This window comes from Alosa sapidissima (genome assembly GCF_018492685.1).
Source record: "Alosa sapidissima isolate fAloSap1 chromosome 19 unlocalized genomic scaffold, fAloSap1.pri SUPER_19_unloc_1, whole genome shotgun sequence".
Lineage (NCBI taxonomy): Eukaryota > Metazoa > Chordata > Actinopteri > Clupeiformes > Clupeidae > Alosa > Alosa sapidissima.
In genome coordinates this window covers 145,224-217,312 of record NW_024582117.1, presented here as the reverse complement: position 1 = coordinate 217,312, position 72,089 = coordinate 145,224, and the positions used below count along the sequence as shown (strand labels likewise).

General features: G+C 43.8%; 1 protein-coding gene across 1 annotated transcript; it reads left to right on the top strand.

The window, feature by feature from the left end:
* Window positions 1-32,150: 32,150 nt before the first annotated feature.
* LOC121700823 lies at window positions 32,151-41,577 on the top strand. Its single transcript, XM_042084046.1, has 6 exons — window positions 32,151-32,388; window positions 33,423-33,488; window positions 33,833-34,277; window positions 34,707-34,835; window positions 40,845-40,973; window positions 41,135-41,577. The coding sequence occupies exons 2-6, from the start codon at window positions 33,423-33,425 to the stop codon at window positions 41,152-41,154; spliced, it is 789 nt and encodes a 262-aa protein (XP_041939980.1). The 5' UTR covers window positions 32,151-32,388; the 3' UTR covers window positions 41,155-41,577.
* Window positions 41,578-72,089: the final 30,512 nt, after the last annotated feature.

Genomic DNA, 72,089 nt, shown 5'->3' with positions numbered 1-72,089 from the left:
GGTCCAAGGATTCTAACAATACCTAATTTTTGACAATCGGATCAACGGGTCAAAAGTTAAGTGCGTGAACGCAAGTCCAACTTTGGCCTGTTGGTGGCGCTAGAGCGCTCAAGGTGCCGGTATGAAACTTGGTGAAATGAATTATTGGACTGTCCCCAATTAGTGTGCAAAATTTTATAACTTTTTACCAGACGGTTCTATGGGCTGCCATTGACTTCCATTGCAAAATAATGTGCATCAGCAACTACTGGCCAAAATGCATTTTTGTCAATTACGGTGCCCCCTAGAGGTCAAATGTCACCAAATTTCTTGAGCGTCCTCCCGATGGGGTCTGAGGTACATGTACTAAATTTGGTTTTGATACATGAAAGCGTTGCTGAGATATGAAATCACTTCCTGTTTGGTGGCTTCGCCGCAAATTTCGATTGGCTGGTACAGGTCAATGCTTCTGTCAATTGTTCCAGAAAGCAATACACTCATCAGGCATGGTCTGTTGATGGTCTCTGCCAATTTTGCTGAGGATCCGCTGAAATTTGTGACCTGCAAAAACGTGTACGTGTTTTTGATTAAATCCAATATGGCGGCCGAATCAATTACGATGACATCACAAGTCGGCTTGGGTCAGCCTAAGGACCTCCAACAGTATTACCAGACACCACTAGTGCATTTTAATTCTAAGCAAAACAGCAGCTACAGGCCAAAAGGCATGTTTCTTAATTACAGCGCCCCCTAGAGGTCAAAGGTCACCAGATTTTTTGAGCGTCCCCCTGATTGGGTCCTGAGTCCATGTACTAAGTTTGGTTATGATAGATGAATGGGTTGCTGAGATATGAGCTCACTTCCTGTTTGGCGGCTTCGCCGCATATTTCGATTGGCTGTTACGGTCAAACGGTTTGAGTTCCGAAGACGAAAAGTGATAACTTTTGTGCGGCTTGGTCTGAAGAGCATGTGTGTCAAGTTTGGTGACGATCGGACAAAATTTGTGACCTGTGAAGTTTTAGTTTCACTTTCACTAAAATCCAATATGGCGGAAAATCCATCATGGCGGAAAATGACGTCATAGGGTGCGTTGAACTCGGCTTGGTCCAAGGATTCCAACGATACCTCATTTTTCAAAATCGGGTCAACAGGTCAAAAGTTACGTGCGTGAACGCACGTCAAACTTTGGCCAGTTGGTGGCGCTAGAGCCCTCGAGGTGCCGACATGAAACTTGGTGAAATTAATCAATGTACTATCCCCAATCAGTGTGCCAAATTTCACAACTTTTTACCAGACGGTTCTATGGGCTGCCATAGACTTCAATGGCAGAGGAAAGATGTTAAATAATAATAATAAGAAAATATAGCTGCAAGCAGCAATGAGGGGGCCAAGCAGTATAGGCCGGAGTAGCCACGGCGACAAGATAGAACTCAGCAGACACTCGCGATCAACACTTTCAACAAGTGTAACATCAAACATAACTGATTTTGTAGGGCTGAAACAGAGCTGAGTATTGCCACCGCCTCCGCCAGCCAGCCCCCCCACCTAATCACCCCAGCCCGTCCCAGCCCGTCCCACCCCGTCCTGCCCTGCCCTGCCCTTGCACGCACGCATTAGAATTAACTGGATGGAACATGTTGTCATCAGTTTCACATCAAAAAATAAAAAGATTGATAAAACTCATCAGCAACTACAGATCAAAATGCAATATTGCTAATTGCAGCACCCCCTACAGGTCAAAGGTCACCAAATTTTTTGAGCGTCCTCCTAATGGGGTCATGAATATATGTAGTAAGTTTGGTGATGATACATGGCAGGGTTGGTGAGATATGAGCTCACTTCCTGTTTGGCGGCTTCACCACTAATTTGGATTGGCTGTTACAGCCGAATGCTTCTGTCAATTGTTCCAGAAAGCAATGCACTGATAAGGCATGGTCTGAAGATTGTCTCTGCCAATTTTGGTGAGGATCCGCTGAAATTTGTGACCTGCGAAAATTTTTATGTGTTTTTGATTATATCCAATATGGCGGAAAATCCATCATGGCGGAAATTGACGTCATAGGGTGCGTTGAACTCGGCTTGGTCCAAGGATTCCAACGATACCTCATTTTTGACAATCGGCCATACGGGTCAAAAGTTACGTGCGTGAACGCACGTCCAACTTTGGCCTGTTGGTGGCGCTAGAGTGCTCTAGGTGCCATCATGAAACTTGGTGACATTAATCATGGGACTGTCCCTTATCAGTGTGCCAAATTTCACAACTTTTCACCAGACGGTTCTATGGGCTGCCATTGACTTCCATTGCAAAATAATGCGCATCAGCAACTACTGGCCAAAATGCATTTTTGTCAATTACGGTGCCCCCTAGAGGTCAAATGTCACCAAATTTCTTGAGCGTCCTCCCGATGGGGTCCGAGGTACATGTACTAAATTTGGTTTTGATACATGAAAGCGTTGCTGAGATATGAAATCACTTCCTGTTTGGCGGCTTCGCCGCAAATTTCGATTGGCTGGTACAGGTCAATGCTTCTGTCAATTGTTCCAGAAAGCAATGCACTCATCAGGCATGGTCTGAAGATGGTCTCTACCAATTTTGGTGAAGAACAGATAAAATTTGTGACCTGCGAAAACTTGTACGTGTTTTTGATTAAATTCAATATGGCGGCCGAATCAATTACGATGACATCACAAGTTGGCTTGGGTCGGCCTAAGGACCTCCAACAGTATTACCAGACACCACTAGTGCGTTTTAATTCTAAGCACAACTGCAGCTACAGGCCAAAAAGCATGTTTCTTAATTACAGCGCCCCCTAGAGGTCAAAGGTCACCAAATTTCTTGAGCGTCCCCCTGATTGGGTCCTGAGTCCATGGACTAAGTTTGGTTATGATAGATGAATGGGTTGCTGAGATATGAGCTCACTTCCTGTTTGGCGGCTTCGCCGCAAATTTCGATTGGCTGTTACGCGCGAACGGTTTTAGTTCCGAAGACGAAAAAGAATAACTTTTGTGCGGCTTGGTCTGAAGAGCATGTGTGTCAAGTTTGGTGACGATCGGACAAAATTTGTGACCTGTGAAGTTTTAGTTTCACTTTCACTAAAATCCAATATGGCGGAAAATCCATCATGGCGGAAAATGACGTCATAGGGTGCGTTGAACTCGGCTTGGTCCAAGGATTCCAACGATACCTCATTTTTGACAATCGGGTCAACAGGTCAGAAGTTACGTGCGTGAACGCAAGTCCAACTTTGGCCTGTTGGTGGCGCTAGAGCGCTCAAGGTGCCGGTATGAAACTTGGTGAAATTAATTATGGGACTATCCCTAATCAGTGTGCCAAATTTCACAACTTTTCACCAGACGGTTCTATGGGCTGCCATTGACTTCAATGGCGGAATAATAATAATAATAATAATAAGAACAAATAGAAACACAATGGTTGCCTCGCAGCTTCGCTGCTTGGCCCCCAATCATAGAAACACAATGGGTGCCTTCGCAGCTTCGCTGCTTGGCCCCCAAATAGAAACACAATGGGTGCCTTCGCAGCTTCGCTGCTTGGCCCCCAAATATAGCTGCAAGCAGCAATGAGGGGGCCAAGCAGAATAGGCCGGAGTAGCCACGGCGACAAGATAGAACTCAGCAGACACCCGCGATCAACACTTTCAACAAGTGTCACATCAAAACATAACTGACTTTGTAGGGCTGAAACAGGGCTGAGTATTGCCGCCGCCTCCGCCAGCCAGCCCCCCCACCTAATCACCCCTGCCGGTCCCACCCCGTCCTGCCCTGCCCTGCCCTTGCACGTACGCATTAGAATTAACTGGATGGAACATGTTGTCATCAGTTTCACATCAAAAAATAAAAGATTGATAAAACACATCAGCAACTACACATCAAAATGCAATATTGCTAATTGCAGCACCCCCTACAGGTCAAAGGTCACCAAATGTTTTGAGCGTCCTCCTAATGGGGTCATGAATATATGTAGTAAGTTTGGTGATGATACATGGCAGGGTTGCTGAGATATGATCGCACTTCCTGTTTGGCGGCTTCGCCACAAATTTCGATTGGCTGTTACGGGCGAATGCTTCTGTCAATTGTTCCAGAAAGCAATGCACTGATAAGGCATAGTCTGAAGATTGTCTCTGCCAATTTTGGTGAGGATCCGCTGAAATTTGTGACCTGCAAAAACTTCTACGTGTTTTTGATTAAATCCAATATGACGGCCGAATCAATTACGATGACATCACAAGTTGACTTGGGTAAACCAAAGGACCTCCAACAGTATTACCAGACACCACTAGTGCGTTTTAATTCTAAGCACAACTGCAGCTACAGGCCAAAAGGCATGTTTCTTAATTACAGCGCCCCCTAGAGGTCAAAGGTCACCAGATTTCTTGAGCATCTCCCTGATTGGGTCCTGAGTCCATGTACTAAGTTTGGTGATGATAGGGGAATGGGTTGCTGAGATATGAGCTCAGTTTCTAAGCACAACACCAGCTACAGGCCAAAAGGCATGTTTCTTAATTACAGCGCCCCCTTGAGGTCAAAGGTCACCAGATTTCTTGAGCGTCCCCCTGATTGGGTCCTGAGTCCATGCACCAAGTTTGGCTTTGATACATGCAAGGGTTGCTGAGATATGAGCTCACTTCCTGTTTGGCGGCTTCGCCGCAAGTTTCGATTGGCTGTTACAACCGAATGCTTCTGGCAATTGTTCCAGAAAGCAAAGCACTGATAAGGCATGGTCTGAAGATGATCTCTGCCAATTTTGGTGAGGATCCGCTGAAATTTGTGACCTGCGAAAATTTTTATGTGTTTTTGATTAAATCCAATATGGCGGCCGAATCAATTACGATGACATCACAAGTTGGCTTGGGTCGGCCTAAGGACCTTCAACAGTAGTACCAGACACCACTAGTGGGTTTCAATTCTAAGCACAACTGCTGCTACAGGCCAAAAGGCATGTTTCTTAATTACAGCGCCCCCTAGAGGTCAAAGGTCACCACATTTCTTGAGCGTCCCCCTGATTGGGTCCTGAGTCCATGGAATAAGTTTGGTTATGATAGATCAATGGGTTGCTGAGATATGAGCTCACTTCCTGTTTGGCGGCTTCGCCGCAAATTTCGATTGGCTGTTACGCGCGAATGGTTTTAGTTCAGAAGACAAAAAGCAATACATTAATGAGTCATGGTCTGTAGATGATATCTCTGAAATTTGGTGTCGATCGGACAAAATTTGTGACCTGTGAAGACTTTTAAGTGTTTTTGATGAAATCCAATATGGCGGAAAATCCATCATGGCGGAAATTGACGTCATAGGGTGCGTTGAACTCGGCTTGATCCAAGGATTCCAACGATACCTCATTTTTGACAATCGGCCATACGGGTCAAAGGTTACGTGCGTGAACGCACGTCCAACTTTGGCCTGTTGGTGGCGCTAGAGTGCTTGAGGTGCCATCATGAAACTTGGTGACATTAATCATGGGACTGTCCCTAATCAGTGTGCCAAATTTCACAACTTTTCACCAGACGGTTCTATGGGCTGCCATTGACTTCAATGGCAGAGGAATAATAATAATAAATATAGCTGCAAGCAGCAATGTGGGGGCCAAGCAGTGAGATCAGCAGGCCAGATTTGCCATGTAAGTCAATGCCGTTGCATCAGACATATAGCCTTAAGCAGTCACAGCAAGTTCCATGCCATACAACCCAAGATTGGCTGAGTTACAAGGTCAAGTTTCACAACAAAACATAACTGATTTTGTGGGGCTGAACCAGGGCTGAGTGTCGCCACCCCCTCCCCCAGCCAGCCCACCGCCGCAACCGCCCCTGCCCATCCCATCCCGTCCCACCCTTGCACGCACACATTAGAATGAACTAGATGGAACTTGCTGTCATCAGTTTCACATCAAAAATAAAAGATTGACTGAGATATGATCACACTTGCTGTGATTTAAACACAGAAGTCAAAAATTGACGTCATAGGGTGTGTGGGGGTGTGAACTCAGCTTGGCCCAAGGATTCCAATGATACCTCATTTTGCCATTCGGGTCAACAGGTCAAAAGTTACGTCGGTGAACACAAGTCCAACTTTGGCCTGTTGGTGGCGCTAGAGCGCTTGAGGTGCCGGCATGAAACTTGGTGAAATGAATTATTGGACTGTCCCCAATTAGTGTGCCAAATTGTATAACTTTTTACCAGACGGTTCTATGGGCTGCCATTGACTTCCATTGCAAAATAATGCGCATCAGCAACTACTGGCCAAAATGCATTTTTGTCAATTACGGAGCCCCCTAGTGGTCAAATGTCACCAAATTTCTTGAGCGTCCTCCCGATGTGGTCTGAGGTACATGTACTAAGTTTGGTTTTGATACATGAAAGCGTTGCTGAGATATGAGCTCACTTCCTGTTTGGCGGCTTCGCCGCAAGTTTCGATTGGCTGTTACAGCCGAATGCTACTGTCAATCGTTCCAAAAAGCGATGCACTGATAAGGCATGGTCTGAAGATGTTCTCTGCCAATTTTGGTGAGGATCCGCTGAAATTTGTGACCTGCGAAAATTCGTACGTGTTTTTGATTAAATCCAATATGGCGGCCGAATCAATTACGATGACATCACAAGTTGGCCTGGGTCGGCCTAAGAACCTCCAACAGTATTACCAGACACCACTAGTGCGTTTTAATTCCAAACACAACAGCAGCTACAGGCCAAAAGGCATGTTTCTTAATTACAGCGCCCCCTAGAGGTCAAAGGTCACCAGATTTCTTGAGCGTCCCCCTGATTGGGTCCTGAGTCCATGCACCAGGTTTGGCTTTGATACATGCAAGGGTTGCTGAGATATGAGCTCACTTCCTGTTTGGCGGCTTCGCCGCATATTTCGATTGGCTGTTACAGGCGAACGGTTTGAGTTCCGAAGACGAAAATGAATAACTTTTGTGAGGCTTGGTCTGAAGATCAAGTGTGTCAGATTTGGTGTCGATCGGACAAAGTTTGTGACCTTTGAAGACTTTTTAGTGTTTTTGATGAAATCCAAAATGGCGGAAAATCCATCATGGCGGAAATTTACGTCATAGGGTGCGTTGAACTCTGCTTGGTCCAAGGATTCTAACAATACCTAATTTTTGACAATCGGATCAACGAGTCAAAAGTTACGTGCATGAACGCACATCCAACTTTGGCCTGTTGGTGGCGCTAGAGCGCTCAAGGTGCCGGTATGAAACTTGGTGAAATTAATCATGAGACTCTCCCCAATCAGTGTGCCAAATTTCAGAACTTTTCACCAGACGGTTCTATGGGCTGCCATTGACTTCAATGACGGAAGCGTAATAATAATAATAATAATAATAATAATAAGAAAACTAACAAACACAATGGGTGCCTTCGCAGCTTCGCTGCTTGGCCCCCAAATATAGCTGCAAGCAGCAATGAGGGGGCCAAGCAGTGAGATCAGCAGGCCAGATTTGCCATGTAAGTCAATGCCGTTGCATCAGACATATAGCCTTAAGCAGTCACAGCAAGTTCCATGCCATACAACCCAAGATTGACTGAGTTACAAGGTCAAGTTTCACATCAAAACATAACTGATTTTGTGGGGCTAAACCAGGACTGAGTGTCGCCGCCCCCTCCCCCAGCCAGCCCACCGCCGCAACCGCCCCTGCCCATCCCACCCCGCCCCACCCTTGCACGCACACATTAGAATGAACTAGATGGAACTTGCGGTCATCAGTTTCACATAAAAAATAAAAGATTGACTGAGATATGATCACACTTGCTGTGATTTAAACACAGAGGTCAACAATTGACGTCATAGGGTGTGTTGAACTCGGCTTGGCCCAAGGATTCCAATGATACCTCATTTTGCCATTCGGGTCAACAGGTCAAAAGTTACGTCCGTGAACACAAGTCCAACTTTGGCCTGTTGGTGGAGCTAGAGCGCTTGAGGTGCCGGCATGAAACTTGGTGAAATGAATTATTGGACTGTCCCCAATTAGTGTGCAAAATTTGATAACTTTTTACCAGACGGTTCTATGGGCTGCCATTGACTTCCATTGCAAAATAATGCGCATCAGCAACTACTGGCCAAAATGCATTTTTGTCAATTACGGTGCCCCCTAGAGGTCAAATGTCACCAAATTTCTTGAGCGTCCTCCCGATGGGGTCTGAGGTACATGTACTAAATTTGGTTTTGATACGTGAAAGCGTTGCTGAGATATGAAATCACTTCCTGTTTGGCGGCTTCGCCGCAAATTTCAATTGGCTGGTACAGGTCAATGCTTCTGTCAATTGTTCCAGAAAGCAATGCACTCATCAGGCATGGTCTGAAGATGGTCTCTACCAATTTTGGTGAAGAACAGATGAAATTTGTGACCTGCGAAAACTTGTACGTGTTTTTGATTAAATTCAATATGGCGGCCGAATCAATTACGATGACATCACAAGTTGGCTTGGGTCGGCCTAAGGACGTTCAACAGTAGTAGCAGACATCACTAGTGGGTTTCAATTCTAAGCACAACTGCTGCTACAGGCCAAAAGGCATGTTTCTTAATTACAGCGCCCCCTAGAGGTCAAAGGTCACCAAATTTCTTGAGCGTCCCCCTGATTGGGTCCTGAGTCCATGGCATAAGATTGGGTATGATAGATCAATGGGTTGCTGAGATATGAGCTCACTTCCTGTTTGGCGGCTTCGCCGCAAATTTCGATTGGCGGTTACGCGCGAACGGTTTAGGTTCCGAAGACAAAAAGCAATGCATTAATGAGGCATAGTCTGTAGATGATATCTATGAAGTTTGGTGTCGATCGGACAAAATGTGTGACCTCTGATACGTTTTAAGTGATTTTGATGAAATCCAAAATGGCGGAAAATCCATCATGGCGGAAAATGACGTCATAGGGTGCGTGGAACTCGGCTTGGTCCAAGGATTCCAACGATACCTCGTTTTTCAAAATCGGATCAACAGGTCAAAAGTTACATGCGTGAACGCACGTCCAACTTTGGCCTGTTGGTGGCGCTAGAGCGCTTGAGGTGCCATCATGAAACTTGGTGACATTAATCATGGGACGGTCCCTAATCAGTGTGCCAAATTTCACAACTTTTCACCAGACGGTTCTATGGGCTGCCATTGACTTCCATGGCGGAAGAAGGTATAATAATAATAAGAAAAGCTAGAAACACAATGGGTGCCTTCGCAGCTTCGCTGCTTGGCCCCCAAATATAGCTGCAAGCAGCAATGAGGGGGCCAAGCAGTGAGATTAGCAGGCCAGATTTGCCATGTAAGTCAATGCCGTTGCATCAGACATATAGCCTTAAGCAGTCACAGCAAGTTCCATGCCATACAACCCAAGATTGGCTGAGTTACAAGGTCAAGTTTCACATCAAAACATATCTGATTTTGTGGGGTTGAACCAGGGCTGAGTGTCGCCGCCCCCTCCCCCAGCCAGCCCACCGCCGCAACCGCCCCTGCCCATCCCATCCCGTCCCACCCTTGCACGCACACATTAGAATGAACTAGATGGAACTTGCTGTCATCAGTTTCACATCAAAAATAAAAGATTGACTGAGATATGATCACACTTGCTGTGATTTAAACACAGAGGTCAAAAATTGACGTCATAGGGTGTGTGGGGGTGTGAACTCAGCTTGGCCCAAGGATTCCAATGATACCTCATTTTTGATAATCGGGTCAACAGGTCAGAAGTTACGTGCGTGAACGCAAGTCCAACTTTGGCCTGTTGGTGGCGCTAGAGCGCTCAAGGTGCCGGTATGAAACTTGGTGAAATGAATTATTGGACTGTCCCCAATTAGTGTGCAAAATTTTATAACTTTTTACCAGACGGTTCTATGGGCTGCCATTGACTTCCATTGCAAAATAATGCGCATCAGCAACTACTGGCCAAAATGCATTTTTGTCAATTACGGTGCCCCCTAGAGGTCAAATGTCACCAAATTTCTTGAGCGTCCTCCCGATGGGGTCTGAGGTACATGTACTAAATTTGGTTTTGATACATGAAAGCGTTGCTGAGATATGAAATCACTTCCTGTTTGGTGGCTTCGCCGCAAATTTCGATTGGCTGTTACAGGTCAATGCTTCTGTCAATTGTTCCAGAAAGCAATGCACTCATCAGGCATGGTCTGTTGATGGTCTCTGCCAATTTTGGTGAGGATCCGCTGAAATTTGTGACCTGCAAAAACGTGTACGTGTTTTTGATTAAATCCAATATGGCGGCCGAATCAATTACGATGACATCACAAGTCGGCTTGGGTCGGCCTAAGGACCTCCAACAGTATTACCAGACACCACTAGTGCATTTTAAATCTAAGCAAAACAGCAGCTACAGGCCAAAAGGCATGTTTCTTAATTACAGCGCCCCCTAGAGGTCAAAGGTCACCAGATTTTTTGAGCGTCCCCCTGATTGGGTCCTGAGTCCATGTACTAAGTTTGGTTATGATAGATGAATGGGTTGCTGAGATATGAGCTCACTTCCTGTTTGGCGGCTTCGCCGCATATTTCGATTGGCTGTTACGGTCAAACGGTTTGAGTTCCGAAGACGAAAAGTGATAACTTTTGTGCGGCTTGGTCTGAAGAGCATGTGTGTCAAGTTTGGTGACGATCGGACAAAATTTGTGACCTGTGAAGTTTTAGTTTCACTTTCACTAAAATCCAATATGGCGGAAAATCCATCATGGCGGAAAATGACGTCATAGGGTGCGTTGAACTCGGCTTGGTCCAAGGATTCCAACGATACCTCATTTTTCAAAATCGGGTCAACAGGTCAAAAGTTACGTGCGTGAACGCACGTCAAACTTTGGCCTGTTGGTGGCGCTAGAGCCCTCGAGGTGCCGACATGAAACTTGGTGAAATTAATCAATGTACTATCCCCAATCAGTGTGCCAAATTTCACAACTTTTTACCAGACGGTTCTATGGGCTGCCATAGACTTCAATGGCAGAGGAAAGATGTTAAATAATAATAATAAGAAATCATAGAAACACAATGGGTGCCTTCGCAGCTTCGCTGCTTGGCCCCCAAATATAGCTGCAAGCAGCAATGAGGGGGCCAAGCAGAGAGTTCAGCAGTCCAAATTTGTCATGCAACTCAATGCGGTTACATAAGCAGTCACAGCAAGTTCCATGCCAAACAACCCAAGATTGGCTGAGTTACAAGGTAATTTCCTGTTTGGCGGCTTCGCCACCAATTTCGATTGGCTGTTACGGGCGAATGCTTTTGTCAATCGTTGTAGAAAATGAAACACTGATAAGGCATGGTCTGAAGATGGTCTGAGCCAATTTTGGTGAAAATCAGATGAAATTTGTGACCAGTGAAAACGTTTTAGTGTTTTTGATTAAATCCAATATGGCGGCCGAAACAATTATGTTGACATCACAAGTTGGCCTGGGTCAGCCTAAGAACATCCAAAAGTACTACCAGACACCACTAGTATGTTTTAATTCCAAACACATCAACAGCTACCGGCAAAAATGCCTTTTTGCTAATTACAGCGCCCCCTAGAGGTCAAAGGTCACCAGATTGGTTGAGTGCCCTACTTATGGGGTTATAAGTCCATGTACTAAGTTTGGTTATGACAGATGAAAGGGTTGCTGAGATATGAGCTCACTTCCTGTTTGGCGGCTTCGCCGCAAACTTCGATTGGCTGTTACGCGCGAACGGTTTTAGTTCCGAAGACAAAAAACAATGCATTAATGAGGCATGGTCTGACGATCATGTGTGTCAAGTTTGGTGACGATCGGACAAAATTTGTGACCTGTGAAAAATTAGTTTCACTTTCACTAAAATCCAATATGGCGGAAAATCCATCATGGCGGAAAATGACGTCATAGAGTGCGTTGAACTCGGCTTGGTCCAAGGATTCCAACGGTACCTCATTTTACAAAATCGGATCAACAGGTCAAAAGTTACGTGCGTGAACGCACGTCCAACTTTGGCCTGTTGGTGGCGCTAGAGCGCTGGAGGTGCCGGCATGAAACTTGGTGCAATTAATTTTTGGCCTGTCCCCAATCAATGTGCCAAATTTCACAACTTTTTACCAGACTGTTCTATGGGCTGCCATAGACTCCCATGGCGGAAGAAAGATGTTAAATAATAATAATAACAAATATAGCTGCAAGCAGCAATGTGGGGGCCAAGCAAATAAGCAGAAGTTGGGATTGGACTGGATTGGATTGGATTGGATTGGACTGGACTGGACTGGACTGGACTGGATTGGATTGGACTGGACTGGATTGGGATTGGGATTGCAGAGATATGAGCCTACTTCATGTGATTGTTGATTGGATTGGATTTAATTGGACTGGACTGGATTGGATTGGACTGGACTGGATTGGGATTGGGATTGCAGAGATATGAGCCTACTTGATGTGATTGTTGATTGGATTGAATTTAATTGGATTGGATTGAATTGGACTGGATTGGATTGGATTGGGATTGGACTGGACTGAATTGGACAGGACTGGACTGGATTGGATTGGAATGGACTGGATTGGATTGGATTGGGATTGCTGAGATATGAGCCTACTTCAAGTGATTGTTGATTGGATTGGATTGAATTGGACTGGATTGGATTGGGATTGGACTGGACTGAATTGGACAGGACTGGACTGGATTGGATTGGAATGGACTGGATTGGATTGGATTGGGATTGCTGAGATATGAGCCTACTTCAAGTGATTGTTGATTGGATTGGATTGAATTGGACTGGATTGGATTGGGATTGGACTGGACTGAATTGGACAGGACTGGACTGGATTGGATTGGAATGGACTGGATTGGATTGGATTGGGATTGCTGAGATATGAGCCTACTTCAAGTGATTGTTGATTGGATTGGATTGAATTGGACTGGATTGGATTGGGATTGGACTGGACTGAATGGGACAGGATTGGATTGGAATGGAATGGATTGGATTGGATTTGGATTGCTGAGATATGAGCCTACTTCATGTGATTGTTGATTGGATTGGATTGAATTGGATTGGATTGGACTGGACTGGATTGGGATTGGGATTGCAGAGATATGAGCCTACTTCATGTGATTGTTGATTGGATTGGATTGAATTGGACTGGACTGGACTGGACTGGACTGGATTGGATTGTACTGGACTGGACTGGATTGGATTGGATTGGACTGGATTGGATTGGACTGGACTGGACTGGATTAGATTTGATTGGACTGGATTGGGATTGCTGAGATATGAACCTACTTCATGTGATTGTTGATTGGATTGGATTGGATTGGGATTGGACTGGAGTGAATTGGACAGGATTGGATTGGATTGGATTGGAATGGACTGGACTGGACTGGATTGGATTGGGATTGCGGAGATATGAGCCTACTTCATTTGATTATTGATTGGATTGGATTGAATTGGACTGGACTTGATTGGATTGGATTGTACTGGACTGGATTGGATTGGATTGGATTGGACTGGACTGGACTGGATTAGATTTGATTGGACTGGATTGGGATTGCTGAGATATAAGCCTACTTCATGTGATTGTTGATTGGATTGGATTGAATTGGACTGGATTGGATTGGATTGGATTGGGATTGGACTGGACTGAATTGGACAGGACTGGATTGGATTGGAATGGACTGGATTGGATTGGCATTGCTGAGATATGAGCCTACTTCAAGTGATTGTTGATTGGAATGGATTGAATTGGACTGGACTGGATTGGATTGGATTGCACTGGACTGGATTGGATTGGATTGGATTGAATTGAATTGGACTGGATTGGACTGGACTGGATTAGATTTGATTGGACTGGATTGGGATTGCTGAGATATGAGGCTACTTCATGTGATTGTTGATTGGATTGGGATTGGATTGGATTTGGATTGTTGAAATATAGGCCTACTTCATGTGATTGTTGATTGGATTGGATTGAATTGGGATTGGGTCTTGAGTCCATGTACAAAGTTTGGTTTCAATCCATGAAAGCGTTAGTAAGATATGAGCCTAATTCAAGTCATAGTTTTCCCTAGTGGTCAAAATACACCAAATGTATTGTAGCTATTCAGGATGTGTTCATGAGTCCACGTCCCAAGTTTGGTGTTGATACGAGACAGTCTTGCTAATTATAGCACCCCTAGTGGTCAAAAGTCACCAAATTTATTGTGCATCCTCAGGTTGTGACCACGAGTCCACGTACCAAGTTTGAGGTTGATGCGAGAAAGTATTGCTAATTATAGCGCCCCTAGTGGTCAAAGTACACCAAATGTATTGTGTGTCCTCAGGATGGGGTCCCAAGATCATGTACCAAGTTTGGTTGTGATATGTGAAAGTGTTGCTGAGATATGAGCCTACTTCCTCTGACTATAGCGCCCCCATAGTGGTCAAAAGTCGGCAAATTTATTGAGCCTTCTCCTAATTGGGTCCTGAGCCCATGTACCGAGTTTGGTTTTGATACGTGACAGCTTGGCAGAAATAACAGTTCACTTCCTGTTTGGAGGCTTAGCCGCCAATTTCGATTGGTCGTCACGGCTGACTTATTTTGAATAAAGGTCCAAAAAGCAATGCGTTTGTGAGGCATAGTCTGAAGATCATCTGTGCCAAGTTTCGTGAAAATTGGATGAAATTTGTGACCTGTGAAAACTTTTAAGTGTTTTTGATGAAATCCAATATGGCGGTCCAATCAATTATGTTAATGTCAAAAGTTGATATGTGACAGCCTAAAGACCTCCCAAAGTATTAACAGAGATCACTAATATGTTTTAATTTCAAACACATCACCCCATACAGGCCAAAACGTAGTTTTGTTAATTATAGCGCCACCTGTAGGTCAAAAGTCATGACATTTATTGAGCCTCCTCTTAATTGGGTCCTGAGCCCATGTAGTGAGTTTGGTTTTGATATGTGAAAGCCTTGCCGAGATCTGAGTTCACTTCCTGTTTGGCGGCTTCGCCGCCAATTTTGATTGGTCGTGGCTGGCGACCAGCTTTGAGTATGGGTGTCAAAGGCAATGTAATTATGAGACATGGTCTGAAGATCATCTGTGTCAAGTTTCGTGAAAATTGGATGAAGTTTGTGACCTATGAAAACTTTTAAGTGGTTTTGATGAAATCCAATATGGCGGAGGTCCAATATGGCGGAAAGTAACGTAATAGGAGTCATTGAACTCAGGTCCGTCAAGGGGTTCCAACTATATATGGATGTTCAAAATTGGACATACGGTTCAAAAGTTAAGTGCATGGATGCAACGCCAACTTTGACACATTGGTGGCGCTAGACTGCCTGGGGTTCAGACTTGAAAATTTGTGAAATGGAATATGGGAATGTATGGAATGAATGTGCCAAATTTCACAACTTTTTACTGTACGGTTCTATGGGCTGCCATAGACTTCCAGAGGAGAGGAATTATAATAATAATAATAAGAAAAGGTACAAAAACTATGGGTTGCCGCGCAGCTTCGCTGCTTGGCCCCCAAATATAGCTGCAAGCAGCAATGAGGGGGCCAAGCAGTGAGATCAGCAGGCCAGATTTGCCATGTAAGTCAATGCCGTTGCATCAGACATATAACCTTAAGCAGTCACAGCAAGTTCCATGCCATACAACCCAAGATTGGCTGAGTTACAAGGTCAAGTTTCATATCAAAACATAACTGATTTTGTGGGGCTGAACCAGGGCTGAGTGTCGCCGCCCCCTCCCCCAGCCAGCCCACCGCCGCAACCACCCCTGCCCATCCCACCCCGTCCCACCCTTGCACGCACACATTAGAATGAACTAGATGGAACTTGCTGTCATCAGTTTCACATCAAAAATAAAAGATTGACTGAGATATGATCACACTTGCTGTGATTTAAACACAGAGGTCAAAAATTGACGTCATAGGGTGTGTTGAACTCGGCTTGGCCCAAGGATTCCAATGATACCTCATTTTGCCATTCGAGTCAACAGGTCAAAAGTTACGTCCGTGAACACAAGTCCAACTTTGGCCTATTGGTGGCGCTAGAGCGCTTGAGGTGGCGGCATGAAACTTGGTGAAATGAATTATTGGACTGTCCCCAATTAGTGTGCCAAATTGTATAACTTTTTACCAGACGGTTCTATGGGCTGCCATTGACTTCCATTGCAAAATAATGCGCATCAGCAACTACTGGCCAAAATGCATTTTTGTCAATTACGGAGCCCCCTAGAGGTCAAATGTCACCAAATTTCTTGAGCGTCCTCCCGATGTGGTCTCAGGTACATGTACTAAATTTGGTTTTGATACATGAAAGCGTTGCTGAGATATGAAATCACTTCCTGTTTGGTGGCTTCGCCGCAAATTTCGATTGGCTGGTACAGGTCAATGCTTCTGTCAATTGTTCCAGAAAGCAATGCACTCATCAGGCATGGTCTGTTGATGGTCTCTGCCAATTTTGGTGAGGATCCGCTGAAATTTGTGACCTGCAAAAACGTGTACGTGTTTTTGATTAAATCCAATATGGCGGCCGAATCAATTACGATGACATCACAAGTTGGCTTGGGTCGGCCTAAGGACCTTCAACAGTAGTAGCAGACATCACTAGTGGGTTTTAATTCTAAGCACAACTGCTGCTACAGGCCAAAAGGCATGTTTCTTAATTACAGCGCCCCCTAGAGGTCAAAGGTCACCAGATTTCTTGAGCGTCCCCCTGATTGGGTCCTGAGTCCATGTACTAAGTTTGGTTATGATAGATGAATGGGTTGCTGAGATATGAGCTCACTTCCTGTTTGGCGGCTTCGCCGCATATTTCGATTGGCTGTTACGGTCAAACGGTTTGAGTTCCGAAGACGAAAAGTGATAACTTTTGTGCGGCTTGGTCTGAAGAGCATGTGTGTCAAGTTTGGTGACGATCGGATAAAATTTGTGACCTGTGAAGTTTTAGTTTCACTTTCACTAAAATCCAATATGGCGGAAAATCCATCATGGCGGAAAATGACGTCATAGGGTGCGTTGAACTCGGCTTGGTCCAAGGATTCCAACGGTACCTCATTTTTCAAAATCGGATCAACAGGTCAAAAGTTACGTGCGTGAACGCACGTCCAACTTTGGCCTGTTGGTGGCGCTAGAGCCCTCGAGGAGCCGACATGAAACTTGGTGAAATTAATCATGGGACTGTCCCCAATCAATGTGCCAAATTTCACAACTTTTTACCAGACGGTTCTATGGGCTGCCATAGACTCCCATGGCGGAAGAAAGATGTTAAATAATAAATATAGCTGCAAGCAGCAATGAGGGGGCCAAGCAGTAGTATAGGCCGGAGTAGCCACGGCGACAAGATAGAACTCAGCAGACAGTCGCGATCAACACTTTCAACAAGTGTCACATCAAACATAACTGATTTTGTAGGGCTGAAACAGGGCTGAGTATTGCCACCGCCTCCGCCAGCCAGCCCCCCCACCTAATCACCCCTGTCCGTCCCACCCCGTTCCGCCCCGCCCTACCACGCATTAGAATGAACTGGATGGAATATGTTGTCATCTGTTTCACATCCAAAAATAAAAGATTGATAAAACACATCGCAACTACAGATCAAAATGCAATATTGCTAATTGCAGCACCCCCTACAGGTCAAAGGTCAACTACTTTCGAAGTGTTATCATTTTTAATAACCCACGTTTCACAATATACTGTGCAAATAAAGGCCTAGACTCGCGATCAACTAATGTTGTTGCGCTGCATTGCCTCTAAGTGTCGCCAACTGACGATACACATTGGAAATGTGCGTAGGCCTACGCCAGACATGAAGTTTGCGTGGAGGACCTCACATTCTCACGTTCAAGTCAGCCTTCGTACATCCGCACGTGAGCATGAGAAGTGACGTACGCAGCATTTTTGTGCGTATGCAAGCTTTGTACATGAGGCCCCTGGTCTGTTTTATTTCACGTGAATATTGCAAAGTACCACACACACACATGCTTTCATCATGTGATCACATGTGTTGCATGCATGCACCTGATTACGCAAATGAAGTCGCGCTGACAACGTGTTACAATTGTCACGAGGATAACAGGACACGCAAATATCTCTGCTCTTACCTCAGACGGATGTTCAATGTCCACATCAGAGTCGTCATTAGATGTAAAAATAACCCTGATCTCTTCATCAGTAAGCTGACGCCTTTTCAAATGTGCCATGACTAATATTATCGATGAAATTGTATAGCGTCTGTAAATACTACGAATGTTTTCTGAATGAATGAACTTCGAGATGCCGGTCGCTGTAATGTTTTGCATTGACGGACTTGATGGATGCACTGCTATTGCGCAAATAAAGCTGTGATTATAATGGGACAAGATAAAGATGTATGCGCATTTCTTGTGCGAGTTTTAATGTCATGAATGTAGCAAACTAGGTTTCCTGAGCCGTGCGTTACTGAAAGCTTCATAGCTCGTGAATGAACGATGTTTGTTTCCAGCATTCCGTACATTTCGCGGTCATTTTGATTTTCATCTTTTCAGTGGCCATGAGATTTGACTAAACACTGAATAACATCATCATTTAATTTAGAAAAATCACTCATTTTGCTTGTTTTATTGTGCTTGGTGTAATGACTGACATTCAGAAATATGGCAATAAATGGCAGTGAAGCTAGAAACATTTGTAGCCTCCTGTAAATAAACGTCTTCCCAATACTTGCCACTTCCGTGGATTTTGTCATGTACAGTATAGCCCGACCACACAATCATAATATAAACTAGATCTGCAAAATGTGGACATAACAAAATGGTAGTGGCAAAGTGATTTGCGAGAGACCATTTTTGACTTTGAGAATGTACAATGTCAGCCCATGTTAGCCAACCAGTGGTAGCCCATTGTTAAGCAGCAATTAGAATACTTATGTAGCAACATTCCAAACACAAAAGTGTGACGGTACGCTTTTACGGATAGTTACGTTCTTAAGCGTTAAGCAGTCACAGCAAGTTCCATGCCATACAACCCAAGATTGGCTGAGTTACAAGGTCAAGTTTCACATCAAAACATAACTGATTTTGTGGGGCTGAACCAGGGCTGAGTGTCGCAGCCCCCTCCCCCAGCCAGCCCACCGCCGCAACCGCCTCTGCCCATCCCACCCCGTCCCACCCTTGCACGCACACATTAGAATGAACTAGATGGAACTTGCTGTCATCAGTTTCACATCAAAAATAAAAGATTGACTGAGATATGATCACACTTGCTGTGATTTAAACACAGAGGTCAACAATTGACGTCATAGGGTGTGTTGAACTCCGCTTGGCCCAAGGATTCCAATGATACCTCATTTTGACATTCGGGTCAACAGGTCAAAAGTTACGTCCGTGAACACAAGTCCAACTTTGGCCTGTTGGTGGCGTTAGAGCGCTTGAGGTGCCGGCATGAAACTTGGTGAAATGAATTATTGGACTGTCCCCAATTAGTGTGCAAAATTGTATAACTTTTTACCAGACGGTTCTATGGGCTGCCATTGACTTCCATTGCAAAATAATGCGCATCAGCAACTACTGGCCAAAATGCATTTTTGTCAATTACGGTGCCCCCTAGAGGTCAAATGTCACCAAATTTCTTGAGCGTCCTCCCGATGGGGTCTGAGGTACATGTACTAAATTTGGTTTTGATACATGAAAGCGTTGCTGAGATATGAAATCACTTCCTGTTTGGCGGCTTCGCCGCAAATTTCGATTGGCTGGTACAGGTCAATGCTTCTGTCAATTGTTCCAGAAAGCAATGCACTCATCAGGCATGGTCTGAAGATGGTCTCTACCAATTTTGGTGAAGAACAGATGAAATTTGTGACCTGCGAAAACTTGTACGTGTTTTTGATTAAATCCAATATGGCGGCCGAATCAATTACGATGACATCACAAGTTGGCTTGGGTCGGCCTAAGGACCTCCAACAGTATTAACAGACACCACTAGTGCATTTTAATTCTAAACACAACTGCAGCTACAGGCCAAAAGGCATGTTTCTTAATTACAGCGCCCCCTAGAGGTCAAAGGTCACCAGATTTCTTGAGCGTCCCCCTGATTGGGTCCTGAGTACGTGTACTAAGTTTGGTTATGACAGATGAATGGGTTGCTGAGATATGAGCTCACTTCCTGTTTGGCGGCTTCGCCGCAAACTTCGATTGGCTGTTACGGTCAAACGGTTTGAGTTCCGAAGACGAAAAGGGATAACTTTTGTGCGGCTTGGTCTGAAGAGCATGTGTGTCAAGTTTGGTGACGATCGGACAAAATTTGTGACCTGTGAAGTTTTAGTTTCACTTTCACTAAAATCCAATATGGCGGAAAATCCATCATGGCGGAAAATGACGTCATAGGGTGCGTTGAACTCGGCTTGGTCCAAGGATTCCAACGATACCTGATTTATGACAATCGGGTCAACAGGTCAGAAGTTACGTGCGCGAACGCAAATCCAAATTTGGCCTGTTGGTGGCGCTAGAGCGCTCAAGGTGCCGGTATGAAACTTGGTGAAATTAATTACGAGACTGTCCCCTATCAGTGTGCCAAATTTCACAACTTTTCACCAGACGGTTCTATGGGCTGCCATAGACTTCAATGGCAGAGGAATAATAATAATAAGAAAACTAACAATAACAATGGGTGCCTTCGCAGCTTCGCTGCTTGGCCCCCAATAATAGTAAGAAATCATAGAAACACAATGGGGCTTCGCAGCTTCGCTGCTTGGCCCCCAAATATAGCTGCAAGCAGCAATGAGGGGGCCAAGCAGAATAGGCCGGAGTAGCTACGGCGACAAGATAGGACTCAGCAGACACCCGTGATCAACAGGGCTGAAACAGGGCTGAGTATTGCCACGCCTCCGCCAGCCAGCCCCCCCACCTAATCACCCCAGCCCGTCCCACCCCATCCTGCCATGCCCTTGCACGCACGCATTAGAATTAACTGGATGGAACATGTTGTCATCAGTTTCACATCAAAAAATAAAAGATTGATAAAACACATCAGCAACTACACATCAAAATGCAATATTGCTAATTGCAGCACCTCCTACAGGTCAAAGGTCACCAAATTTTTTGAGCGTCCTCCTAATGGGGTCATGAATCCATATAGTAAGTTTGGTTATGATACATGGCAGGGTTGTTGAGATATGAGCTCACTTCCTGTTTGGCGGCTTCGCCACCAATTTTGATTGACTGTTACAAGCGAATGCTTTTGCCAATTGTTCCAGAAAGCAATATATTGATAGATTATGGTCTGAAGATGGTCTCTGCCAATTTTGGTGAGAATCCGCTGAAATTTGTGACCTGTGAAAACTTGTACGTGTTTTTGATTAAATCCAATATGGCGGCCGAATCAATTACGATGACATCACAAGTTCACTTGGGTCGGCCTAAGGACCTCCAACAGTGTTACCAGACACCACTAGTGCATTTTAATTCCAAACACAACAGCAGCTACAGGCCAAAAGGCATGTTTCTTAATTACAGCGCCCCCTAGAGGTCAAAGGTCACCAGATTTATTGAGTGTCCCCCTGATTGGGTCCTGAGTCTATGCACCCAGTTTGGCTTTGATACATGCAAGGGTTGCTGAGATATGAGCTCACTTCCTGTTTGGCGGCTTTGCCGCAAATTTCGATTGGCTGTTACAGCCGAATGCTTCTGTCAATTGTTCCAGAAAGCAATGCACTGATAAGGCATGGTCTGAAGATGATCTCTGCCAATTTTGTTGAGGATCCACTGAAATTTGTGACCTGCGAAAATTCGTACGTGTTTTTGATTAAATCCAATATGGCGGCCGAATCAATTACGATGACATCACAAGTTGGCTTGGGTTGGCCTAAGGACCTCCAACAGTATTACCAGACACCACTAGTGCGTTTTAATTCTAAGCACAACTGCTGCTACAGGCCAAAAGGCATGTTTCTTAATTACAGCGCCCCATAGAGGTCAAAGGTCACCAAATTTCTTGAGCGTCCCCCAGATTGGGTCCTGAGTCCATGGAATAAGTTTGGTTATGATAGATCAATGGGTTGCTGAGATATGAGCTCACTTCCTGTTTGGCGGCTTCGCCGCATATTTCGATTGGCTGTTACGGGCGAACGGTTTGAGTTTCGAAGACGAAAAGGAATAACTTTTGTGCGGCTTGGTCTGAAGATGAAGTGTGTCAGGTTTGGTGTCGATCGGACAAAATTTGTGACCTGTGAAGACTTTTTAGTGTTTTTGATGAAATCCAAAATGGCGGAAAATCCATCATGGCGGAAATTGACGTCATAGGGTGCATTGAACTCGGCTTGATCCAAGGATTCCAACGATACCTCATTTTCGACAATTGGCCATACGGGTCAAAGGTTACGTACGTGAACGCACATCCAACTTTGGCCTGTTGGTGGCGCTAGAGTGCTTGAGGTGCCATCATGAAAATTGGTGACATTAATCATGGGACAGTCCCTAATCAGTGTGCCAAATTTCACAACTTTTCACCAGACGGTTCTATGGGCTGCCATTGACTTCAATGGCAGAGGAATAATAATAATAAATATAGCTGCAAGCAGCAATGAGGGGGCCAAGCAGTGAGATCAGCAGGCCAGATTAGCCATGTAAATCAATGCCGTTGCATCAGACATATAGCCTTAAGCAGTCACAGCAAGTTCCATGCCATACAACCCAAGATTGGCTGAGTTACAAGGTCAAGTTTCACATCAAAACATAACTGATTTTGTGGGGCTGAACCAGGGCTGAGTGTCGCCGCCCCCTCCCCCAGCCAGCCCACCGCCGCAACCGCCCCTGCCCATCCCACCCCGTCCCACCCTTGCACGCACACATTAGAATGAACTAGATGGAACTTGCTGTCATCAGTTTCACATCAAAAATAAAAGATTGACTGAGATATGATCACACTTGCTGTGATTTAAACACAGAGGTCAAAAATTGACGTCATAGGGTGTGTTGAACTCGGCTTGGCCCAAGGATTCCAATGATACCTCATTTTGCCATTCGGGTCAACAGGTCAAAAGTTACGTCCGTGAACACAAGTCCAACTTTGGCCTGTTGGTGGCGCTAGAGCGCTTGAGGTGCCGGCATGAAACTTGGTAAAATTAATTATTGGACTGTCCCCAATTAGTGTGCAAAATTTTATAACTTTTTACCAGACGGTTCTATGGGCTGCCATTGACTTCCATTGCAAAATAATGCGCATCAGCAACTACTGGCCAAAATGCATTTTTGTCAATTACGGAGCCCCCTAGAGGTCAAATGTCACCAAATTTCTTGAGCGTCCTCCCGATGGGGTCTGAGGTACATGTACTAAGTTTGGTTTTGATACATGAAAGCGTTGCTGAGATATGAAATCACTTCCTGTTTGGCGGCTTCGCCGCAAATTTCGATTGGCTGGTACAGGTCAATGCTTCTGTCAATTGTTCCAGAAAGCAATGCACTCATCAGGCATGGTCTGTAGATGGTCTCTGCCAATTTTGGTGAGGATCTGCTGAAATTTGTGACCTGCAAAAATGTGTACGTGTTTTTGATTAAATCCAATATGGCGGCCGAATCAATTACGATGACATCACAAGTCGTCTTGGGTCGGCCTAAGGACCTCCAACAGTATTACCAGACACCACTAGTGTGTTTTAATTCTAAGCACAACAGCAGCTACAGGCCAAAAGGCATGTTTCTTAATTACAGCGCCCCCTAGAGGTCAAAGGTCACCAGATTTCTTGAGCGTCCCCCTGATTGGGTCCTGAGTCCATGGACTAAGTTTGGTTATGATAGATGAATGTGTTGCTGAGATATGAGCTCACTTCCTGTTTGGCGGCTTCGCCGCAAATTTCGATTGGCTGTTACGCGCGAACGGTTTTAGTTCCGAAGACGAAAAAGAATAACTTTTGTGCGGCTTGGTCTGAAGAGCATGTGTGTCAAGTTTGGTGACGATCGGACAAAATTTGTGACCTGTGAAGTTTTAGTTTCACTTTCACTAAAATCCAATATGGCGGAAAATCCATCATGGCGGAAAATGACGTCATAGGGTGCGTTGAACTCGGCTTGGTCCAAGGATTCCAACGATACCTCATTTTTGACAATCGGGTCAACAGGTTAGAAGTTACGTGCCTGAACGCAAGTCCAACTTTGGCCTGTTGGTGGCGCTAGAGCGCTCAAGGTGCCGGTATGAAACTTGGTGAAATTAATTATGGGACTATCCCTAATCAGTGTGCCAAATTTCACAACTTTTCACCAGACGGTTCTATGGGCTGCCATTGACTTCAATGGCGGAATAATAATAATAATAATAATAATAAGAACAAATAGAAACACAATGGGTGCCTTCGCAGCTTCGCTGCTTGGCCCCCAAATATAGCTGCAAGCAGCAATGAGGGGGCCAAGCAGAATAGGCTGGAGTAGCCACGGCGACAAGATAGAACTCAGCAGACACTCGCGATCAACACTTTCAACAAGTGTCACATCAAACATAACTGATTTTGTAGGGCTGAAACAGGGCTGAGTATTGCCACAGCCTCTGCCAGCCAGCCCCCCCACCTAATCACCTCTGCCCGTCCCACCCCGTCCCGTCCCGCCCTACCACGCACGCATTAGAATGAACTGGATGGAACATGTCATCAGTTTCACATCCAAAAATAAAAGATTGATTAAACACATTGCAACTACAGATCAAAATGCAATATTGCTAATTGCAGCACCCCCTACAGGTCAAAGGTCAACACATTTTTTGAGCGTCTTCCTAATGGGGTCCTGAACCTATGTAGTAAGTTTGGTTATGATACATGGCAGGGTTGCTGAGATATGAGCTCACTTCCTGTTTGGCGGCTTCGCCGCAAGTTTCGATTGGCTGTTACAGCCGAATGCTACTGTCAATCGTTCCAAAAAGCGATGCACTGATAAGGCATGGTCTGAAGATGTTCTCTGCCAATTTTGGTGAGGATCCGCTGAAATTTGTGACCTGCGAAAATTCGTACGTGTTTTTGATTAAATCCAATATGGCGGCCAAATCAATTACGATGACATCACAAGTTGGCTTGGGTCGGCCTAAGGACCTCCAACAGTATTACCAGACACCAGTAGTGCGTTTTAATTCTAAGCACAACTGATGCTACAGGCCAAAAGGCATGTTTCTTAATTACAGCGCCCCCTAGAGGTCAAAGGTCACCAGATTTCTTGAGCGTCCCCCTGATTGGGTCCTGAGTCCATGGACTAAGTTTGGTTATGATAGGTGAATGGGTTGCTGAGATATGAGCTCACTTCCTGTTTGGCGGCTTCGCCGCATATTTCGATTGGCTGTTACGGGCGAACGGTTTGAGTTCCGAAGACGAAAAGGAGTATCTTTTGTGAGGCTTGGGCTGAAGATCATGTGTGTCAAGTTTGGTGACGATCGGACAAAATTTGTGACCTGTGAAGAATTAGTTTCACTTTCACTAAAATCCAAAATGGCGGAAAATCCATCATGGCGGAAAATGATGTCATATGGTGCGTTGAACTCGGCTTGGTCCAAGGATTCCAACGATACCTCATTTTTGACAATTGGGCCTATGGGTCAAAAGTTACGTGTGTGAACGCACGTCCAACTTTGGCCTGTTGGTGGCGCTAGAGCGCTCAAGATCCCGGCATGAATCTTGGTGAAATTAATCATTGGACTGTCCCCAATCAGTGTGCCAAATTTCACAACTTTTCACCAGACGGTTCTATGGGCTGCCATAGACTCCAATGGCAGAGGAAAGATGTTAAATAATAATAATAATAATAAATATAGCTGCAAGCAGCAATGAGGGGGCCAAGCAGTGAAATCAGCAGGCCAGATTTGCCATGTAAGTCAATGCCGTTGCATCAGACATATAGCCTTAAGCAGTCACAGCAAGTTCCATGCCATACAACCCAAGATTGGCTGAGTTACAAGGTCAAGTTTCACATCAAAACATAACTGATTTTGTGGGGCTGAACCAGGGCTGAGTGTCGCCGCCCCCTCCCCCAGCCAGCCCACCGCCGCAACCGCCCCTGCCCATCCCACCCCGCCCCACCCTTGCACGCACACATTAGAATTAACTAGATGGAACTTGCTGTCATCAGTTTCACATCAAAAATAAAAGATTGACTGAGATATGATCACACTTGCTGTGATTTAAACACAGAGGTCAAAAATTGACGTCATAGGGTGTGTTGAACTCGGCTTGGCCCAAGGATTCCAATGATACCTCATTTTGCCATTCGGGTCAACAGGTCAAAAGTTACGTCCGTGAACACAAGTCCAACTTTGGCCTGTTGGTGGCGCTAGAGCGCTTGAGGTGCCGGCATGAAACTTGGTGAAATGAATTATTGGACTGTCCCCAATTAGTGTGCAAAATTTTATAACTTTTTACCAGACGGTTCTATGGGCTGCCATTGACTTCCATTGCAAAATAATGCGCATCAGCAACTACTGGCCAAAATGCATTTTTGTCAATTACGGAGCCCCCTAGACGTCAAATGTCACCAAATTTCTTGAGCGTCCTCCCGATGTGGTCTGAGGTACATGTACTAAGTTTGGTTTTGATACATGAAAGCGTTGCTGAGATATGAAATCACTTCCTGTTTGGCGGCTTCGCCGCAAATTTTGATTGGCTGGTACAGGCCAAAGCTTCTGTCAATTGTTCCAGAAAGCAATGCACTCATCAGGCATGGTCTGAAGATGGTCTCTGCCAATTTTGGTGAGGAACAGATGAAATTTGTGACCTGCCAAAACTTTTTTGTGTTTTTGATTTAATCCAATATGGCGGCCGAATCAATTACGATGACATCACAAGTTGGCTTGGGTTGGCCTAAGGACCTTCAACAGTAGTACCAGACACCACTAGTGGGTTTCAATTCTAAGCACAACTGCAGCTACAGGCCAAAAGGCATGTTTCTTAATTACAGCGCCCCCTAGAGGTCAAAGGTCACCAAATTTCTTGAGCGTCCCCCTGATTGGGTCCTGAGTCCATGGGATAAGATTGGGTATGATAGATCAATGGGTTGCTGAGATATGAGCTCACTTCCTGTTTGGCGGCTTCGCCGCAAATTTCGATTGGCGGTTACGCGCGAACGGTTTTAGTTCCGAAGACAAAAAGCAATGCATTAATGAGGCATGGTCTGTAGATGATATCTATGAAGTTTGGTGTCGATCGGACAAAATGTGTGACCTCTGATACGTTTTAAGTGATTTTGATGAAATCCAAAATGGCGGAAAATCCATCATGGCGGAAAATGACGTCATAGGGTGCGTTGAACTCGGCTTGGTCCAAGGATTCCAACGATACCTCGTTTTTCAAAATCGGATCAACAGGTCAAAAGTTACATGCGTGAACGCACGTCCAACTTTGGCCTGTTGGTGGCGCTAGAGCGCTTGAGGTGCCATCATGAAACTTGGTGACATTAATCATGGGACTGTCCCTAATCAGTGTGCCAAATTTCACAACTTTTCACCAGACGGTTCTATGGGCTGCCATTGACTTCCATGGCGGAAGAAGGTATAATAATAATAAGAAAAGCTAGAAACACAATGGGTGCCTTCGCAGCTTCGCTGCTTGGCCCCCAATAATAAGAAATCATAGAAACACAATGGGTGCCTTCGCAGCTTCGCTGCTTGGCCCCCAATAATAAGAAGAAAAAATAGAAAAACAATGGGTGCCTTCGCAGCTTCGCTGCTTGGCCCCCAATAATAAGAATTCATAGAAACACAATGGGTGCTTCGCAGCTTCGCTGCTTGGCCCCCAATAAATATAGCTGCAAGCAGCAATGAGGGGGCCAAGCAGAATAGGCCGGAGTAGCCACGGCGACAAGATAGAACTCAGCAGACACCCGCGATCAACACTTTCAACAAGTGTCACATCAAAACATAACTGACTTTGTAGGGCTGAAACAGGGCTGAGTATTGCCGCCGCCTCCGCCAGCCAGCCCCCCAACCTAATCACCCCAGCCCGTCCCACCCCGTCCTGCCATGCCCTTGCACGCACGCATTAGAATTAACTGGATGGAACATGATGTCATCAGTTTCACATCAAAAAATAAAAGATTGATAAAACACATCAGCAACTACACATCAAAATGCAATATTGCTAATTGCAGCACCTCCTACAGGTCAAAGGTCACCAAATTTCTTGAGCGTCCTCCTAATGGGGTCATGAATCCATATAGTAAGTTTGGTTATGATACATGGCAGGGTTGTTGAGATATGAGCTCACTTCCTGTTTGGCGGCTTCGCCACCAATTTTGATTGACTGTTACAAGCGAATGCTTTTGCCAATTGTTCCAAAAAGCAATATATTGATAGATTATGGTCTGAAGATGGTCTCTGCCAATTTTGGTGAGAATCCGCTGAAATTTGTGACCTGTGAAAACTTGTACGTGTTTTTGATTAAATCCAATATGGCGGCCGAATCAATTACTATGACATCACAAATTCGCTTGGGTCGGCCTAAGGACCTCCAACAGTATTACCAGACACCACTAGTGCATTTTAATTCCAAACACAACAGCAGCTACAGGCCAAAAGGCATGTTTCTTAATTACAGCGCCCCCTAGAGGTCAAAGGTCACCAGATTTATTGAGTGTCCCCCTGATTGGGTCCTGAGTCTATGCACCCAGTTTGGCTTTGATACATGCAAGGGTTGCTGAGATATGAGCTGACTTCCTGTTTGGCGGCTTCGCCGCAAATTTCGATTGGCTGTTACAGCCGAATGCTTCTGTAAATTGTTCCAGAAAGCAATGCACTGATAAGGCATGGTCTGAAGATGATCTCTGCCAATTTTGGTGAGGATCCACTGAAATTTGTGACCTGCGAAAATTTTTACGTGTTTTTGATTAAATCCAATATGGCGGCCGAATCAATTACGATGACATCACAAATTGGCTTGGGACGGCCTAAGGACCTCCAACAGTATTACTAGACACCAGTAGTGCGTTTTAATTCTAAGCACAACAGCAGCTACAGGCCAAAAGGCCTGTTTCTCAATTACAGCGCCCCCTAGAGGTCAAAGGTCACCAGATTTCTTGAGCGTCCCCCTGATTGGGTCCTGAGTCCATGTACTAAGTTTGGTTATGATAGATGAATGCGTTGCTGAGATATGAGCTCACTTCCTGTTTGGCGGCTTCGCCGCAAACTTCGATTGGCTGTAACGCGCGAGCGGTTTTAGTTCTGAATACAAAAAGCAATACATTAATGGGGCATGGACTGTAGATGATATCTGTGAAGTTTGGTGTCGATTGGACCAAATTTGTGACCTGTGAAGACTTATTAGTGTTTTTGATGAAATCCAATATGGCGGAAAATCCATCATGGCGGAAATTGACGTCATAGGCTGCGTTGAACTCGGCTTGGTCCAAGGATTCCAACGATACCTCATTTTTGACAATCGGCCATACGGGTCAAAAGTTACGTGCGTGAACGCAAGTCCAACTTTGGCCTGTTGGTGGCGCTAGAGTGCTTGAGGTGGCATCATGAAACTTGGTGACATTAATCATGGGACTGTCCCTAATCAGTGTGCCAAATTTCACAACTTTTCACCAGACGGTTCTATGGGCTGCCATTGACTTTAATGGCGGAATAATAATAATAATAATAATAATAATAATAATAATAATAAGAACAAATAGAAAAACAATGGGTGCCTTCGCAGCTTCGCTGCTTGGCCCCCAAATATAGCTGCAAGCAGCAATGAGGGGGCCAAGCAGTGAAATCAGCAGGCCAGATTTGCCATGTAAGTCAATGCCGTTGCATCAGACATATAGCCTTAAGCAGTCACAGCAAGTTCCATGCCATACAACCCAAGATTGGCTGAGTTACAAGGTCAAGTTTCACATCAAAACATAACTGATTTTGTGGGGCTGAACCAGGGCTGAGTGTCGCCGCCCCCTCCCCCAGCCAGCCCACCGCCGCAACCGCCCCTGCCCATCCCACCCCGTCCCACCCTTGCACGCACACATTAGAATGAACTAGATGGAACTTGCTGTCATCAGTTTCACATCAAAAATAAAAGATTGACTGAGATATGATCACACTTGCTGTGATTTAAACACAGAGGTCAAAAATTGACTTCATAGGGTGTGTGGGGGTGTGAACTCGGCTTGGCCCAAGGATTCCAATGATACCTCATTTTGCCATTCGGGTCAACAGGTCAAAAGTTACGTCCGTAAACACAAGTCCAACTTTGGCCTGTTGGTGGCGCTAGAGCGCTTGAGGTGCCGGCATGAAACTTGGTGAAATGAATTATTGGACTGTCCCCAATTAGTGTGCAAAATTGTATAACTTTTTACCAGACGGTTCTATGGGCTGCCATTGACTTCCATTGCAAAATAATGCGCATCAGCAACTACTGGCCAAAATGCATTTTTGTCAATTACGGTGCCCCCTAGAGGTCAAATGTCACCAAATTTCTTCAGCGTCCTCCCGATGGGGTCTGAGGTACATGTACTAAATTTGGTTTTGATACATGAAAGCGTTGCTGAGATATGAAATCACTTCCTGTTTGGCGGCTTTGCCGCCAATTTCGATTGGCTGGTACAGGTCAATGCTTCTGTCAATTGTTCCAGAAAGCAATGCACTCATCAGGCATGGTCTGAAGATGGTCTCTACCAAATTTGGTGAAGAACAGATGAAATTTGTGACCTGCGAAAACTTGTACGTGTTTTTGATTAAATTCAATATGGCGGCCAAATCAATTACGATGACATCACAAGTTGGCTTGGGTTGACCTAAGGACCTTCAACAGTAGTACCAGACACCACTAGTGTGTTTTAATTCTAAGCACAACTGCTGCTACAGGCCAAAAGGCATGTTTCTTAATTACAGCGCCCCCTAGAGGTCAAAGGTCACCAAATTTCTTGAGCGTCCCCCTGATTGGGTCCTGAGTCCATGTACTTAGTTTGGTTATGATAGATGAATGGATTGCTGAGATATGAGCTCACTTCCTGTTTGGCGGCTTCGCCGCAAGTTTCAATTGGATATTACGGGTGAACGGTTTAAGTTCCGAAGACAAAACACCACAACTTTTGTTAGGCTTGGTCTGAAGATCATGTATGTCAAGTTTGGTGACGATCGGACAAAATTTGTGACCTGTGAAAAATTAGTTTCACTTTCACTAAAATCCAATATGGCGGAAAATCCATCATGGCGGAAAATGACGTCATAGGGTGCGTTGAACTCGGCCTGGTCCAAGGATTCCAATGGTACCTCATTTTTCAAAATCGGGCCAACGGGTCAGAAGTTACATGCATGAACGCATGTCCAAATTTGGCCTGTTGGTGGCGCTAGAGCGCTCGTGGTGCAGACTCGAAACTTGGTGAAATTAATTCTGGGACGCAGCCTAATTAGTGTGCCAAATTTCACAACTTTTCACCAGACGGTTCTATGGGCTGCCATAGACTTCAATGGCAGAGGAAAGATGTGTAATAAATATAGCTGCAAGCAGCAATGTGGGGGCCAAGCAGTTGAGCAGGAGTTGGGATTAGATTGGATTGGATTGGACTGGACTGGACTTGACTGTGTTGTGTTAGGTAGGATTGGATTGGACTTGATTGGATTGGATTGGACTGGACTGGATTAGAAGGTCACCAAATTTAGTGTGTGTCCTCAAGATGTAGTCCTAAGTCCACATACCAAGTTTGGTTTAAATTGGTCAAAGTATTGATAATTATAGCACTGCTAGTGGTCAAAGGTCACCAAAATAATTGTGCAGTCTTAATATGGGGTCATGACTCCACATACCAAGTTTAGTTTCAATTGGTGAAAGTGTTAATAAATATAGCACCCCTGGTGGTCAAAGCACACCAAATTAATTGTGTGTCCTCAGGATGTAGTCCCAAGTCCAAATACCAAGTTTGGTTGCGATAAGTGAAAGTGTTGATAATTATAGCGCCCCTAGTGGTCAAATAATCACCAAATTTATTGTGGGTCTTTAGGATGTGTTCACGAGTCAACGTACCAAGTTTGGTGTCAATACGAGAAAGTCTTCCTAATTATAGCGCCCCTAGTGGTCGAAGGTCACCAAATGTATTGTCTGTCGTCAGGATGTGTTCACAAGTCCACATCAGAGACCGACCCAGCTCTTCTAGATCCTGAGCCAGGTTTTATCTGTCCTGCTACCTATCACTCTGCATTGTGCACTCGCCACCCCACCTGCTTCCAATCTGCACAGTCTGCTGTCAATGCACCTGCAGCTGATGAGTGAAATCAGCTGATTGAATCAGTCACAGTATCTAAGCTGTGATCGGCGGAAAAAAGTCTCTGCGGAATTGTTGTGTGATCTTGTGCGAACCACAAGTTATTGCTTGTTTCTGCTCTCTACGAATAGTGAATTTTGAAAATCATTACTCTCATTTGAGTAGACATCGGACTGTTCAACAGATTTGGACTAAGGATTCCCTCACTGCCTTACTCATTAACGTGCTACGACCTCGGACTGTTTTTTGGATTAGGCTACCTACCTACATAGTTTGTGTCCTGGTGAATACAAGCAGTAGACGACTTGAAGTGGAGTGGAAGTAAGTTGGTGTTATATGTTTTGAGTTGAATTCTGAATTGTTGAGTTTGCAAATCATGTGTTCTCATTATGAGTGCAGTAGCCTACCTAAATTGAAGTTAGGCATATGCTTTTATTTCTACAGTTTGACTATATATCATAGCTGCTTTAAAAGTGATGTTGCTGGATTTTAATGAGTTAATAAATTGTTACATTTGGTACAAGACATGTGTATTGTATAGCATACTTGACATTGAGTTGGTAATGATGTCTTTCAGTGAACTAACTGTAAAACTGTTAGATTAACTGAGGCTATAGCATTGTTATTTGGTGTATTTTAATTGAATGTCACAGGTGAGTTAATAGTAACTCGGCACATTTTGAAGGCATAATATACAGATCTTTCCTTGGCACTTCTGTTGGGTGTTATGTGTGCTTATTAGGCTTAGCTAGTTTGTTGGTTTTAGATTAGAACCCTGTAGTGCTGCTTTAACTATTCTTCTTGTTTTTATGTTGACTGATATTGTTTCTTCAAGTGTGTTTGATTGGGAAAATGTGTTGGTAAATTCTAAGACTGGCTAGAAAACACATGTGTGTTAAAGTTCAACGTATCTATCTATTTCATTGTAAATGCCAAGGATGTATCTGACAATCTTTTATTGAGACATGTATCCTTTCCAGATAGATTTGAGTTTGGTGAAGGTAAGTGTTAAAAGTTTGAGGGTTTTATTTGTTGTATACAGTCAGTATACAAGTTGTAGTGAAATTTGAAAATGTGTACACTCCACTGATTACAAATGGATAACAGAAAAATGGCTTATATTGATATTTGGAATAATTACAGTAGTATTCATACTAGAAAGTATGCTGTGCAGTAAGTATTTAGTGCAAGATGGTAGGTAACAACTAGCCTACATCTTTAAGAGTTTAAATCTAGTAGATATGCCCATGTTGGAGTTTAAAATCTTTTGTGTTAATTATAACTGATTTAAATTATTAGTGTCACCTAAGGAAATGTAGCATGTTGGACTGATGTGTTTTCTGTGTGCTTTGCAGATGCCGCGTCCCAATAAGCGGTCCATGGCGGCCAAGAAGAGACAGGCCGAGTTGAGGTCCACAGAGGTCAGGTGTCCTCCGTTCATTTTTCCCACACAGTTATGATGGTGTGATTTTAATAGTAATCATGTAATGTTGAACACATGTTGCCTCACATTCTTATTGCTCTCTTTCTTGTAAATGTGGTGCTAAAAATTTGAATATTTGATTTAATTTGAAAGACTGTAAGCCTATGTCTAAATTAAGAAGTTGTTGAAGAGCTTTTATGCAAACAAATATATGCGTTGTTGTACTGAAAGTGTGTGTGTATATTAGAATTACTTGAATAATTACAATGCAACTGTATTATATTATTATGGAAATATAGTATGTTAGACTTGATTGTTTATGATGGGCTTTCTGTGTTACAGATGCAGAGTAAGAGGTCTCTGGTGGGAAATGCACTGGATGAGCTGGGTTCCAGTGACAAGGTTGGGCGTCCTTGTGAAGCCCAACCAATCTCAAAAAACCTTCCAATACCTTCCAATACCTTCCAATACCCTCCAATACCTTCCAATACCCTCCAATACCTTCCAAAAACTGTCAAAACTTGTCAAAACTTGCCTACAATTGTGCCTGAATATCCAACAAACCAACCTACTGTTACAAATTCTGTGAAAGAATGTGTCTGTATAACTGAGCCTTGTGTTCCAGAGAGATCTGTGCTGATGGGGTCTTTTCATCAAGGTCATGCACGGTTTGGAAATGCACGTAACAAGCAGTGTGGAGCCATCAGTCTGACTGCAGTTTTGATGTGCAAGATAAAGAGTGTGTTGACCTGGGAACCTGAAGATTTAGATGAAGTTTTGGTCCAAGGTACTGTCCTTTACAGGTCCATGAGAGCTCAAGGTAAAATAAGAGACCATGTTGATGGAAGGGGTTACATTGCAGTGTCTGAACTGCCAAGACGGCACAGATTGTGGAATTGTGTTTTTACTATAGACTTTGCTGAGCCTTTCACTGGTATTGTTCATGTTGATGACTATGACCATGCATTACGTGATGTTGCTATGCCTTTTGATGTAGCAATACAGCGAACATTGTTGAGTTATGATGCCTGCCTGTTAACTATATGTGCTAATACGTGTGCTATTGTGAAAGAAGGATCCAGGTTTGCCTTTATTGATTCACATGCCAGTGGGAAAGTTAATCAGAAAGGTCAAGAGGCAAGTTGTGTTGCTTACTTTAGCTCTGTAGAGTCTCTGTTTACCTTTCTGTACAACTTTGCACGATGTTTTGGTATAGGCACACCACGCTTTGAATTAACCGGAGTCAATGCAAGAGTAATTGATGGCAGCACCCAGATGAACAATGCATCCAGCTGTACCACAAGCTCTGCAAACTGCCTTCCAGTCTACAGCGATGTGATGAAGGGTAAGCCTCTACTAGACACAAGTTCTCATAGAAACAGCAGACCATGCTACAGTGATGTTTTAAAACAAGTGATCAGTAAGGATGTTAAAGAAAATTACTTTGAAATAGATGATGTTATTGTTGTCGATGTGGAATCTTCCAAACACTCTTTTCAACCTTTAATGTGTAATTTGCAAGCAAGTGATGTCATTATAAGTGATGTAAGAGTTCAGAAACGGGCGTTTAAACCTTTAACTCATCAGGACCAGGATGCACTGTGCACATGTTTAGATCTTCAAAATGTACATTTTGATGTAGGCCTATTGGCAACAACTGATGTTGATGACATGGGATGTCCTTGTAAGACAGAAAGCATAAAGCCAGATGGGAATTGTTTTTACCGTAGCCTGGCCTTCACTATATGTCACAATCAAGACAAGCATCTGAAAATCAGACGGGCTGTTGTGCGACACCTTAAGACAAACAGCACCAAATTTGAAACATATTTGAGGGATGAATACACATCTGTGCAGGACTACGTCACTAAATCAAGAATCTACTACTGTGGTTCATGGGCAAAAGAAATTGATATTTTTGCTGCCGCTGACTTTTTGCAAACAACTATCATTACTTTTAATGATGGAAGATGGAATCTGCACAGACCTATTGACTCACAGGCATGTCGAGAGAATTGCATCTATTTGAATCACACTGGAAACCATTATGAAGTTGTTGCATGTGTACAACACAAAGATGTAGGAAAGCCTTGTGCGGGAACATGCCGGCCAGTCAAGATTGATGATAACTTGAGATCAACACGAAAAAGGAAGTTGGAAGATAAATCAGACAATGTGAATGCTAAGAAACGCATGAGATACCACAATGACCGTGATCACAGAGAGCAAAAGCTTGCCTGTCTTAGGAATAAATATACTTCTGATCCCAAATATCAGACATTGAAGCGTGACTGCTCTAAAGTGAGATATAGGACAAATGTTGTCTTTCAAGCAATGGTACGCAAGCTTTCTAGAGCCAAATATAAGACAAACAAGCCATTCCAGACTCTTGTCCGTGATCACTCCAAAGTCAAATATAAGACAAACAAGCCATTCCAGACTCTTGTCCGTGATCACTCCAAAGTCAAATATAAGACAAACAAGCCATTCCAGACTCTTGTCCGTGATCACTCCAAAGTCAAATATAAGACCAACAAGCCATTCCAGACTCTTGTCTGTGGTTATAGTCGTACAAAATACAAGAACAACATTATTTTTCAGAACAAAATCAAAGAGGACAACAAGAAAACATACAGAGAAAACAAAAACACCCGTGCAAATAAAATAAAACGGAGTTGTAAAAGTTATGCAAAGTGGAAAAAAAACCAGAAAGACATAGACTTTGCAATTCGTTATTTCCGTCAGGAGGTCAGTTGTGGTCCTGAATATGTATGCTCAGTATGTCATCGTTTACTATTCAGGAAGCAGGTGGTCGAGTGTAGAAGTCATTGTTATGAAAAAAAAGGAGCAGAAGTTGCTGCACTGGCTAATAGATGCATAACATTGCAATATCTACATGTGTGTGATCCTGAATGCGAGCAGGGATGCCATTTGTCTGATAGCCCATCAAACAAATTGTGGATTTGCTATACTTGTAATCGGAAAATACTCGCAGAAAAGCTTCCTGAGGAGAGTGTTGTTAACAACATGCATTTGGATGAAATTCCAGCAGAACTGAAATGTCTTAACTCTTTGGAACAACATCTTATTGCACGTCACATTCCCTTTATGAAGCTGTTGTGTTTGCCTCGAGGCCGTCAAAGGGCTTGCCATGGTCCTTGCGTCTCTGTTCCTATTAACAGCACAGATGTGACCAATATTCTTCCAAGAAATGAATGTGACGACAAGATGATACGAGTCAAATTGAAACGGAAATTGACATTCAAAGGTCATTATGAGTACATGTATGTCCACACTGATCGTGTCAGAAATGCTCTTCAGTATTTGATGGCAAACAATAAGTGGTATGGTGATGTAACCATGAATGATGAATGGGTAAACTCTCTGAATGACACTGATCAGGAAAATACCAAACAGGAAACGGCTGCTAACAGTGATGATGAAAATATTCCTGAAGAACAAGCAGAGGAAGATCTGACTTATATCAAAGACCAGAATGGGCTTTTGTCAGATACATCATTACAACCTGTTGATCTGGGTTCAGAGATCATTGACCAGAATTTTCAGGATATACTTAATGTGGCACCAGGTGAAGGTAACAGTCCAGTGAGGTTGCTGTCTGATAAAACAAACGAACCAAAATGTTTTCCTGTTCTGTATCCATCTGGTGGACCTACATTCCATGATGAAAGAGAGTCCAAAATAACTCTGGCACGGTACCTGAATACACGTATTCTCAATGCAGATGGACGTTTTGCACAGAACACAGACTTCATTTTTTTCGCACAATACATTTCAGAGGTGCATCAAGTTGTATCCGGTGTATCGGTGGCATTACGCAAAGGTGGCGGCAACTTCTCTCTGAAAAATGCATCACCAGACATGCTGTTGAACTCCGACTCATTGAGTAAAATATTGCACAATGACGAAGGATACAAGTTCTTACGAGGAATTCGTGGCACACCTCCATACTGGATGTCAGTTCAGAAAGATTTATTTGCCATGATAAGACAACTCTCCATACCCACGTTCTTTGCATCTTTTAGCTCTGCAGATTTGAGATGGCCTGAAATGCTGAACTCTATTCTAAGAATAGAAGGTAAACAAACAGCTGTTGACGATCTTGACTGGTCTGACAAATGTGGACTCATACGTCGAAACCCTGTGACAGCGGCAAGAATGTTTGATCACCGATGGCATTGTTTTCTCCGTGATGTAATCATGTCGCCAGCAGAACCCATAGGGAAAATAAAGGACTACTTTTATCGTGTTGAATTTCAACAGCGTGGTTCTCCTCATGTCCACTGTCTCTTTTGGGTTGAAAATGCTCCCAAGATTGATAGAGAGAGTGATGATGAAGTGGCACATTTCATAGATACATACATCACCTGTGAGATACCACCAGAAACTGATGCAGAGCTCTTCGAGGTTGTGAGCAGCGTACAAAGGCACAGCACAAGACACTCTAAGACTTGCCGCAAGAAAAACACAGTGTGCAGGTTCAATTTCCCACGACCACCATCAAGTTGTACTTTCATCACAAGAGGTGGTAACTGTGAGGATTTTAATGGCAACGATGACCATAAAAGTGCAAGTGCAATAATGAAGAAAGTCAAAACTGCATTGACCATTCCTGACATGAATTTTGACACAACTGATGCATTTTTTGAGTCTCTTGGAATAGATCAAGGTATGTTTGAAAAGGTGTACAACATATGTTCCAAAAAGAAAAGCATTGTACTGAAACGAAATCCTAGAGACATTTGGGTGAACCAGTACAACAAAGACTTACTTCGTGCTTGGCAAGGCAATATGGACATCCAGTATGTCACAGATGCCTTTTCAGTTGTTGTCTACATACTGTCGTACATCACAAAAGCAGAACAAGAAATGGGTTTGCTCTTACAACGGACACAAGATGAGGCCATGAATGGCAACCTTGATGCAAAAGCAGCATTCAAACAGCTTGGAAGTGTATACCTACACAACAGAGAAGTTTCAGCTCAAGAGGCAGTGTATCGATTAACACACATGCACTTGAAAGAATGCTCTCGTGATGTACAGTTCATTCCCATTGGTGAGAATCCTGTTAGGATGAGTTTACCCTTACATGTACTCCAAACCAAAGCTCAGTTCCAACAGTGTAATGATGACAGCAGCATTTGGATGACCAATGTGATTGAGAGATATAAGAACAGACCCAAGAATGCACAATTTGACAATTTATGCCTTGCCAGTTTTTGTTCTGAATACAGAGTTGTATCAAAGTCGCAGGTTCCATCTGAAAAAGATTTGCATGACATAATACAGCTCAACAACAACTGTGGCTTTGTGAAACGAAGGACTCGAACGGAACCTGCTGTCGTGAGGTATCCCAGGTTTTCTCCCACAAAAAACCTGGAAAAGTACTTTCATTCATTGTTGCAACTGTTTTTGCCTTACTATGAAGACTGTCACCTCAAACCACCCCAGTTTGATGCATATGAGCATTTCTATAAAAATGGTGCAGTGAAATGTGGCATTGATGTCCAAAGAGTGCAGTTGATTGTGGATACTAACAAAGCTTTATTTGAAAAAGAAAGTGATGAGATCGATAGAGCTAAACAGTTGCTGGAAGATAACCTTGATTTAGAAGATGCCTGGGCTCAGATATGTCCTGAAACAGAAAGGGAGCGTCTTCGTTGTTTGGATCTGATTAAAGACAAAGTTGTAGATGATGAAGGTGATGGTGAGCTCATTCCTGACCTGACAGCAAACCCACAGACTACATGCGCTTTGGAAACAAATCATGTGTCAATGCCCAGACAGGATGCAGTGCATTTATTACGATCATTAAATGAAGAACAATCTGCCATATTCTATGCTGTTCGTCGGTGGTGTTTGCAGAAACTGTTTGGACAAAATCCTGAACCATTACGATTATTCATTACTGGTGGAGCAGGAACGGGAAAAAGCCATTTAATCAAAGCGATACATTATGAATCAACCAGGCTGTTGTCACAGATTGCTGAAAATCCTGAGGATCTCACTGTGGTTCTAACAGCACCTACTGGTGTGGCTGCATATAACATTGGTGCTGCAACAATTCACAATACATTCTCCATTGGTGCAAATGTCAGACTGCCATATCAACCACTAGGTGATGAGAAAGTCAATTCTTTACGAACCAAAATGGGCAGCTTGCAAATTCTGATCATTGATGAAGTGTCCATGGTCGACCACCGTCTTCTGGCCTACATTCATGGTAGGCTGCGTCAAATCAAGCAGACTGGTGATTATTCCTTGTTTGGAAAAATTTCCCTGATTTGTGTTGGTGATTTTTTCCAATTGAAGCCAGTGAAAGGCACACCTCTTTTTGCTGAAACCAAAGGAGCCAACCTGTGGGAGAACAACTTTGAAGTTGCTGAACTGACCAAAGTCGTTAGACAAGAGAACGCAACATTTGCAGAAATGCTTAATCGTCTCAGAGTCCGTAAAAAGAATGAACCTCTCAGTGACCATGATGTTCTCACATTGAAGCGGTGTGAAACTGGTGAGGAATCTACAGACATTCACATGTATGCTACAAATGCAGAGGTTGATGAATATAATGTGAAGAGACTGCAAGAGACCTGCCCAGACGCAATCAGTATACATGCTCAAGATTTTGTCAGAAATCCCAAAACTGGAAGAATGGAACGTAAAGTTGGCTTTCACACAAAAGTGTTCAACTCTTGCTTGCCTAAATGTGTTTCATTGGGTGTTGGTGCAAGGGTCATGTTGAGGAAAAACATAGATGTGTCTGATGGCCTTGTCAACGGAGCATGTGGTACAGTCGTGGAAATCATTCAAAGTCAACAAGAGGATGACATCCCTGCAGCTATCCATGTGGAGTTTGAAAACCCTAATGTTGGAAAGATCCAGAGGTCAAAAGCAAAAAGGGTTTCTGAGCGTACAACAATAGTGGAAGTGCAAGAGGAACAAGTGGCTAATAATGGTGGAGTACGAAGGCAACTGCCGATTAGCCTGGCCTGGTCAGTAACTGTACATAAATGTCAAGGGCTTACTGTTGAAGGGGCTGTTGTATCACTCAAGAAGATCTTTGCTCCAGGGCAAGCATATGTTGCATTGAGTCGTGTGAGAACTCTAGGTGGGCTGACAATTGAGGACTTCAAAGAATCTGCGATATTCTGTGACAACAAAGTAGATCTGGCTATGAAAAGCTTGCCTAAGTTTAACTTTGGAACATCCGTTTCATCCAACATGAACCCTGTGTGCACAGTAGCACTTCACAATGTACAGAGTTTGAATGCTCACATTCAGGATGTTCAATCCCACAAAGCCCTCATGAACGCTGACTGTATTTGCCTAACAGAGACGTGGCTCAATGTAGACACTGAAGAAGAGCCACAACTTCCAGGATACGTCTTCAAACACAATCCGAGAGGAAACTGTTACGATGACTCTGAGCCAGCCTTTGCAGCTCTGAAACCACAACAAAGAGGTGGAGTTGGTGTATATTGTTCAGAAAATATTGACATGCAGGTGTTAATTCCAGAAAAATGCAATTTAGAATGTCTATATTTTCAAATACCTCATGCAAATTTGTCTGCTGTTGTGTTGTATAGGCCTAGTTCATATAAGATTGACATGTTTCGAGAACAGTTACTACAGGTCATCTTTGAACTTGAAAAGCATCCAGGGAGGAAAATCATAATGGGAGACTTCAATGAGGATATCTTTGTATCGTCCACAATTCTCAAGTTACTGGAACGGCATGGATATACTCAACATGTGCAAGCAGCTACAACAGAAAAAGGTACATTAATAGATCATGTCTACATTAAAGACACAGTAGATGTTGTTGTTGAAGTTGTGCAGACATATTACAGTTTTCATGAAGCAATCCTGATCTCACTGTTGTAATGTTTTTTTGTGATTAATGACATTTATCTTTGAATTGGTAAGTATTTATGTTCTGACTATGTTTTATAGGACATTATTATGAGTTTATGTTTGCATTATTCCGTCCGCTAAGTGGGGTTTGGGTGGGTGGTGGAAAGGAGAGAGTGTAAAACTGGACGGCTCCTTGCAGTGGATGGGAGGGTTGTGGGGGTCATTTTCCAAAAGAAGTTACAAATAATGGTAAATGCATACAGATGAATGTATAAATATAAAAAAAATAATATAGTTGATTTATCTAGGTGAAGTCTGCGACAGCAAATTGTATGGGTCAAGCCCATTGCTCAATTTCAATTGCTTAAAATCCCTGACTGCATCTTTTTAGTGCAATTTCTTTTGGAAAATGACCCCTACAGTATATTGGACTTTTTTTTTTTTTTTTTTTTTCCAACATTTTCATGAATTATGGTATTGGCTCAAACAGAGAGCCAATGTGTTCATACTGTACCATCACATTAAGTATTTTTGGTTTTTCTTTTGTTATATTATTGTGAATGCTATTTTGGTGTGGATAATTACAAAGAATGAAAGTGTTTATAAATCTATGTTTTGGTCTTAAAAACGATAACTAATGCTATATATATTCTATTTCATATCTGTAATGGCATTTCATTGTTTATATATGGCATCTGTTTTGACCTGTTTTTGAATTTCACTGCTGGATCTGTAAAATTAACCATCTCAAAACAATGGACTGAATATGGAGGGCAAGAAGTCTTACTTTGTAGGACAAAACTGTTGAAAGCTATAAGCTTCTGAAACAAAAGAACATACTACTTCTGAGGTGTCGAGTTGGACATTGTCATGAGGTCTTATGTTAGAGAGGCATTGACATTATGTGAGTACCCATTATATTTAACTATACATTATTTTCAAAGGCTGGCATCCAAATTTGTATTTATGCACATTTGTCAGGATGTACACTAATGGATATACATGTTTTTTTTTTTTTATTTTACCTGTGCAACAATGGTATGTATACTATAATTGCATATTTACATCTGCTCTCCCAAGCCTCAAAGCATCTATGCGAAAATGCTCCCAAGCTGATGTGTGGCTATGGCAACAGTTATGCACAGGTTGTCCATGTGTGTCTTCCCCATCCCACTTGTACTTGCTGAGGCTCATAGACCTCTACAAGCCACAGAGCCTATCAAGATCTTATCAGGTTATGTGAGTATCCATGTTACTTATGCACATTTGGCAGTGTGTGAAGAGATATATATATATATATATGTATGTATATATATATGTATGTATATATATATATATATATATATATATATATATATATATATATATATGTATATATATGTATATATATGTATATATATGTATATATATGTATATATATGTATATATATGTATATATATGTATACATATACATATACATATATATATATATATATACACACATATACATATACATATATATATATATACATATATATATATACATATATATATATATATATATATACACATATATATATATGTATATGTATATGTATATGTGTATATATATATATATATATATATATATGTATGTGTGTCAACAGTTACAAACAGGGCCTGCTCATCTTTTCCTTGTCCCACTTCTACTTGCTAAAACTCGGGGACCTCCATCAGCCACGTACCCTACTGAGGAACTTGTACCAGTCACACAGCCTGCTGAGGCTCAGGGACATCCACCAGCCACACAGCCTTCTGAGTGACCTGCACCAGTCAGAGCCTGCTAAGGCTCATGGACCTCTAAAAGCCACACAGCCCATCAAGATCTTCTCAGGTTATGTGCGTATGCATGTTTTTTTCTTTTTCTAAAAGTTGCAATTTAAATGTTATTTATGCACATTTGGCAGGATGTAAATTTGTATTGTTGTTCCACTGTTAATGAATAAATATTTTGCTTTCTTACACCTGTGCAACAAAATAATGTATACATTCACTGCAAATCTGCTCTCAAATTGTGTTACAGATAATGTCTGCCCAGTCAAAGAATCTACCTCCTGCTGAAATGCTCCAGAGCTGTGGTGTGGCAATGGCCACAGGTATGCACAGAGCTTGTCCATGTATTTGTTTCATGGGATGTACCAATGGTGAGGCCTGCTGACGCTCATGGATATCCACCAGCCATGTACTCTACTGGGGGACCTGGTCTGTCAGAGCCTGCTGAGGCTCATGGACCTCCACAAGCCACACAGCCTATCAAACAACCTCTACTAGGTGGACAGTCTGCTGAGATCCATCATTTTATCATTGGTGGTGCTTGCTCAAGCTTATCCATTTTCACCTGTGGTTGACCAGGCTTGCTCAGTAGTAATTGGGGCTTTAATGACTTCATGTTTTGCCCTTGTTTTCATGTTGTGCCCTTGTTTTGTGTTAAGTGTTGTATATGATTTTGCATTATTTGTTTTACTTTTTTTTTTTTTTTACTATTTGAACATAATGCATATTTGCTTTTTGTTTTGTTATTCTTTAGTGGGTAACTTTATTCCTAACATTACATTTGATACTAAATTTGCTATAGTAAATATCTTAAGTATTGTAATTTAATATTAGTATTTCTTTCATTTTTGTTGAAATTTTATTTGGGAAGTTAAGTCTACTTTTTATAGTTTGGTTTTTCTATGATCGTTTCATTTTTTTTCCTTTCAGTATTAGTATTGTTTATTACCATTGTGCACATTACCACTATGCACAATCAATGCCAATAAAACACATTGAATTGACTCGACTTGGCTTGAATTGAAAGCGTAAAGTAGACTAACCAGAGTTGTAGCAGACTGTTAATGATGGCAATACTGATTTGTTTCTGTCCATAAATGGCCTGAAAGGTGCCAGAGTAATCACACTCAGAGATTTACATCTAACCAAAATGGTAGATTTAATTTAATATGCACTAAAATGCATTTGTACCTTGTTTATCTCTCTTTAGTCAATAAAGGCATTGATCAGCCAGTGAGATTTTTTTATTTTTTTATTATTAACTGAAGTACATTAAAGGTATAACATGTAGTTTTGGGTATTTTTTTTTTTTTTTTTCCATTGTAAATTCTTCTGACCGCTTGAGTCTTTTCCCCCTGTCCATAGTGAATGTGCTTTTATTTTGGAGCCGACAGACTAACAAGCAAAGACGATCGCCAAAGGTCTAGACTTATACTTATGTTTTTAGGTTGTTGCAGGATGTCTCTGTCTAGGTCAATGAGACCTGTAGTTGCAAGGCTGGTTCTTTGCTGCAACGTGCTAACCAGCTGGCTCTATGGCTATGTTAGGCGAACAATTCCCAAGTTACAAGTTTGTTTACCTTCAAATCGGCCATTTTGTGATCATTGATCATCTGTGCCAAGTTTCGTGAAAGTCAGACAAACCTTGTGACCTGTGAAACCTTTTAGTGTTTTGGATCAAATATAATATGGTGGCCGGACCAATTACTTTGTCAAGTTGCCATATGTCTACCTAAGGACCTCCCACAGTATTAACAGACACCATTAGTAAGTTTGAATTAAAAACACATCAACCAGTCAAAATGTAATTTCGCTAATTACAGCAAGATATGAGCCTACGTCCTGTAATTATAGATTGTATTGGACTGGACTGGACTTGATTGGATTGGAATGAATTGGATTGGGATTGTGTCTTGAGCCCATGTAAAAAAGTTTGGTTTCTTTACCTAAAAGCATTGTTGAGATATGAGCCTACTTCCTACTAATTATAGTGCCCCTAGTGGTCAAATGTCACCAAATGTATTGCAGGTACTCAGGATGTGTTCACGAGAGTCCATGTACCAAGTTTGGTATTGATACGACAAAGTCTATATAGTTATAGTGCCCCTAGTGGTCAAAAGACACCAAATTTATTGTGCGTCCTCAAGATGGGGTCCCAAGTCCATGCACCCAGTTTGGTTTCTATACATAAAAGTATTGATGAGATATGAGCCTACTTCCTGTGAGTATAGCGCACCCCCTAGTGGTCAAAATACTCCAAATTTAGTATGCACCCTCAATATAGGGTCTCAAGTCCATGCACCAAGTTTGGTTTTGATATGTGAAAGTGTTATCTGAGATATGAGCCTACTTCCTGTGATTATAGCACCCCCATAGTGGTCAAAAGTCACCAAATGTATTGAGCATTCTCCTAATTGGGTCCTGAGCCCATGTACCGAGTTTGGTTTTGATACGTGAAAGCTTGGCTGAGATAACAGTTCACTTCCTGTTTGGCAGCTTTGCCGCCAATTTCAATTGGTCGTCACGGCCGACCTGTTTTGAATAAAGGTCCAAAAAGCAATGCGTTTGTGAGGCATGGTCTGAAGATCATCTTCATCATGTCAAGTTTCGTGAAAATTGGATGAAATTTGTGACCTGTGAAAACTTTTAAGTGTTTTGTATGAAATCCAATATGGCGGTCCAATCAGTTATGTTAATGTCAAAAGTTGATATGTGTCAGCCTAAGGACCTCCCAAAGTATTAACAGAGATCACTAATATGTTTTAATTTCAAACACATCACCCCATACAGGCCAAAACGTAGTATTGTTAATTATAGCTCCACCTGTAGGTCAAAAGTCATCAAATTTATTGAGCCTCCTCCTAATTGGGTCCTGAGCCCATGTACTGAGTTTGGTTTCTATATACTGTATGAAAGCGTTGCTGAGATATTAGCCTACTTCCTGTGATTATAGCGCCCCCTAAGACACCAAATTTATTCTGCGTCCTCAGGATGGGGCCCCAAGTCCATGTACCAAGTTTGGTTTTGATAGGTGAAAGTGTTGCTGAGATATGAGCCTACTTCCTGTGATTATAGCGCCCCATAGTGGTCAAAAGTCGCCAAATTTATTGAGCCTTCTCCTAATTGAGTCCTGAGCCCATGTACCGAGTTTGGTTTTGATACGTGAAAGCTTGGCGGAGATAACATTTCACTTCCTGTTTGGAGGCTTCGCCGCCAATTTCGATTGGTCGTCACGGCTGACTTGTTTTGAATAAAGGTCCAAAAAGCAATGCGTTTGTGACGCTTGGTCTGAAGATCATCTGTGTCAAGTTTCGTGAAAATTGGATGAAGTTTGTGACCTGTGAAAACTTTTAAGTGTTTTTGATGAAATCCAATATGGCGGTCCAATCAATTATGTTAATGTCAAAAGTTGATATGTGACAGCCTAAGGACCTCCCAAAGTATTGATAGAGATCACTAATATGTTTTAATTTCAAACACATCACCCCATACAGGCCAAAACGTAGTTTTGTTAGTTATAGCGCCACCTGTAGGTCAAAAGTCATGAAATTTATTGAGCCTCCTCCTAATTGGGTCCTGAGTCCATGTAGTGAGTTTGGTTTTGATATGTGAAAGCCTTGCCGAGATCTGAGTTCACTTCCTGTTTGGCGGCTTCGCTGGCAATTTTGATTGGTCGTGACTGGTGACCAGTTTTGAGTATGGGTGTCAAAGGCAATGCAATTATGAGACATGGTCTGAAGATCATCTGTGTCAAGTTTCGTGAAAATTGGATGAAGTTTGTGACCTGTGAAAACTTTTAAGTGTTTTTGATGAAATCCAATATGGCGGTCCAATCAATTATGTTAATGTCAAAAGTTGATATGTGACAGCCTAAGGACCTCCCAAAGTATTGATAGAGATCACTAATATGTTTTAATTTCAAACACATCACCCCATACAGGCCAAAACGTAGTTTTGTTAATTATAGCGCCACCTGTAGGTCAAAAGTCATGAAATTTTTTGAGCCTCCTCTTAATTGGGTCCTGAGCCCATGTAGTGAGTTTGGTTTTGATATGTGAAAGCCTTGCCGAGATCTGAGTTCACTTCCTGTTTGGCGGCTTCGCCGCCAATTTTGATTGGTCGTGACTGGCGACCAGTTTCGAGTATGGGTGTCAAAGGCAATGCAATTATGAGACATGGTCTGAAGATCATCTGTGTCAAGTTTCGTGAAAATTGGATGAAGTTTTTGACCTGTGAAAACTTTTAAGTGTTTTTGATGAAATCCAATATGGCGGTCCAATGAATTATGTTAATGTCAAAAGTTGATATGTGTCAGCTTAAGGACCTCCCAAAGTATTAATAGAGATCACTAATATGTTTTAATTTCAAACACATCACCCCATAGAGGCCAAAATGTAGTTTTGTTAATTATAGCGCCACCTGTAGGTCAAAAGTCATGAAATTTATTGAGCCTCCTCTTAATTGGGTCCTGAGCCCATGTAGTGAGTTTGGTTTTGATATGTGAAAGCCTTGCCGAGATCTGAGTTCACTTCCTGTTTGGCGGCTTTGCCGCCAATTTTGATTGGTCGTGGCTGGCGACCAGCTTTGAGTATGGGTGTCAAAGGCAATGTAATTATGAGACATGGTCTGAAGATCATCTGTGTCAAGTTTCGTGAAAATTGGATGAAGTTTGTGACCTATGAAAACTTTTAAGTGGTTTTGATGAAATCCAATATGGCGGAGGTCCAATATGGCGGAAAGTAACGTAATAGGAGTCATTGAACTCAGGTCCGTCAAGGGGTTCCAACTATATATGGATGTTCAAAATTGGACATACGGTTCAAAAGTTAAGTGCATGGATGCAACGCCAACTTTGACACATTGGTGGCGCTAGACTGCCTGGGGTTCAGACTTGAAAATTTGTGAAATGGAATATGGGAATGTATGGAATGAATGTGCCAAATTTCACAACTTTTTACTGTACGGTTCTATGGGCTGCCATAGACTTCCAGAGGAGAGGAATTATAATAATAATAATAAGAAAAGGTACAAAAACTATGGGTTGCCGCGCAGCTTCGCTGCTTGGCCCCCAATAATAGGAAAAGCTAGAAACACAATGGGTGCCTTCGCAGCTTCGCTGCTTGGCCCCCAAATATAGCTGCAAGCAGCAATGAGGGGGCCAAGCAGAATAGGCCATAGTAGCTATGGCGACAAGATAGAACTCAGCAGACACCCGCGATCAACACTTTCAACAAGTGTCACATCAAAATATAACTGACTTTGTAGGGCTGAAACAGGATTGAATATTGCCACCGCCTCCGCCAGCCAGCCCCCCCACCTAATCACCCCTGCCCGTTTCACCCCGTCCCGCACCGCCCTTCCACGCACGCATTAGAATGAACTGGATGGAACATGTTGTCATCAGTTTCACATCAAAAAATAAAAGATTGATAAAACACATCAGCAACTACAGATGAAAATGCAATATTGCTAATTGCAGCACCTCCTACAGGTCAAAGGTCACCAAATTTTTTGAGCGTCCTCCTAATGGGGTCATGAATCCATATAGTAAGTTTGGTTATGATACATGGCAGGGTTGTTGAGATATGAGCTCACTTCCTGTTTGGTGGCTTCGCCACCAATTTTGATTGACTGTTACAAGCGAATGCTTTTGCCAATTGTTCCAGAAAGCAAGATATTGATAGATTATGGTCTGAAGATGGTCTCTGCCAATTTTGGTGAGAATCCGCTGAAATTTGTGACCTGCAAAAATGTGTACGTTTTTTTGATTAAATCCAATATGGCGGCCGAATCAATTACGATGACATCACAAGTCGGCTTGGGTCGGCCTAAGGACCTCCAACAGTATTACCAGACACCACTAGTGCATTTTAATTCTAAGCAAAACAGCAGCTACAGGCCAAAAGGCATGTTTCTTAATTACAGCGCCCCCTAGAGGTCAAAGGTCACCAGATTTTTTGAGCGTCCCCCTGATTGGGTCCTGAGTCCATGTACTAAGTTTGGTTATGATAGATGAATGGGTTGCTGAGATATGAGCTCACTTCCTGTTTGGCGGCTTCGCCGCATATTTCGATTGGCTGTTACGGTCAAACGGTTTGAGTTCCGAAGACGAAAAGTGATAACTTTTGTGCGGCTTGGTCTGAAGAGCATGTGTGTCAAGTTTGGTGACGATCGGACAAAATTTGTGACCTGTGAAGTTTTAGTTTCACTTTCACTAAAATCCAATATGGCGGAAAATCCATCATGGCGGAAAATGACGTCATAGGGTGCGTTGAACTCGGCTTGGTCCAAGGATTCCAACGATACCTCATTTTTCAAAATCGGGTCAACAGGTCAAAAGTTACGTGCGTGAACGCACGTCAAACTTTGGCCTGTTGGTGGCGCTAGAGCCCTCGAGGTGCCGACATGAAACTTGGTGAAATTAATCAATGTACTATCCCCAATCAGTGTGCCAAATTTCACAACTTTTTACCAGACGGTTCTATGGGCTGCCATAGACTTCAATGGCAGAGGAAAGATGTTAAATAATAATAATAAGAAATCATAGAAACACAATGGGTGCCTTCGCAGCTTCGCTGCTTGGCCCCCAAATATAGCTGCAAGCAGCAATGAGGGGGCCAAGCAGTATAGGCCGGAGTAGCCACGGCGACAAGATAGAACTCAGCAGACACTCGCGATCAACACTTTCAACAAGTGTCACATCAAACATAACTCATTTTGTAGGGCTGAAACAGGGCTGAGTACTGCCACCGCCTCCGCCAGCCAGCCCCCCCACCTAATCACCCCTGCCCGTCCCACCCCGTCCCGCCCCGCCCTACCACGCACGCATTACAATGACTGGATGGAATATGTTGTCATCTGTTTCACATCCAAAAATAAAAGATCGATAAAACACATCGCAACTACAGATCAAAATGCAACATTGCTAATTGCAGCACCCCCTACAGGTCAAAGGTCACCAAATTTCTTGAGCGTCCTCCTAATGGGGTCATGAATATATGTAGTAAGTTTGGTGATGATACATGGCAGGGTTGCTGAGATATGAGCTCACTTCCTGTTTGGCGGCTTCGCCGCAAGTTTCGATTGGCTGTTACAGCCGAATGCTACTGTCAATCGTTCCAAAAAGCGATGCACTGATAAGGCATGGTCTGAAGATGTTGTCTGCCAATTTTGGTGAGGATCCGCTGAAATTTGTGACCTGCGAAAATTCGTACGTGTTTTTGATTAAATCCAATATGGCGGCCGAATCAATTACGATGACATCACAAGTTGGCTTGGGTCGGCCTAAGGACCTTCAACAGTAGTACCAGACACCACTAATGGGTTTTAATTCTAAGCACAACTGCTGCTACAGGCCAAAAGGCATGTTTCTTAATTACAGCGCCCCCTAGAGGTCAAAGGTCACCAGATTTCTTGAGCGTCCCCCTGATTGGGTCCTGAGTCCATGGACTAAGTTTGGTTATGATAGATGAATGGGTTGCTGAGATATGAGCTCACTTCCTGTTTGGCGGCTTCGCCGCAAATTTCGATTGGCTGTTACGCGCGAACGGTTTTAGTTCCGAAGACGAAAAGGAATAACTTTTGTGCGGCTTGGTCTGAAGAGCATGTGTGTCAAGTTTGGTGACGATCGGACAAAATTTGTGACCTGTGAAGTTTTAGTTTCACTTTCACTAAAATCCAATATGGCGGAAAATCCATCATGGCGAAAAATGACGTCATAGGGTGCGTTGAACTCGGCTTGGTCCAAGGATTCCAACGATACCTCATTTTTGACAATCGGGTCAACAGGTCAGAAGTTACGTGCGTGAACGCAAGTCCAACTTTGGCCTGTTGGTGGCGCTAGAGCGCTCAAGGTGCCGGTATGAAACTTGGTGAAATGAATTATTGGACTGTCCCCAATTAGTGTGCAACATTTTATAACTTTTTACCAGACGGTTCTATGGGCTGCCATTGACTTCCATTGCAAAATAATGCGCATCAGCAACTACTGGCCAAAATGCATTTTTGTCAATTACGGTGCCCCCTAGAGGTCAAATGTCACCAAATTTCTTGAGCGTCCTCCCGATGGGGTCTGAGGTACATGTACTAAATTTGGTTTTGATACATGAAAGCGTTGCTGAGATATGAGCTCACTTCCTGTTTGGCGGCTTCGCCGCAAATTTCGATTGGCTGTTACAGGCGAACGCTTCTGTCAATTGTTCCAGAAAAAAATACACTGATAAGGCATGGTCTGAAGATGGTCTCTACCAATTTTGGTGAGGATCAGCTGAAATTTGTGACTTACGAATACTTATTCATGTTTTTGATTAAATCCAATATGGCGACCAAATCAATTACGATGACATCACAAGTTGGCTTGGGTCGGCCTAAGGACCTTCCACAGTATTGTCAGACACAACTAGTGCGTTTTAATTCTAAGCACAACAGCAGCTACAGGCCAATAGGCATATTTCTTAATTACAGCGCCCCCTAGAGGTCAAAGGTCACCAGATTTTTTGAGTGCCCTACTGATGGGGTTATAAGTCCATGTACTAAATTTGGTTATGACAGATGAAAGGGTTGCTGAGATATGAGCTCACTTCCTGTTTGGCGGCTTCGCCGCATATTTCGTTTGGCTGTTACGGGCAAACAGTTTTAGTTCCGAAGATGAAAATCGATAACTTTTGTGCGGCTTGGTCTGAAGATGTTATGTGCTAAGTTTCGTGAAAATCGGACAAACTATGTGAGGCGTGAAACTTTTTAAAGGTTTTTGACAAAATCCAAAATGGCGGAAAATCCATCATGGCGGAAAATGACGTCATAGGGTGCGTTGAACTCGGCTTGGTCCAAGGATTCCAACGGTACCTCATTTTTGACAATCGGCCCTACGGGTCAAAAGTTACGTGCGTTAATGCAAGTCCAACTTTGGCCTGTTGGTGGCGCTAGAGCGGTCAAGGTGCCAACATGAAACTTGGTGAAATTAATCATGAGACTGTCCCCAATCAGTGTGCCAAATTTCACAACTTTTTACCAGACGGTTCTATGGGCTGCCATAGACTTCCATGGCGGAATAATAATAATAATAAGAAAACTAACAAACACAATGGGTGCCTTCGCAGCTTCGCTGCTTGGCCCCCAAATATAGCTGCAAGCAGCAATGAGGGGGCCAAGCAGTGAGATCAGCAGGCCAGATTAACCATGTAAATCAATGCCGTTGCATCAGACATATAGCCTTAAGCAGTCACAGCAAGTTCCATGCCATACAACCCAAGATTGGCTGAGTTACAAGGTCAAGTTTCACATCAAAACATAACTGATTTTGTGGGGCTGAACCAGGGCTGAGTGTCGCCGCCCCCTCCCCCAGCCAGCCCACCGCCGCAACCGCCCCTGCCCATCCCACCCCGTCCCACCCTTGCACGCACACATTAGAATGAACTAGATGGAACTTGCTGTCATCAGTTTCACATCAAAAATAAAAGATTGACTGAGATATGATCACACTTGCTGTGATTTAAACACAGAGGTCAAAAATTGACGTCATAGGGTGTGTGGGGGTGTGAACTCGGCTTGGCCCAAGGATTCCAATGATACCTCATTTTGCCATTCGGGTCAACAGGTCAAAAGTTACGTCCGTGAACACAAGTCCAACTTTGGCCTGTTGGTGGCGCTAGAGCGCTTGAGGTGCCGGCATGAAACTTGGTGAAATGAATTATTGGACTGTCCCCAATTAGTGTGCAAAATTGTATAACTTTTTACCAGACGGTTCTATGGGCTGCCATTGACTTCCATTGCAAAATAATGCGCATCGGCAACTACTGGCCAAAATGCATTTTTGTCAATTACGGTGCCCCCTAGAGGTCAAATGTCACCAAATTTCTTGAGCGTCCTCCAGATGGGGTCTGAGGTACATGTACTAAATTTGGTTTTGATACATGAAAGCGTTGCTGAGATATGAAATCACTTCCTGTTTGGCGGCTTCGCCGCAAATTTCGATTGGCTGGTACAGGTCAATGCTTCTGTCAATTGTTCCAGAAAGCAATGCACTCATCAGGCATGGTCTGAAGATGGTCTCTACCAATTTTGGTGAAGAACAGATGAAATTTGTGACCTGCGAAAACTTGTACGTGTTTTTGATTAAATCCAATATGGCGGCCGAATCAATTACGATGACATCACAAGTTGGCTTGGGTCGGCCTAAGGACCTCCAACAGTATTAACAAACACCACTAGTGCATTTTAATTCTAAACACAACTGCAGCTACAGGCCAAAAGGCATGTTTCTTAATTACAGCGCCCCCTAGAGGTCAAAGGTCACCAGATTTCTTGAGCGTCCCCCTGATTGGGTCCTGAGTACATGTTCTAAGTTTGGTTATGACAGATGAATGGGTTGCTGAGATATGAGCTCACTTCCTGTTTGGCGGCTTCGCCGCAAACTTCGATTGGCTGTTACGCGCGAACGGTTTTAGTTCCGAAGACAAAACACCACAACTTTTGTGAGGCTTGGTCTGAAGATCATGTATGTCAAGTTTGGTGACGATCGGACAAAATTTGTGACCTGTGAAAAATTAGTTTCACTTTCACTAAAATCCAATATGGCGGAAAATCCATCATGGCGGAAAATGACGTCATAGGGTGCGTTGAACTCGGCCTGGTCCAAGGATTCCAATGGTACCTCATTTTTCAAAATCGGGCCAACGGGTCAGAAGTTACATGCATGAACGCATGTCCAAATTTGGCCTGCTGGTGGCGCTAGAGCGCTCGTGGTGCGGACTTGAAACTTGGTGAAATTAATTCTGGGATGCAGCCTAATTAGTGTGCCAAATTTCACAACTTTTCACCAGACGGTTCTATGGGCTGCCATAGACTTCAATGGCAGAGGAATAATAATAATAAGAAAACTAACAATAACAATGGGTGCCTTCGCAGCTTCGCTGCTTGGCCCCCAATAATAATAATAAATATAGCTGCAAGCAGCAATGAGGGGGCCAAGCAGAATAGGCTGGAGTAGCCACGGCGACAAGATAGAACTCAGCAGACACTCGCGATCAACACTTTCAACAAGTGTTACATCAAACATAACTGATTTTGTAGGGCTGAAACAGGGCTGAGTATTGCCACCGCCTCCGCCAGCCAGCCCCCCCACCTAATCACCTCTGCCCGTCCCACCCCGCCCTACCACGCACGCATTAGAATGAACTGGATGGAACATGTTGTCATCAGTTTCACATCCAAAAATAAAAGATCGATAAAACACATCGCAACTACAGATCAAAATGCAATATTGCTAATTGCAGCACCCCCTACAGGTCAAAGGTCAACACATTGTTTGAGCGTCCTCCTAATGGGGTCCTGAACCTATGTAGTAAATTTGGTTATGATACATGGCAGGGTTGCTGAGATATGAGCTCACTTCCTGTTTGGCGGCTTCGCCGCAAGTTTCGATTGGCTGTTACAGCCGAATGCTACTGTCAATCGTTCCAAAACGCGATGCACTGATAAGGCATGGTCTGAAGATGTTCTCTGCCAATTTTGGTGAGGATCCGCTGAAATTTGTGACCTGCGAAAATTCGTACGTGTTTTTGATTAAATCCAATATGGCGGCCGAATCAATTACGATGACATCACAAGTTGGCTTGGGTCGGCCTAAGGACCTCCAACAGTATTACCAGACACCACTAGTACGTTTTAATTCTAAGCACAACTGCTGCTACAGGCCAAAAGGCATGTTTCTTAATTACAGCGCCCCCTAGAGGTCAAAGGTCACCAGATTTCTTGAGCGTCCCCCTGATTGGGTCCTGAGTCCATGGACTAAGTTTGGTTATGATAGGTGAATGGGTTGCTGAGATATGAGCTCACTTCCTGTTTGGCGGCTTCGCCGCATATTTCGATTGGCTGTTACGGGCGAACGGTTTGAGTTCCGAAGACGAAAAGGAGTATCTTTTGTGAGGCTTGGGCTGAAGATCATGTGTGTCAAGTTTGGTGACGATCGGACAAAATTTGTGACCTGTGAAGAATTAGTTTCACTTTCACTAAAATCCAAAATGGCGGAAAATCCATCATGGCGGAAAATGATGTCATATGGTGCGTTGAACTTGTCTTGGTCCAAGGATTCCAACGATACCTCATTTTTGACAATTGGGCCTATGGGTCAAAAGTTACGTGTGTGAACGCACGTCCAACTTTGGCCTGTTGGTGGCGCTAGAGCGCTCAAGATCCCGGCATGAATCTTGGTGAAATTAATCATTGGCCTGTCCCCAATCAGTGTGCCAAATTTCACAACTTTTCACCAGACGGTTCTATGGGCTGCCATAGACTCCAATGGCAGAGGAAAGATGTTAAATAATAATAATAAATATAGCTGCAAGCAGCAATGAGGGGGCCAAGCAGTGAGATCAGCAGGCCAGATTTGACATGCAACTCAATGCCGTGGCATCAGGCATATAGCATTAAGCAGTCACAACAAGTTCCATGTCAAACAACCCAAGATTGGCTGAGTTACAAGGTCAAGTTTCACATCAAAACATAACTGATTTTGTGTGGCTGAACCAGGGCTGAGTGTCGCCGCCCCCTCACCCAGCCAGCCCACCGCCGCAACCGTCCCTGCCCGTCCCACCCCGCCCCACCCTTGCACGCACGCATTAGAATTAACTGGATGGAACTCGCTGTCATCAGTTTCACGTCAAAAATAAAAGATTGACTGAGATATGATCACACTTGCTGTGATTTAAACATAGAGGTCAACAATTGACGTCATAGGGTGTGTTGAACTCGGCTTGGCCCAAGGATTCCAATGATACCTCATTTTGCCATTCGGGTCAACAGGTCAAAAGTTACGTCCGTAAACACAAGTCCAACTTTGGCCTGTTGGTGGCGCTAGAGCGCTTGAGGTGCCGGCATGAAACTTGGTGAAATGAATTATTGGACTGTCCCCAGTGTGCAAAATTGTATAACTTTTTACCAGATGGTTCTATGGGCTGCCATTGACTTCCATTGCAAAATAATGCGCATCAGCAACTACTGGCCAAAATGCATTTTTGTCAATTACGGTGCCCCCTAGAGGTCAAATGTCACCAAATTTCTTGAGCGTCCTCCCGATGGGGTCTGAGGTACATGTACTAAATTTGGTTTTGATACATGAAAGCGTTGCTGAGATATGAAATCACTTCCTGTTTGGCGGCTTCGCCGCAAATTTCGATTGGCTGGTACAGGTCAATGCTTCTGTCAATTGTTCCAGAAAGCAATGCACTCATCAGGCATGGTCTGAAGATGGTCTCTACCAATTTTGGTGAAGAACAGATGAAATTTGTGACCTGCGAAAACTTGTACGTGTTTTTGATTAAATCCAATATGGCGGCCGAATCAATTACGATGACATCACAAGTTGGCTTGGGTCGGCCTAAGGACCTCCAACAGTATTAACAGACACCACTAGTGCATTTTAATTCTAAACACAACTGCAGCTACAGGCCAAAAGGCATGTTTCTTAATTACAGCGCCCCCTAGAGGTCAAAGGTCACCAGATTTCTTGAGCGTCCCCCTGATTGGGTCCTGAGTACATGTACTAAGTTTGGTTATGACAGATGAATGGGTTGCTGAGATATGAGCTCACTTCCTGTTTGGCGGCTTCGCCGCAAATTTCGATTGGCTGTTACGCGCGAACGGTTTTAGTTCCTAAGACAAAAAACAATGCATTAATGAGGCATGGTCTGAAGATCATGTGTGTCAAGTTTGGTGACGATCGGACAAAATTTGTGACCTGTGAAAAATTAGTTTCACTTTCACTAAAATCCAATATGGCGGAAAATCCATCATGGCGGAAAATGACGTCATAGAGTGCGTTGAACTCGACTTGGTCCAAGGATTCCAACGGTACCTCATTTTTCAAAATCGGATCAACAGGTCAAAAGTTACGTGCGTGAACGCAAGTCCAACTTTGGCCTGTTGGTGGCGCTAGAGCGCTCAAGGTGCCGGTATGAAACTTGGTGAAATGAATTATTGGACTGTCCCCAATTAGTGTGCAAAATTTTATAACTTTTTACCAGACGGTTCTATGGGCTGCCATTGACTTCCATTGCAAAATAATGCGCATCAGCAACTACTGGCCAAAATGCATTTTTGTCAATTACGGTGCCCCCTAGAGGTCAAATGTCACCAAATTTCTTGAGCGTCCTCCCGATGGGGTCTGAGGTACATGTACTAAATTTGGTTTTGATACATGAAAGCGTTGCTGAGATATGAAATCACTTCCTGTTTGGTGGCTTCGCCGCAAATTTCGATTGGCTGGTACAGGTCAATGCTTCTGTCAATTGTTCCAGAAAGCAATGCACTCATCAGGCATGGTCTGTTGATGGTCTCTGCCAATTTTGGTGAGGATCCGCTGAAATTTGTGACCTGCAAAAACGTGTACGTGTTTTTGATTAAATCCAATATGGCGGCCGAATCAATTACGATGACATCACAAGTCGGCTTGGGTCGGCCTAAGGACCTCCAACAGTATTACCAGACACCACTAGTGCATTTTAATTCTAAGCAAAACAGCAGCTACAGGCCAAAAGGCATGTTTCTTAATTACAGCGCCCCCTAGAGGTCAAAGGTCACCAGATTTTTTGAGCCTCCCCCTGATTGGGTCCTGAGTCCATGTACTAAGTTTGGTTATGATAGATGAATGGGTTGCTGAGATATGAGCTCACTTCCTGTTTGGCGGCTTCGCCGCATATTTCGATTGGATGTTACGGTCAAACGGTTTGAGTTCCGAAGACGAAAAGTGATAACTTTTGTGCGGCTTGGTCTGAAGAGCATGTGTGTCAAGTTTGGTGACGATCGGACAAAATTTGTGACCTGTGAAGTTTTAGTTTCACTTTCACTAAAATCCAATATGGCGGAAAATCTATCATGGCGGAAAATGACGTCATAGGGTGCGTTGAACTCGGCTTGATCCAAGGATTCCAACGGTACCTCATTTTTCAAAATCGGGTCAACAGGTCAAAAGTTACGTGCGTGAACGCACGTCAAACTTTGGCCTGTTGGTGGCGCTAGAGCCCTCGAGGTGCCGACATGAAACGTGGTGAAATTAATTATTGTACTATCCCCAATCAGTGTGCCAAATTTCACAACTTTTTACCAGACGGTTCTATGGGCTGCCATAGACTTCAATGGCAGAGGAAAGATGTTAAATAATAATAATAAGAAATCATAGAAACACAATGGGTGCCTTCGCAGCTTCGCTGCTTGGCCCCCAAATATAGCTGCAAGCAGCAATGAGGGGGCCAAGCAGAATAGGCCGGAGTAGCTACGGCGACAAGATAGAACTCAGCAGACACCCGTGATCAACAGGGCTGAAACAGGGCTGAGTATTGCCACGCCTCCGCCAGCCAGCCCCCCCACCTAATCACCCCAGCCCGTCCCACCCCATCCTGCCATGCCCTTGCACGCACGCATTAGAATTAACTGGATGGAACATGTTGTCATCAGTTTCACATCAAAAAATAAAAGATTGATAAAACACATCAGCAACTACACATCAAAATGCAATATTGCTAATTGCAGCACCTCCTACAGGTCAAAGGTCACCAAATATTTTGAGCGTCCTCCTAATGGGGTCATGAATCCATATAGTAAGTTTGGTTATGATACATGGCAGGGTTGTTGAGATATGAGCTCACTTCCTGTTTGGCGGCTTCGCCACCAATTTTGATTGACTGTTACAAGCGAATGCTTTTGCCAATTGTTCCAGAAAGCAATATATTGATAGATTATGGTCTGAAGATGGTCTCTGCCAATTTTGGTGAGAATCCGCTGAAATTTGTGACCTGTGAAAACTTGTACGTGTTTTTGATTAAATCCAATATGGCGGCCGAATCAATTATGATGACATCACAAGTTCACTTGGGTCGGCCTAAGGACCTCCAACAGTGTTACCAGACACCACTAGTGCATTTTAATTCCAAACACAACAGCAGCTACAGGCCAAAAGGCATGTTTCTTAATTACAGCGCCCCCTAGAGGTCAAAGGTCACCAGATTTATTGAGTGTCCCCCTGATTGGGTCCTGAGTCTATGCACCCAGTTTGGCTTTGATACATGCAAGGGTTGCTGAGATATGAGCTCACTTCCTGTTTGGCGGCTTCGCCGCAAATTTCGATTGGCTGTTACAGCCGAATGCTTCTGTCAATTGTTCCAGAAAGCAATGCACTGATAAGGCATGGTCTGAAGATGATCTCTGCCAATTTTGTTGAGGATCCACTGAAATTTGTGACCTGCGAAAATTCGTACGTGTTTTTGATTAAATCCAATATGGCGGCCGAATCAATTACGATGACATCACAAGTTGGCTTGGGTTGGCCTAAGGACCTCCAACAGTATTACCAGACACCACTAGTGCGTTTTAATTCTAAGCACAACTGCTGCTACAGGCCAAAAGGCATGTTTCTTAATTACAGCGCCCCCTAGAGGTCAAAGGTCACCAAATTTCTTGAGCGTCCCCCAGATTGGGTCCTGAGTCCATGGAATAAGTTTGGTTATGATAGATCAATGGGTTGCTGAGATATGAGCTCACTTCCTGTTTGGCGGCTTCGCCGCATATTTCGATTGGCTGTTACGGGCGAACGGTTTGAGTTCCGAAGACGAAAAGGAGTATCTTTTGTGAGGCTTGGGCTGAAGATCATGTGTGTCAAGTTTGGTGACGATCGGACAAAATTTGTGACCTGTGAAGTTTTAGTTTCACTTTCACTAAAATCCAATATGGCGGAAAATCCATCATGGCGGAAAATGACGTCATAGGGTGCGTTGAACTCAGCTTGGTCCAAGGATTCCAACGATACCTCATTTTTGACAATCGGGTCAACAGGTCAGAAGTTACGTGCGTGAACGCAAGTCCAACTTTGGCCTGTTGGTGGCGCTAGAGCGCTTGAGGTGCCATCATGAAACTTGGTGACATTAATCATGGGACTGTCCCTAATCAGTGTGCCAAATTTCACAACTTTTCACCAGACGGTTCTATGGGCTGCCATTGACTTTAATGGCGGAATAATAATAATAATAATAATAATAATAAATATAGCTGCAAGCAGCAATGAGGGGGCCAAGCAGTGAAATCAGCAGGCCAGATTTGCCATGTAAGTCAATGCCGTTGCATCAGACATATAGCCTTAAGCAGTCACAGCAAGTTCCATGCCATACAACCCAAGATTGGCTGAGTTACAAGGTCAAGTTTCACATCAAAACATAACTGATTTTGTGGGGCTGAACCAGGGCTGAGTGTCGCCGCCCTCTCCCCCAGCCAGCCCACCGCCGCAACCGCCCCTGCCCATCCCACCCCGTCCCACCCTTGCACGCACACATTAGAATGAACTAGATGGAACTTGCTGTCATCAGTTTCACATCAAAAATAAAAGATGGACTGAGATATGATCACACTTGCTGTGATTTAAACACAGAGGTCAAAAATTTACGTCATAGGGTGTGTGGGGGTGTGAACTCGGCTTGGCCCAAGGATTCCAATGATACCTCATTTTGCCATTCGGGTCAACAGGTCAAAAGTTACGTCCGTAAACACAAGTCCAACTTTGGCCTGTTGGTGGCGCTAGAGCGCTTGAGGTGCCGGCATGAAACTTGGTGAAATGAATTATTGGACTGTCCCCAATTAGTGTGCAAAATTGTATAACTTTTTACCAGACGGTTCTATGGGCTGCCATTGACTTCCATTGCAAAATAATGCGCATCAGCAACTACTGGCCAAAATGCATTTTTGTCAATTACGGTGCCCCCTAGAGGTCAAATGTCACCAAATTTCTTGAGCGTCCTCCCGATGGGGTCTGAGGTACATGTACTAAATTTGGTTTTGATACATGAAAGCGTTGCTGAGATATGAAATCCCTTCCTGTTTGGCGGCTTCGCCGCAAATTTCGATTGGCTGGTACAGGCCAAAGCTTCTGTCAATTGTTCCAGAAAGCAATGCACTCATCAGGCATGGTCTGAAGATGGTCTCTGCCAATTTTGGTGAGGAACAGATGAAATTTGTGACCTGCGGAAATTCGTACGTGTTTTTGATTAAATCCAATATGGCGGCCGAATCAATTACGATGACATCACAAGTTGGCTTGGGTCGGCCTAAGGACCTTCAACAGTAGTACCAGACACCACTAATGGGTTTCAATTCTAAGCACAACTGCTGCTACAGGCCAAAAGGCATGTTTCTTAATTACAGCGCCCCCTAGAGGTCAAAGGTCACCAAATTTCTTGTGCGTCCCCCTGATTGGGTCCTGAGTCCATGTACTAAGTTTGGTTATGATAGATGAATGGGTTGCTGAGATATGAGCTCACTTCCTGTTTGGCGGCTTCGCCGCATATTTCGATTGGATGTTACGGTCAAACGGTTTGAGTTCCGAAGACGAAAAGTGATAACTTTTGTGCGGCTTGGTCTGAAGAGCATGTGTGTCAAGTTTGGTGACGATCGGACAAAATTTGTGACCTGTGAAGTTTTAGTTTCACTTTCACTAAAATCCAATATGGCGGAAAATCTATCATGGCGGAAAATGACGTCATAGGGTGCGTTGAACTCGGCTTGATCCAAGGATTCCAACGGTACCTCATTTTTCAAAATCGGGTCAACAGGTCAAAAGTTACGTGCGTGAACGCACGTCAAACTTTGGCCTGTTGGTGGCGCTAGAGCCCTCGAGGTGCCGACATGAAACGTGGTGAAATTAATTATTGTACTATCCCCAATCAGTGTGCCAAATTTCACAACTTTTTACCAGACGGTTCTATGGGCTGCCATAGACTTCAATGGCAGAGGAAAGATGTTAAATAATAATAATAAGAAATCATAGAAACACAATGGGTGCCTTCGCAGCTTCGCTGCTTGGCCCCCAAATATAGCTGCAAGCAGCAATGAGGGGGCCAAGCAGAATAGGCCGGAGTAGCTACGGCGACAAGATAGAACTCAGCAGACACCCGTGATCAACAGGGCTGAAACAGGGCTGAGTATTGCCACGCCTCCGCCAGCCAGCCCCCCCACCTAATCACCCCAGCCCGTCCCACCCCATCCTGCCATGCCCTTGCACGCACGCATTAGAATTAACTGGATGGAACATGTTGTCATCAGTTTCACATCAAAAAATAAAAGATTGATAAAACACATCAGCAACTACACATCAAAATGCAATATTGCTAATTGCAGCACCTCCTACAGGTCAAAGGTCACCAAATATTTTGAGCGTCCTCCTAATGGGGTCATGAATCCATATAGTAAGTTTGGTTATGATACATGGCAGGGTTGTTGAGATATGAGCTCACTTCCTGTTTGGCGGCTTCGCCACCAATTTTGATTGACTGTTACAAGCGAATGCTTTTGCCAATTGTTCCAGAAAGCAATATATTGATAGATTATGGTCTGAAGATGGTCTCTGCCAATTTTGGTGAGAATCCGCTGAAATTTGTGACCTGTGAAAACTTGTACGTGTTTTTGATTAAATCCAATATGGCGGCCGAATCAATTATGATGACATCACAAGTTCACTTGGGTCGGCCTAAGGACCTCCAACAGTGTTACCAGACACCACTAGTGCATTTTAATTCCAAACACAACAGCAGCTACAGGCCAAAAGGCATGTTTCTTAATTACAGCGCCCCCTAGAGGTCAAAGGTCACCAGATTTATTGAGTGTCCCCCTGATTGGGTCCTGAGTCTATGCACCCAGTTTGGCTTTGATACATGCAAGGGTTGCTGAGATATGAGCTCACTTCCTGTTTGGCGGCTTCGCCGCAAATTTCGATTGGCTGTTACAGCCGAATGCTTCTGTCAATTGTTCCAGAAAGCAATGCACTGATAAGGCATGGTCTGAAGATGATCTCTGCCAATTTTGTTGAGGATCCACTGAAATTTGTGACCTGCGAAAATTCGTACGTGTTTTTGATTAAATCCAATATGGCGGCCGAATCAATTACGATGACATCACAAGTTGGCTTGGGTTGGCCTAAGGACCTCCAACAGTATTACCAGACACCACTAGTGCGTTTTAATTCTAAGCACAACTGCTGCTACAGGCCAAAAGGCATGTTTCTTAATTACAGCGCCCCCTAGAGGTCAAAGGTCACCAAATTTCTTGAGCGTCCCCCAGATTGGGTCCTGAGTCCATGGAATAAGTTTGGTTATGATAGATCAATGGGTTGCTGAGATATGAGCTCACTTCCTGTTTGGCGGCTTCGCCGCATATTTCGATTGGCTGTTACGGGCGAACGGTTTGAGTTCCGAAGACGAAAAGGAGTATCTTTTGTGAGGCTTGGGCTGAAGATCATGTGTGTCAAGTTTGGTGACGATCGGACAAAATTTGTGACCTGTGAAGTTTTAGTTTCACTTTCACTAAAATCCAATATGGCGGAAAATCCATCATGGCGGAAAATGACGTCATAGGGTGCGTTGAACTCAGCTTGGTCCAAGGATTCCAACGATACCTCATTTTTGACAATCGGGTCAACAGGTCAGAAGTTACGTGCGTGAACGCAAGTCCAACTTTGGCCTGTTGGTGGCGCTAGAGCGCTTGAGGTGCCATCATGAAACTTGGTGACATTAATCATGGGACTGTCCCTAATCAGTGTGCCAAATTTCACAACTTTTCACCAGACGGTTCTATGGGCTGCCATTGACTTTAATGGCGGAATAATAATAATAATAATAATAATAATAAATATAGCTGCAAGCAGCAATGAGGGGGCCAAGCAGAATGGGCCGGAGTAGCCACGGCGACAAGTTAGAACTCAGCAGACACCCGCGATCAACACTTTCAACAAGTGTCACATCAAAACATAACTGACTTTGTAGGGCTGAAACAGGGCTGAGTATTGCCGCCGCCTCCGCCAGTCAGCCACCCCACCTAATCACCCCTGCCCGTCCCACCCCGTCCTGCCCTGCCCTGCCCTTGCACGTACGCATTAGAATTAACTGGATGGAACATGTTGTCATCAGTTTCACATCAAAAAATAAAAGATTGATAAAACACATCAGCAACTACAGATCAAAATGCAATATTGCTAATTGCAGCACCCCCTACAGGTCAAAGGTCACCAAATGTTTTGAGCGTCCTCCTAATGGGGTCATGAATATATGTAGTAAGTTTGGTGATGATGCATGGCAGGGTTGCTGAGATATGAGCTCACTTCCTGTTTGGCGGCTTCGCCACAAATTTCGATTGGCTGTTACGGGCGAATGCTTCTGTCAATTGTTCCAGAAAGCAATGCACTGATAAGGCATGGTCTGAAGATGGTCTCTGCCAATTTTGGTGAGGATCCGCTGAAATTTGTGACCTGCGAAAACTTATATGTGTTTTTGATTAAATCCAATGGCGGCCGAATCAATTACGATGACATCACAAGTCGGCTTGGGTCGGCCTAAGGACCTCCAACAGTATTACCAGACAGCACTAGTGCATTTTAATTCTAAGAACAGCAGCTACAGGCCAAAAGGCATGTTTATTAATTACAGCGCCCCCTAGAGGTCAAAGGTCACCAGATTTCTTGAGCGTCCCCCTGATTGGGTCCTGAGACCATGGACTAAGTTTGGTTATGATAGATGAATGGGTTGCTGAGATATGAGCTCACTTCCTGTTTGGCGGCTTCGCCGCAAATTTCGATTGGCTGTTACGCGCGAACGGTTTGAGTTCCGAAGACGAAAAGGAATAACTTTTTTGAGGCTTGATGTGAATATCAAGTGTGTCAAGTTTGGTGTTGATCGGACAAAATTTGTGACCTTTGAAGACTTTTTAGTGTTTTTGATGAAATCCAATATGACGGAAAATCCATCATGGCGGAAATTTACGTCATAGGGTGCGTTGAACTCGGCTTGGTCCAAGGATTCCAACGATACCTCATTTTTGACAATCGGTCATACGGGTCAAAAGTTACGTGCGTGAACGCACGTCCAACTTTGGCCTGTTGGTGGCGCTAGACTGCTCTAGGTGCCATCATGAAACTTGGTGACATTAATCATGGGACTGTCCCTTATCAGTGTGCCAAATTTCACAACTTTTCACCAGACGGTTCTATGGGCTGCCATTGACTTCCTTTGCAAAATAATGCGCATCAGCAACTACTGGCCAAAATGCATTTTTGTCAATTACGGAGCCCCCTAGAGGTCAAATGTCACCAAATTTCTTGAGCGTCCTCCCGATGTGGTCTGAGGTACATGTACTAAGTTTGGTTTTGATACATGAAAGCGTTGCTGAGATATGAAATCACTTCCTGTTTGGCGGCTTCGCCGCAAATTTTGATTGGCTGGTACAGGCCAAAGCTTCTGTCAATTGTTCCAGAAAGCAATGCACTCATCAGGCATGGTCTGAAGATGGTCTCTGCCAATTTTGGTGAGGATCCGCTGAAATTTGTGACCTGCGAAAACTTGTACGTGTTTTTGATTAAATCCAATATGGCGGCCGAATCAATTACGATGACATCACAAGTTGGCTTGGGTCGGCCTAAGGACCTTCAACAGTAGTACCAGACACCACTAATGGGTTTTAATTCTAAGCACAACTGCTGCTACAGGCCAAAAGGCATGTTTCTTAATTACAGCGCCCCCTAGAGGTCAAAGGTCACCAGATTTCTTGAGCGTCCCCCTGATTGGGTCCTGAGTCCATGGACTAAGTTTGGTTATGATAGATGAATGGGTTGCTGAGATATGAGCTCACTTCCTGTTTGGCGGCTTCGCCGCAAATTTCGATTGGCTGTTACGCGCGAACGGTTTCAGTTCCGAAGACGAAAAGGAATAACTTTTGTGCGGCTTGGTCTGAAGAGCATGTGTGTCAAGTTTGGTGACGATCGGACAAAATTTGTGACCTGTGAAGTTTTAGTTTCACTTTCACTAAAATCCAATATGGCGGAAAATCCATCATGGCGGAAAATGACGTCATAGGGTGCATTGAACTCGGCTTGGTCCAAGGATTCCATCGATACCTCATTTTTGACAATCGGCCATACGGGTCAAAAGTTACGTGCGTGAACGCACGTCCAACTTTGGCCTGTTGGTGGCGCTAGAGTGCTCTAGGTGCCATCATGAAACTTGGTGACATTAATCAAGGGACTGTCCCTAATCAGTGTGCCAAATTTCAAAACTTTTCACCAGACGGTTCTATGGGCTGCCATAGACTTCCATGGCGGAATAATAATAAATATAGCTGCAAGCAGCAATGAGGGGGCCAAGCAGAATAGGCCGGAGTAGCTACGGCGACAAGATAGAACTCAGCAGACACCCGTGATCAACAGGGCTGAAACAGGGCTGAGTATTGCCACGCCTCCGCCAGCCAGCCCCCCCACCTAATCACCCCAGCCCGTCCCACCCCATCCTGCCATGCCCTTGCACGCACGCATTAGAATTAACTGGATGGAACATGATGTCATCAGTTTCACATCAAAATAATAAAAGATTGATAAAACACATCAGCAACTACACATCAAAATGCAATATTGCTAATTGCAGCACCTCCTACAGGTCAAAGGTCACCAATTTTTTTGAGCGTCCTCCTAATGGGGTCATGAATCCATATAGTAAGTTTGGTTATGATACATGGCAGGGTTGTTGAGATATGAGCTCACTTCCTGTTTGGCGGCTTCGCCACCAATTTTGATTGACTGTTACAAGCGAATGCTTTTGCCAATTGTTCCAGAAAGCAATATATTGATAGATTATGGTCTGAAGATGGTCTCTGCCAATTTTGGTGAGAATCCGCTGAAATTTGTGACCTGTGAAAACTTGTACGTGTTTTTGATTAAATCCAATATGGCGGCCGAATCAATTACGATGACATCACAAGTTCGCTTGGGTCGGCCTAAGGACCTCCAACAGTGTTACCAGACTAAACTAGTGCATTGTAATTCCAAACACAACAGCAGCTACAGGCCAAAAGGCATGTTTCCTAATTACAGCGCCCCCTAGAGGTCAAAGGTCACCAGATTTATTGAGTGTCCCCCTGATTGGGTCCTGAGTCTATGCACCCAGTTTGGCTTTGATACATGCAAGGGTTGCTGAGATATGAGCTCACTACCTGTTTGGCGGCTTCGCCGCAAATTTCGATTGGCTGTTACAGCCGAATGCTTCTGTCAATTGTTCCAGAAAGCAATGCACTGATAAGGCATGGTCTGAAGATGATCTCTGCCAATTTTGTTGAGGATCCACTGAAATTTGTAACCTGCGAAAATTTTTACGTGTTTTTGATTAAATCCAATATGGCGGCCGAATCAATTACGATGACATCACAAATTGGCTTGGGACGGCCTAAGGACCTCCAACAGTATTAACAGACACCAGTAGTGCGTATTAATTCTAAGCACAACAGCAGCTACAGGCCAGAAGGCCTGTTTCTCAATTACAGCGCCCCCTAGAGGTCAAAGGTCACCAGATTTCTTGAGCGTCCCCCTGATTGGGTCCTGAGTCCATGTACTAAGTTTGGTTATGACAGATGAATGGGTTGCTGAGATATGAGCTCACTTCCTGTTTGGCGGCTTCGCCGCAAACTTCGATTGGCTGTAACGCGCGAGCGGTTTTAGTTCTCTAGACAAAAAGCAATACATTAATGGGGCATGGACTGTAGATGATATCTGTGAAGTTTGGTGTCGATTGGACCAAATTTGTGACCTGTGAAGACTTATTAGTGTTTTTGATGAAATTCAATATGGCGGAAAATCCATCATGGCGGAAATTGACGTCATAGGCTGCGTTGAACTCGGCTTGGTCCAAGGATTCCAACGATACCTCATTTTTGACAATCGGCCATACGGGTCAAAAGTTACGTGCGTGAACGCAAGTCCAACTTTGGCCTGTTGGTGGCGCTAGAGTGCTTGAGGTGCCATCATGAAACTTGGTGACATTAATCATGGGACTGTCCCTAATCAGTGTGCCAAATTTCAAAACTTTTCACCAGACGGTTCTATGGGCTGCCATTGACTTTAATGGCGGAATAATAATAATAATAATAATAATAATAATAATAATAAGAACAAATAGAAAAACAATGGGTGCCTTCGCAGCTTCGCTGCTTGGCCCCCAATAATAGGGAAGAAAACATAGAAACACAATGAGGTCCTCGCAGCTTCGCTGCTTGGCCCCCAAATATAGCTGCAAGCAGCAATGAGGGGGCCAAGCAGTGAGATCAGCAGGCCAGATTTGCCATGTAAGTCAATGCCGTTGCATCAGACATATAGCTTTAAGCAGTCACAGCAAGTTCCATGCCATACAACCCAAGATTGGCTGAGTTACAAGGTCAAGTTTCACATCAAAACATAACTGATTTTGTGGGGCTGAACCAGAGCTGAGTGTCGCCGCCCCCTCCCCCAGCCAGCCCACCGCCGCAACCGCCCCTGCCCATCCCACCCCGTCCCACCCTTGCACGCACACATTAGAATGAACTAGATGGAACTTGCTGTCATCAGTTTCACATCAAAAATAAAAGATTGACTGAGATATGATCACACTTGCTGTGATTTAAACACAGAGGTCAAAAATTGACGTCATAGGGTGTGTTGAACTGGGCTTGGCCCAAGGATTCCAATGATACCTCATTTTGCCATTCGGGTCAACAGGTCAAAAGTTACGTCCGTGAACACAAGTCCAACTTTGGCCTGTTGGTGGCGCTAGAGCGCTTGAGGTGCCGGCATGAAACTTGGTGAAATGAATTATTGGACTGTCCCCAATTAGTGTGCATAATTGTATAACTTTTTACCAGACGGTTCTATGGGCTGCCATTGACTTCCATTGCAAAATAATGCGCATCAGCAACTACTGGCCAAAATGCATTTTTGTCAATTACGGAGCCCCCTAGAGGTCAAATGTCACCAAATTTCTTGAGCGTCCTCCCGATGGGGTCTGAGGTACATGTACTAAATTTGGTTTTGATACATGAAAGCGTTGCTGAGATATGAAATCACTTCCTGTTTGGCGGCTTCGCCGCAAATTTCGATTGGCTGGTACAGGTCAATGCTTCTGTCAATTGTTCCAGAAAGCAATGCACTCATCAGGCATGGTCTGTAGATGGTCTCTGCCAATTTTGGTGAGGATCTGCTGAAATTTGTGACCTGCAAAAATGTGTACGTGTTTTTGATTAAATCCAATATGGCGGCCGAATCAATTACGATGACATCACAAGTCGTCTTGGGTCGGCCTAAGGACCTCCAACAGTATTACCAGACACCACTAGTGTGTTTTAATTCTAAGCACAACAGCAGCTACAGGCCAAAAGGCATGTTTCTTAATTACAGCGCCCCCTAGAGGTCAAAGGTCACCAGATTTCTTGAGCGTCCCCCTGATTGGGTCCTGAGTCCATGGACTAAGTTTGGTTATGATAGATGAATGTGTTCTTGAGATATGAGCTCACTTCCTGTTTGGCGGCTTCGCCGCAAATTTCGATTGGCTGTTACGCGCGAACGGTTTTAGTTCCGAAGACGAAAAAGAATAACTTTTGTGCGGCTTGGTCAGAAGAGCATGTGTGTCAAGTTTGGTGACGATCGGACAAAATTTGTGACCTGTGAAGTTTTAGTTTCACTTTCACTAAAATCCAATATGGCGGAAAATCCATCATGGCGGAAAATGACGTCATAGGGTGCGTTGAACTCGGCTTGGTCCAAGGATTCCAACGATACTTCATTTTTGACAATCGGGTCAACAGGTCAGAAGTTACGTGCGTGAACGCAAGTCCAACTTTGGCCTGTTGGTGGCGCTAGAGCGCTCAAGGTGCCGGTATGAAACTTGGTGAAATTAATTATGGGACTATCCCTAATCAGTGTGCCAAATTTCACAACTTTTCACCAGACGGTTCTATGGGCTGCCATTGACTTCAATGGCGGAATAATAATAATAATAATAAATATAGCTGCAAGCAGCAATGAGGGGGCCAAGCAGAATAGGCCGGAGTAGCCACGGCGACAAGATAGAACTCAGCAGACACCCGCGATCAACACTTTCAACAAGTGTCACATCAAAACATAACTGACTTTGTAGGGCTGAAACAGGGCTGAGTATTGCCGCCGCCTCCGCCAGCCAGCCCCCCAACCAAATCACCCCAGCCCGTCCCACCCCGTCCTGCCATGCCCTTGCACGCACGCATTAGAATTAACTGGATGGAACATGATGTCATCAGTTTCACATCAAAAAATAAAAGATTGATAAAACACATCAGCAACTACACATCAAAATGCAATATTGCTAATTGCAGCACCTCCTACAGGTCAAAGGTCACCAGATTTTTTGAGCGTCCTCCTAATGGGGTCATGAATCCATATAGTAAGTTTGGTTATGATACATGGCAGGGTTGTTGAGATATGAGCTCACTTCCTGTTTGGCGGCTTCGCCACCAATTTTGATTGACTGTTACAAGCGAATGCTTTTGCCAATTGTTCCAAAAAGCAATATATTGATAGATTATGGTCTGAAGATGGTCTCTGCCAATTTTGGTGAGAATCCGCTGAAATTTGTGACCTGTGAAAACTTGTACGTGTTTTTGATTAAATCCAATATGGCGGCCGAATCAATTACTATGACATCACAAATTCGCTTGGGTCGGCCTAAGGACCTCCAACAGTATTACCAGACACCACTAGTGCATTTTAATTCCAAACACAACAGCAGCTACAGGCCAAAAGGCATGTTTCTTAATTACAGCGCCCCCTAGAGGTCAAAGGTCACCAGATTTATTGAGTGTCCCCCTGATTGGGTCCTGAGTCTATGCACCCAGTTTGGCTTTGATACATGCAAGGGTTGCTGAGATATGAGCTGACTTCCTGTTTGGCGGCTTCGCCGCAAATTTCGATTGGCTGTTACAGCCGAATGCTTCTGTAAATTGTTCCAGAAAGCAATGCACTGATAAGGCATGGTCTGAAGATGATCTCTGCCAATTTTGGTGAGGATCCACTGAAATTTGTGACCTGCGAAAATTTTTACGTGTTTTTGATTAAATCCAATATGGCGGCCGAATCAATTACGATGACATCACAAATTGGCTTGGGACGGCCTAAGGACCTCCAACAGTATTACCAGACACCAGTAGTGCGTTTTAATTCTAAGCACAACAGCAGCTACAGGCCAAAAGGCCTGTTTCTCAATTACAGCGCCCCCTAGAGGTCAAAGGTCACCAGATTTCTTGAGCGTCCCCCTGATTGGGTCCTGAGTCCATGTACTAAGTTTGGTTATGATAGATGAATGCGTTGCTGAGATATGAGCTCACTTCCTGTTTGGCGGCTTCGCCGCAAACTTCGATTGGCTGTAACGCGCGAGCGGTTTTAGTTCTGAATACAAAAAGCAATACATTAATGGGGCATGGACTGTAGATGATATCTGTGAAGTTTGGTGTCGATTGGACCAAATTTGTGACCTGTGAAGACTTATTAGTGTTTTTGATGAAATCCAATATGGCGGAAAATCCATCATGGCGGAAATTGACGTCATAGGCTGCGTTGAACTCGGCTTGGTCCAAGGATTCCAACGATACCTCATTTTTGACAATCGGCCATACGGGTCAAAAGTTACGTGCGTGAACGCAAGTCCAACTTTGGCCTGTTGGTGGCGCTAGAGTGCTTGAGGTGGCATCATGAAACTTGGTGACATTAATCATGGGACTGTCCCTAATCAGTGTGCCAAATTTCACAACTTTTCACCAGACGGTTCTATGGGCTGCCATTGACTTTAATGGCGGAATAATAATAATAATAATAATAATAATAAATATAGCTGCAAGCAGCAATGAGGGGGCCAAGCAGTATAGGCCGGAGTAGCCACGGCGACAAGATAGAACTCAGCAGACACTCGCGATCAACACTTTCAACAAGTGTAACATCAAACATAACTGATTTTGTAGGGCTGAAACAGAGCTGAGTATTGCCACCGCCTCCGCCAGCCAGCCCCCCCACCTAATCACCCCAGCCCGTCCCAGCCCGTCCCACCCCGTCCTGCCCTGCCCTGCCCTTGCACGCACGCATTAGAAT

Excerpts from the sequence above, each read along its gene's own strand:
- LOC121700823 (XM_042084046.1), top strand. The coding sequence starts at position 33,423 with ATGCCGCGTCCCAATAAGCGGTCCATGGCGGCCAAGAAGAGACAGGCC. Across the intron at positions 34,278-34,706 it reads AGATGAAGTTTTGGTCCAAG|GCACACCACGCTTTGAATTA; the intron begins GTACTGTCCTTT and ends GTTTTGGTATAG. Across the intron at positions 40,974-41,134 it reads TCTGAAACCACAACAAAGAG|TTACTACAGGTCATCTTTGA; the intron begins GTGGAGTTGGTG and ends TTTCGAGAACAG.